The 62,820-nt window shown below is 40.3% G+C and overlaps 1 protein-coding gene and 4 long non-coding RNA genes across 8 annotated transcripts; 2 read left to right on the top strand and 3 right to left on the bottom strand.

The window, feature by feature from the left end:
- Positions 1-2,158: 2,158 nt before the first annotated feature.
- Positions 2,159-4,128, top strand: LOC147751952 (uncharacterized). The gene is made up of 2 exons (XR_015315449.1): positions 2,159-2,388; positions 3,471-4,128. It is a non-coding gene; the product is annotated as an uncharacterized LOC147751952 (long non-coding RNA).
- Positions 4,129-10,980: 6,852 nt separating this feature from the next.
- On the bottom strand, positions 10,981-13,054 carry LOC147751951 (uncharacterized). The gene is made up of 2 exons (XR_015315451.1): positions 12,216-13,054; positions 10,981-11,788 (listed from the first exon to the last, which is right to left on the bottom strand). It is a non-coding gene; the product is annotated as an uncharacterized LOC147751951 (long non-coding RNA).
- A 2,679-nt stretch (positions 13,055-15,733) lies between these two features.
- LOC111271756 (uncharacterized) lies at positions 15,734-19,008 on the bottom strand. Its single transcript, XM_022852735.2, has 2 exons — positions 18,922-19,008; positions 15,734-17,711 (listed from the first exon to the last, which is right to left on the bottom strand). The coding sequence occupies exon 2, from the start codon at positions 17,621-17,623 to the stop codon at positions 16,346-16,348; it is 1,278 nt and encodes a 425-aa protein (XP_022708470.1). The 5' UTR covers positions 17,624-17,711; positions 18,922-19,008; the 3' UTR covers positions 15,734-16,345.
- Positions 19,009-30,487: 11,479 nt separating this feature from the next.
- Positions 30,488-51,991, top strand: LOC111271757 (uncharacterized). Of its 4 annotated transcripts, XR_015315453.1 has the most exons (5): positions 30,488-30,535; positions 30,803-30,859; positions 43,278-44,207; positions 49,298-50,919; positions 51,373-51,991. It is a non-coding gene; the product is annotated as an uncharacterized LOC111271757 (long non-coding RNA). The 4 variants fall into 4 exon arrangements; XR_015315455.1 differs by lacking the exons at positions 30,488-30,535; positions 30,803-30,859 and adding an exon at positions 35,516-35,728 and having other exon boundaries at positions 43,805-44,207; XR_015315454.1 differs by lacking the exons at positions 30,488-30,535; positions 30,803-30,859 and adding an exon at positions 35,516-35,728.
- Positions 51,992-54,471: 2,480 nt separating this feature from the next.
- Positions 54,472-55,567, bottom strand: LOC147751950 (uncharacterized). Its single transcript, XR_015315450.1, has 2 exons — positions 54,966-55,567; positions 54,472-54,717 (listed from the first exon to the last, which is right to left on the bottom strand). It is a non-coding gene; the product is annotated as an uncharacterized LOC147751950 (long non-coding RNA).
- Between the last annotated feature and the right edge of the window lie 7,253 nt (positions 55,568-62,820).

Here is a 62,820-nt window from a genome sequence, read left to right as displayed (position 1 = left end):
ATATGACACATAAAAATATGATATTGTGTATTTTTTGCCAGTTATTGCGCATATAAAAACATTATTTATTAACGCTAATCGTCTGAAATACATGTTCGCCATCCCTTTATTCAGTTTATCTGAAACAACCCCCTGTGCTCAGTCACAACGAGTGGATTCAGGAAATGTTTGTTTTTTACTTCTTTCACTTCACTCTTTACTTCACTTATTTATCAAGGAGACTAAAAATATGAATTGTAGATTATTAAACGTAGATACTCCATGAGTATAATCAGCATCTGTCGAACGGTTTTCTCAGAACAAAAAGGCATCGTGGTCTGTCATGGGTTTTTTGTATGGATCTGTCATGGAACAAATTTTTGTTCTTAGAAGATTTCGTCACGTTGTTTGTTGTTATCATGTGCTCCTGAAGCTCGATTTTTCCATAGAAAAGTTTTCCATAGAGTTGAACTGCTGAAGGGCATTTGTCTCGATCAGCTTATTTGGCAAGTTACATTTCAAGAGAGATTTTCCATTGATAATAGTATATGGGTTCGAAAGAATACGTGTTGAATGAAACGCTCCACAAAGCGCGATCCTTGTTTTGAAGTATACACGGCCAAGCAATATAGCCTACTGGGTTGGGCAAAAGGAATAAAAGAGATTAGAATAGATTTAGGTGTTTATTAAAATGGCAACCTGTTTCGAGATAATCGTAAGAGTGTCCAACCAGGGAACGCTAGGACGAAATAGTTGTCAATGATTTCTGTGAGGGCCTACATGCATTACAAATGCATGTATCTTCAACACTAAACATTCAACTTAAAAAAGAGATCCGCGCATAGTTCGAGGCCACAATAATAGATTCAACAGAATGTACTAAATTGTGAAATACATGTCCGAGTTACAGAAAAATATTTGTAATATTATGTTTAAAAAAGTATCGATTATTGTATCTGCATCAACTAAAAATTTCAGATCATTCAAATTCGAGTTGTCCTCCTTGAAGTAAGTGCCGTTGGGTTCAGTGCCTTCTTGAAATGTTAAAACAGGTTTTAAAGTCAACTATAGGGCTTGTCTTCAGCTCTCGTTCGTTTTTGTTTGATTTCTACGATCGTCTCAAATGGTTTTCCCTTCAAGTGTTTGCTAAGTTTTAATTAGAGAAGAAAATCATTATTGTGAATTCCATTTAATGTATATAAAGGTTAAGGTAAAGTAAAAATCAGCGAAACCACTCAGCATGGATTCGTAGAGCATGATTTGCCCAGAATCTGCACTGACGGTAAGACGAGGCTTAGTTTTTAACCCCAATCTGTCAGCTTTCGTAGGTCTAGATTCGCACCAAGGAAATACTCAGACAGCTACGACTGTTGTTACTGCCAAACGTTGAGCGTTTTTCATGTTTTCTTTATCGTGTTGCTATTTGTGGTTACGTTTCAACTGGAGTTTCTATTTAGGTCAGAAAAGATTATCCTTGAATTAACTTTTCTTATTTGATGGACACTCTGAACGGATCTAAGCTTACTGCGCCTTTTTCGAGTAGCATCACGCTTTCAGAACGTCTAGACTTGGTAGAGGCGATGTTAAATCCGTTTTTAATGGTCCTAGGCTATTGCCATATATGGCCAGTGACTTGACCTGCCTAGACATAATTCAGTTTTATATTTTGTTTTAGTTCTTCTCGATACCTACGGTTTTAGTCCTATCTGCGCCGTCCTTTTCGATTAGGCCCAACTCAAGGTCGATCAAAATATCAGTCTTTGCCAACTTTTTTTTGGCAGTGCGTGGCACCTTCGTATTATCATACATAGGCAACCGATCTGTGGCTACAGCACTGACCAGTTTTCCTCGATATATTGTAGCTGTGACTACAGTCTTTTGGTTGGACTCGATTGTACGTAAAAGTTGACTAAGCTTTTTCAAGCTTCACCTCTGTTTTTTACTGCTTTGTGGTACGATAAAAAGTATGTTTGTGTAATATACCTTTCCCATTGTTGGATGAGAAATTACTACATTTCTTGAAATCAAAAAAAGAAAAATTGTATTAATGCGTCGTCTTAGCGTACCTGATATCGAAAACTTTCACGTCAAGTTAGAGATTCTTCTTGTAAGCAACACATGAACGGCCTGTTAATTAACTAAACTCAGTGATACAATTTTGTTAAACAAGGAAAAATAAATGGTTCTGATATTTGTGTAGATGAGGGTCAGTCGTGTGATGAATGCCAGCAATCGTCTGTGAATTCCTCTCAGTGGATGCGACCTGAAAGGCAATGCAAACCTAACCTTTATTGCCTCTGCCGTTCCATTCCGGACACGCGTTCAGACTGCGAAAATGAAGAAACGACAGTGTCAACCGTGTCACCCGCTCGTGAGTCGTCAGAGCAGGTGACAGGAGTATGTCGAAAGGTCAGTACACAATAGTGTCAGTTCGTAGTTTTTTAATAATGATTACAATAAAATCGTCCCACTTTACCTACCTATAGTGCTATAGAAACATGAAAGCATGACAACAAGCAAAAAAAAAAAATGTGAATAGCTGTCGACCTCAGAGCGCAGATTAAAGTAGCCTTAAAGTGAAGTTCAGGTAGGGCCGCCGCGATTCAATGTATTTCTAACAGATGTACGCACACAGCAAGTATTGATTAATATTATTCTATAGAGTGGCATCACAGTATTAATTATGCAGAGCCGTGTACATGATTGAGAATGCTACAGAGTTTATTATCGACCAGTTGGTGGCATCGGTCTATCTACGTGTTCGTTCTGTGGAATCTAGTTTATTTTCCAATGGGAAGCAAGTATAGTCGTAGATGCCAATCATTATAGCGTGCACACAGGTTCGTAGCATAGAAAGTCAATTGACTCAATCTCGGAAACAGTGGCTTTCTAGATAGGCCGCGTAGCAGGAAGTCAGCTGAGAGAATGTGTCAAATATGGATCCATCGTATGTACCATAGCTATTCCACCTTCAGGTTTGGTAGTGACTTCAGTGATTACATATTGAAATTGCAAACTGTACCTAATAAAATAAACACAAATTAACGATTGCAAGGAATCTAGCGTTACTTTTAGGTTGATTGTGATAATTTGCGCAATGGTCATATGATAGCGGATACACACAAGTAAGCATTATTTATATGGATGTTACGCCGTTTCAGCTGTAAGCCTATCCTTATCCCTGTGCCACTTTTAGCCACGGACCTGCTCCGTCCAAAACTATAAACATGCTTTTAAATCCCTATTCTGAATATTGTACTCGGTACGTTGTGCAGAACATATGGTTGCACTGTGTCATGCCATCACATAAAAATTCTAAAAGGATTATATGATATTTGCATGCTATCCGACATTTATTCCACTTCTACATTTAGCATGTCTAAACTAAGCGCAAATGTATTTTTTATGCAATAAAATGGGACAACATTAGCTTTAAGACTTCCAAGGCAACTCTAGCATACGACTCATAAAAATCACACATTTGCCATAAGGTTTCGGAGGTCCCACCCGAGCACATGGTGACACTCAGCTATCCGAAGTGGACCCACACGTCAGCTCCGCTAGCCGTCGTGACATCAGTAACGAGCGATACTTGAAGTGGAGAGCTCTTCTTAAAGATCGTTCCAGCAAACACCAACGGCAATGCAGCTGTCATCATTTCCTGATAGTATTTTTCTAGAAATGTACCTTTTGTTTTTCGGGCCTTGTCTTCATTTTCAGTGTTGCACTTATGAGAGCTGCATGCTTTTTGAGTGAATTCAATTCGAGAGCTTTATCTGAGGAATTTGAAAAAGTTTTATACTAAACAGGAAAAGTAATGTTAGGTTTTGTTACATGAAAGCTAGCAGGATTTAAAACTGTTATATATTGTTTTCATTTAAGTCATTATGACACTGGGGACAAAATATGTGTCAATTAATCTTCAACGAAATATCATAAACAAATCAATGCATGGGATATATGGCTAAAAAACAAATTCAACTCTTAGAGTAAACCCAAACAGTAAATCAGAGTACGTATTCAAAATATTCGTTTAATATCCAGTACCTATTCTGATGTTGAGTATTTTACTCACAAATCATAGCTTATATTTGCTCTTTGTAACGCTAATAAAATTAAATCTGCAATTAGCACACAATATAAAGGAAAGAGTTTCTTTTTTGCTTAGGGTTTAACAGGAATTAAAAAAGCCGACAACAATCATATAATCGTTTATATATTTTTGAGGACGATTGATTTAATATTGATTTGTGAATATTCTTTGAAGAAAATTTTAGCCTTATCAATGGTACTGCATATCTTAGCGCTTCATATGCGGATATATATCTATAAAGGAACGGAGATGATTGTGTTAATCTGGTCGCGATAAGTTGACGTGCTAATCCTAGGGACATGTTGTGGCCTAGGCTCGAACCCGGCTATGGGAATGCCAGCCAACCGCCTGATGGAATTATGCCTAATGACGACAACGGACCTAAACCTCGTAACTGATCGATGATAATTTATAGAGCTAACAAAAATCTGTATTTATCTCTAGAAATGCAACGAACCGAGGACATGTAATTATAGTAGGGTAATGAATATGCAAGTATTCTGCGTAAACAGCTCGTTTCGTTCGATGTACCTTCGGACGTTTAGAGACGTGACCAAATTCTTTACCAATACTGAGCGACTGCAAAAGTATTCTCAAAAATAAATATATTACTTATCACAGAATTCTCGAATAAAAAAAGTTAGAATAGTATAGCGTCATCCTTATGACAATCCCTTAGCTTGTCATTCATAAAGATGACACGGTGTTGCAGATGGTGTTATTTATTCAACCTAGAAAATGATTTTTCACCGTGTCGCTCACCGATGGCAGCTCCGCTATACGCCACAACTATCTAAACACAACAACATCATATTTTCCAAGACTTCTGAACATTATAAACATGTCGTTGAATCCGCTCTTGGTGATTAGGTTGACGGGTATGGCCAAAGGCCTCAAATGCTCAAAGCGTAATTTCGATTAGGCGACGTTATTTCAACTTGCCTCAAGCATTACCTCGAAGATTATCCCATTGTTATACCATTATTTTTCTATTTGTGTTACCTTCATTTACTAGTCTTAATCAATACGAATTCAAATTTTTTTGCCGTGCTTCGCGTAGTGAAGAAAACCGTATGTTGAACTAGGAGGATATATTTGAGCAGAATTCTAAGTAAACACTCTGATGCATTCTAGCTGGCGTTTCAAGCGGAGTTGTTCAAGACGATGTGTTTTTTCTTTGTACTTAAAACCGGCGAGCAGGCTGATTTGAATTTAGCTTCATTCGACTACTGAGCCCCTTCAGTTTCCTCGCAAAAGATGAGTTCAGCCAAACAACTTTCAAATTGTTAACAAAAGGGGAGCCGAGTATCAATCAGAATTGATCATATTTCAATGTCCGCAGGTGAACAGCGCGTATTGAATGAACAGTAAAAGTGGAATCAATCCGCAGGACACGATTGTGCTCTTCCAGCATTTTATGCAAAGACTCTGTTTACTTTTATTTAATAAAATTCATTGACGATATTTGGCCGCTTGCACTCGATTAGCTTACAACCCACGTTCCCTTTACAATGAGACAACATGTTTTAGTCAACTTCTGGGTAGCCAAACGATAATATGTAACATTTAGATATCAATTCAGTTAGCTAACCTGTTATTATCAACCTACGATCATAGGTGGCGGCGTCATCTATGCCGACCTATCTAACTTAACGACACTTACGCCGTATACATAAATCAGCTTTTTCACTTAAGATCGAGCGCACAGACCCACTTCTTAATGATTGCGCAACTGAAGCCGGTCACCGTCACAGGAAATGGCGTCAACAATTTGAGTCGATCCCGCAGCGCAGATGACTTGAAGAGTTCCCAGCGAATTAATTTTTTCCCTCTTCCTTCTGTTTGGCCTTTCTAAGAAAAGCATTAAATAGCAATGACTACTGATTATAACGTAACGTCACAATGGAATCAAGTCATAAGTAAGTTTAGCTGGTAATATGCAAAACGTAATGGACGTTTAAGTCCTCTCGTTGATAGCTTAAAGAAGACTTCACCGGTAACAGTTGAGGCCATGCCATCCCATGCTCAAAATTGATTTTGCGTATTAACAGTAATCGAATAGCGACGCCCGGTAATTTTTTCTGCTTGAAAAGTGCCGATTATATTTCCAAATGGTCATGCCATACATAGGCTGTTGCAGCTTGATCTAATATCGATCGGTCCGTAGAAAAGCATTTGGCAAAGTACGAATAGAGTAAATATTTGAAAATTGGTAGTATTCGACGCGGCTCAAATACATAGTTATCGAGCCCCTTTGTAGATCATTGTAACTTCAACTAGTATTTATGATTCAGTTATCTAAAAGAAGCTACATACATGTTTCTCGACAGACTCTCCAGCTGCGGAATGAAGACCCGGCCTCCGTTTGCTTTGGTCGAGTTTTTAGCAAAACTATTGCAGATGCAGGTATTCTGCACTACGACCTGATTCAGCATCCTTGAAACCTTGCATTTGATTTAACGATGTCATTTAGGCCTATGGCTTGAAGTCACGGAGCTAAACGACACTGCTGAATGATAAGAGCATTTGTATGAACGGCAACCTGTGAAAGGTCATCGTGCGTTACTCTATTCCGCTAACCTAGAAAGTGTGACACATTTCACCCTTTTCTGTACAGATAATGGGTCGTTGCTTCGTAGTTACTTAGGGGCGCACTGAAGCTGCATAGCAATTGACTGCAGACGCACCACTTTCTCTGGATCACAGTCTGTGAGCTTAATACCGCTCGCCCGTTTAGCAGCAATGTCTGAGTCGTATGCCCGATGGCCACTTAACAGCGAATAATAATAGGCGTTTTTGATGGTGATAAGAAATGAGAGGTAACTGAAGAAAAATACTGGACGATAACGGGGATGCACATGATCAAATAGATATGTCTAAAAATGAGCCATCCTAATTGTGGCTACTTTTGAGACGTTAATGAAGTGCCGGAAATACGGTGAGCGAAACACTTTTAGCAAGGCCTATATCGTCAGAGGCTTCGGAGCGTGTCCGGATGAATTTTGGCGACAGACTTCTATCCAGCTACGTGAGAAAGAAGTCTCTCTTTCCACTCACGCACTAACTGAAAACATAAGAATATTCATGTCTTCTGATGCGCAGTTACTAGAGGCAAAGTTTTGACATGTGCAGAAACAGTTGCACTTGCTTACATTGTATTGTATGTGGCCATTTGACAGCTCCACAGCACTAGACTACTTATTCAGACATAATAGGGTTAACATTCTTCGTTTGCTGTCGCTTAGGGTTCGAGACGAAGCGCGAAAATGGACAATAGGTAGGTCTTCCTTATTCGACTTCAGATTTGCAATAGTTTTCAGCTTGCAACACCGTATAGGTGCGCACTTAACGCAAGCAAATCTGCATACAAGTTACGGTTTGATACATTTCACAATGATATCGCACCTCACTCATTATATCCAAGAGAATTCAACGTGTCGCCTTTGTGCATATGCTAAACAAAGAGTTTATTACGAAACGATAAACTCGTACTTGATGCCAGCATCACCAATACAAGGAGATTTTCAAAACTTGAATCGGAAGCCCTAAACAATTAGCTATGCTATATATATATGTATATAGTAGTCTCGAGTGTTTTACATGTTGAACTGATCCCATCAAAAAAATAATGTCGTTTGTGTTGTTAATATTCAGTTAATCATACAATGGTTTATGTGCTTACGTTACGATATCTAATATATCAAGCTCGGTTTCAATAACTGATATACGAGGAAAAATTCCTAAAATTGGCATAAAGATCACGCTACTTATGAAAAATATCTTGTTTATATAGATGTGCATATATAGAATAGTCGAACGGTCGTCTTTGTCAATCGATGTCAGCCTCCCTACACAAATGGGAAAAAATAAATATTAGGTCGTCACTTAGTTCTAATTCTTGAAAAACAATTATCATAATCACTAAAAGGCAGCAAACTTATGCGAATTAGAACGACACTTACGGCTTCTCTGCACTACTATTTGCTGCCGTCAAATTTCGGGCAATGGAATTTTGACGTGGTCGTAGCAGGTAAATTAACGACGAGGGTGTGAGCTGGCCAATGAGTTGCTGATAACATCGGAAAGGTTTACCAAATGATGATAGACGACCATTAAATTCAGGTTACAGGAACGGTAAGAACTGTGAACATCCTGAAACAATGCGTTTGCCACAACAAGATGTAAACATGCAGAGATTAACCGCACGTTGGATGTCTTGTTCGCTCACTCTGGATTAAAAACGCATTTGAACGATTCCGGAAGATTTTTTTAAACGTAAATGGCTATTTTTACAGCTTTGAAAAGCTGCAACATGAAGGACAAGGAAGGTCCTAGATTTTGCTGAAGTCATTTGCGGTTTTCCTAGTAGACCTATATAACTATATAGTGACCTGATTTAATCCATACTCACCATTTGCCATCGCCGAAATCCGGATTCGCGATGGCCGTGTAATCATTGTTGCCATACCAACGCACTCAAGGAGATGCGCACTAGCTACCCAGGCGGACAGCTAAGCAAGCCCCCTGTTTGTTCGGACCGTCATGGAGTTGTGATAATCGATTAATTTGAATAATGGGAAAACGATCATGGAGGTATATTACACATCATTACTTGGCGGAAATTGCAGTAAAGCACCCGCGTTCAAGATAAAAAAAGGTGTTATTCTACGATTGCTTGACGTACCGCTTTACACTATACAGGTCACTACGTTATAATCTAGCTGACCACCCACCATGTTTATCAGATGTGGAGTCAGCAACCCTTTTCTGTTTCCTATTTCTGTTTCGAATAGGGAGGCATGCATTCTATATTACAGGTCTATTTTACAGGTTAACATGCCAACAACGATTTAGACGAGGAGCATTGTTGCGACGACCTGTATCCACATACGAGAAAATTATGTTGCGAGAGAAAACAAGATTTGGCGAACGGAGAGACTTGTCTTTGTGTTCAATTGCCCACGTAACAGCTAGCTGCAAAGAAACACAGCTTCGTTTTCGAGGGCATGAATCAATAGTTTTTGTTAAGTCAGATTCACACATGGCCTATGTAAGTTCTGCCCGTTACAGTATTTGCTATAAAAGTACTCAAAACTTCATTAAGTTTCAGTTCAGAATTGTACTTGGATATACCGGTTTAGAAATGATTCGTTTGCAACTCGTTGTCACAAGTAATGACAAATAATCTGTGCACTTTATAGTGACCGCAAATAATGTGGATCTTGCATTTTGCAATGTGTACTTCACCGCAATGGGGCCGGTTGATGTCACCCCCTATGTAGATTTCTACACTGAACTGTCTGCATTCGTTGGCGACTTGTCATTAAGCAATTATATCTGCTCGTTATGTACAGGCCTCATCACTCGATCATCATCATTCGATCTGAGGCCGTGAATGCTATCAGATCGAACTTAGTTTAATGTTTGTAATGGGCCGCAGTTGTAAAGTATGGGGCCCGGCATATTTTGCTAGAGAAGGAATCCTTCTTTAAATGACACTGAAGAGTTCATTATGTGCGAACCTAAATGGATTTAAGTATCGACAAAGATAACATTTTACAGTAAACAGTATCGTAAATAGCGAAGGAGAATGCATGATTTCGTAATGACAACGTCGACCATGAACCAACATAGATTTTGGATTATGTTGAATGTAATTGTGAAATTTAGATTCGGCAATGCGGTTTCTTGCAAAATTTTTCGTCGTTTACGTTGAAATAGCTGTAGTTTTACTGAAGAAGGACTGTCAGCGAGCATACCCTGACAACTATTTCTACAATTTATTAAGACGTTATTTCATTTTTTTGTCTATTCTATTGTCCTTAAATTTTATGTTCCAACAACGTAGTTCAAATATGACTTGGATAATAAACGTGTGTTATACCAGGATTCCATAGTAAGTGGTAAAGGACGAAGGATTTACGTCTTTGTTTGTGTCTATAACACGGCTATTTTTGAACCTTCTCCTGACAACGTACAAAACTGCATAGTAGTGAAGCGAACGCAGGATCTGCTTTTATAACCCAGTTACTGATCCGTACGTTAAATATTTTTATTTTGTTTTTACATATGTATATATATATATATATATATGCGTTCGACAAGTAAATACCCGAACAGCGACTTTCAACTAATCAAATACCTGTTCGCCAAGCACCGTATTGTGATAAGGTAACTTTGCTGCACAAGGACAATAAATGAAGTTCGTTAAACCTGAAATTATCAAACTGAATTGAAATAGAAGTGTAGAGAAATGTCATTATGCATCTGATCTGCGTCTTTCGTCGCGAACCTAGAAACAAGCTATTGTTTCCCAAAAATTGTCGCCGCAGAGAAACAACTTTATCTACCAAATGTTCTTTTCGCTCACATGGAAATGTTGGCTTAATGGGTTAAGTGGTTTATTAAGTAGAGAACGCTTTAATTGCATACATGCACTGGGCTGTCTATATGTAGAAGGCAGTGTGAGGCTGCCTCATATTTTGCACCTGTCTTGAAGAAACCTTTATACCGCATCAAAAACAGCTAACTCATGTAACACAAAGCACAAACCCATGCGAGTACGAGAAAAGACCCCCTTTGCTTTGACTGATGCTGTGCATGGGTATTGTGTTTGACTCCACCGAATAACATTTAACGATGCACACTTTCAGGGAAACAGCAAATACTCCTAAAGACTACGTCGCGGTCTGCTACAGCAGAGCGTCAAGTAGTGAATAGAATCGAATCAGATATGACGAACTCCAGAACTTATTAGCCAACCGAAGTCCTAGTGCTAGATGCTTTCTTTCCCGGCTGTCGTTACCGCAGGCTGCCGACACGAGGCAGGAAGATATAAAAGCGAACTTCATGCGCCCAAGTTCTACAGTTTTTTTTTCTTTTCCAGCTTCAGATATTGATGACATCAGTTTTTATGAACGATGAAATATTAAGGCACAAAAAAGAACAACTATATTTAAGCAGTTGCCGGGTTTCAAGGTTTCTCTTTAAGACTCGTTATCGCCTTACTCTTCGCTCAGCTTTCTTGAACGAAATCGTCTGTGCCCGGACACTTTTGATGAACTAACCACAACTAGTAAGCACCATTTCATCTATTACAATACACAAATAAAGCTAAATTAAACTTCGTTTCATGCTTAGTTGTAATGCAACGTGTTAACTGATAAAAAGACTTGTTAATGATAATAACGATTCTAAAGATAGTACTTGAACAATCAGCAGTGTACGTTTTGAGTAAGCGTAATTGTTGGCAGTTCTAAGTTATCTTGCCGCTTCTAATTAATCAACGATCAGTGTATAGGTAACATGTTATTGAACCTTTTGGCGCAGATAGTATTCCACTGATTTTAGCTTGCCGTCAGACAAGACGAGGGTACTCGGATGCTAATGTTTCCGCATTCGATAACTAACTGTTTGAACCGTTTATGACTATTGGTTCGTCTAACTGTGGCCAGTTGAGGTCGTCAGTTGCCTATAAAAATAGATACTATGCCTAATACCAAAACAGCTTTTGAACAGTTGAATATACAGAAGTACTTTATATTGTGATCTACCAGCAGAGTGAACACTACGTATGGTCCAATATTTAGCATAGTTCTTTTCGCTTGAATCCTATAGCAGTTTACTACGGTCGTATCCTTCGTCCGACGGTGATACGACGATAGTAATTAGCTCCTGCGTAGCTCGCGTAACCGCAATTATCGACCAGGACAAAATCTGCAATCAGGACATGCGTATGAATTACGTCTTTGGAAAAAAAATTGCTTCGTTCAATATCTCGATGTTGTTTGCTTTCACTATGCGGGTAGGCTGAACGTGCTGCGATACGGCGGATGATAGGTACATGCCTGCTTGGATATGTAGCCATTTTATAAGCCTAGCATATGTAGGTTATTTCCTCAGGAATACATCGATAAACTAGATCAGAAATAAACTAAACATGCAACAAAAAAAAACATTCAATTGAGATCATTTAAAAGCGGTTTCAGTCACTTCGTATTCAAATCAATCACAGCTGATTACGAGGCCGTATTTAAGCTTTCTTTTATAAGTAAGCTATGTGGTGCCTTTTTCCAATCACTCATTGCACATGTGCAGCATTGCTCTACATTGTACAACAATAGTAGCAAAGAATGATTTCTACCTTCATTTACTCACTGTACAAACGGAGTACAGTATACAAATGATTAAAATCAACTTGTTGGGGCGACGTGCTTGCTTGAAACACGTGCTTGCTAACGCTATCATATGTTGTCTTCTCTTTCCCGATATAACTCTGTTTGAATTTTCGCGGCAGCGGCCATGTGGGAGAGAGTGTCAGTGAGGAGCTGAGGAAAACGACTGCCCTAAGATTGGCAACGAAGCAAAAAAGAGACGGCTTTTTTTGTTGGCAAATAATACGTAACGGATCCACGGACCTTTAACTATGCATGACAAATTTTCGCAAAATTTGCAAATTAACTAATAATAAATTCATTATATTTTAGCAAATGGCTTTTTTTAGAATATGTTCTCGTCCAATTATTAAGGGACTGCTGAATATATTTTTGATCGTTTCTTTGAATAGTATGTCAACTATACGGTTCTCTGGCGGTTGCTTTGGCTATAAGAACGATATAACTACAAGCTAAACTGCGTTCCAACAAATATATATATATATACATATAATGTTATCGCAATGTGCACTACAGGTTTATTTTTTAATACTACTTGATATTTAGCCACCTATATCCGTTCTTGCGTCAATTGCATATATAGTTAGTTTTATTCGCACTTGCTAAGTTATAATTTGTTTATAGCTTATAGGTGGCGATGTGAACAAGACGCCTAGTAGAGGTCCCAATATGGTACAAACCAAGTTCAGCTTGTTGGTCGCTTGGGGAAAATTCGGGGCTACGCGTAAAAAAATTTACACACCGAAGTACCGAGCCCTGAATAATGACATCCCACACGACGCGCAGGTCCTGAAGCGCCACAACAACGCGATTTGCTTACCTGGAGCGGTTAGAGTCAACCGAAACTTTGATAACTGTCACTCTGGCTGCCCCAAGTGGATCACTCGAGGAAACTCTGCAACGTCGAAAGATTAGCAACAGCCAGCTTGGCAAGTCGATTATATTCTAGGTTGCGTCGGGTCTGGTATATCTTCATGGCAAAAATATTATCCACAACAACCTCAAGCCGAGCGATATTCTGTCCAAGGATGCGAATTTTTGTTATGTAACCATTGTCGATTTCAGTCGAATAGAAAATCATCTAACAGCCATGCTTCCTCACGAATGTCCATCATGGTACTTGTTCGCTATTAGTCCCTTCATATATTTAGCCTTTGATGAAATTTACCACCATCTTTAAGTTGTTCTCTCAAACAACTAGACTCTTAAGAGCTTCGGTTCAACAGAATAGTACAACGACACAGGCTTTTCACCTTCTCTGAGCACCCACTCAATAATAATTAAGCTGTACTCCTATTAAACACAAAACACTTTTACACCTCATTTCTTATTGTACAAAACATAAGAATTGGCAATAGGCTTATTTCCAGTTCACTCGCAGCTACTATGGAAATCTCATTTGATTTCTTTTCCTCCGCTTATTGATATCCTCACGAATGTCCAAGGTTTCAGTCACTCACCGATGGTGATCGTAGTCACGTTACCAACACCTATTAGCTTGCCATGATAGCCTTCTGCTGCGACGCGTACCGAACAGCTCAGCATTATACTTGATCGTTTCATTCCAACTTCGATTGTGTATCCCAAACGTTATGAAGTCACATAGAAAATTCTGTTAGAGAAAGATGCCCTGCAACCAACGGCACAGGGATTCATAGCAATATCTGATTTCTATTCCAACCACGAGGCTAAGAATAAGCAAGAACAGGTGGATTTTCGTTGGCCTTCGGGATTCGAAGAGCAAATTGAGTTTGCGCAACCAAGCAGCACAAGTAGAACCGAAGAAGAAAAATTTGCCACTTGTTCAGGTTTGTCCATGAAATTGGAACAATTCGTCGTAACTCGTTCTGGGCGTCAGCGGACCGTTACGAAAGCCTACAACGTAAAGAATAGCTGAAACCTGTAGTACCTGCATGAGCGCTATGTGTAAGTCACCTTGCACTTAAGGACAGAGATCTAGGATGTTTAAATTGACCAGTAATAGACAAAAGACGGATTTACGTCACGACGCCTAAAGAGCGTGTTATATAGGTCAGTCGATTTGAGACGATAAGAACCTGGAACCTGTTAACCTAGTTTTGAAGGAATGAACCTGCCTGTTAAGCACGAGGTTTCGCTCAACTTGTCAGCTTGCCGTTCAGATCTGTTTAGCCGTCAACAGTAGCCTTACATTTTTTTTATTTGTAATTAATATGCGCCCATCTTTCCCAATCCAGTAGAAGATCCAGTAATTTTACGTAAAGCAGGAGTAATTTTTAATCCTTTATTTTATCAATACAGACACACATACATGCACACACGGTTTATGGTACGGTATACGTACCGAATATGTTACGTCATAGCGTAACGAGCTGAAGAAAGAAGGTAATGCAACTTATTGTTGAATATAGTAAGTGATAATAACTGCTTGAGTTGATTATTAGTACGGTGGAATTTTTAAGTTATCGTTTATGATTCCGCGAATGAACTGTTACACTTGACGAGTACGCCGTATTGTGCAATCATTAGTGTGCATCAATAGCGATGCTGAAGTTCGCATATTGTATCAAAGTTTGTACAGTGTAACGCAAGGTCCTGTCTGGTAACTTAAAAAATAAGCGTTCTGGCACTAGTATTTAAAGTATGCAACATGTCTTCCATATTTTCTTTAGTGGCTTTACGATTTGCTGGCTGAACGTCTAACATTTGATGTAGAATATTCTGTTTTCTAACTTCTTCTGTATTTAATTCTGTAGTTTGAGAGACTCAATAATGAGCTTTAGATCTAAAGCAGAATTCGGAAACTATGGTAAGCGTCTATAGGATACATAGCAGAAAGCCATCTAAGACAGTGTCTGTAATAACACAATTTCCATTATTTTTTGTATCGAACTTAAGAGATTTTCAATTGCATGGTACGATATTTTTGACTTTCCGACTCACTCAGCGTATTAAAATGTCGGTGTCCCAATTTTTTTTAATGACAATGTTTTATGTATCTTTGTTGTTCATGCTTTGTAGGCACCTAGTGTGTATTAGTATTTTTGGATGTTCAAATACGAGGCGATAATATGTGGTATTTTTTAGGATAATTACATTTGTGGACATTTTAATGTACCGATCCAACTACAAGTACGTGCTGATATCCAGCTTCGCAACTAAATACGGTGATAAGGGTTTTATTTACTTAAAGAAAATCACTGCTAAGGAGCAAGGAGGAGTCAAAACATTCTTTCACTAGCAAGTCAGCGCCCACAAAGCACAGCCGTTTAACCAATAGAGTCTTTTCTGATCTAAATAGGTTTGAATGCGCTTTGTGCCCCTTATTCATAGGCTACTCCTAAACGAAAATAGGGTTCACGTAACCGTTCTTGGATTTGTCGACAGAAAAATCTGTAACAGCTTTGTTTGTTCAATATAACTGCCTCGGCCAAAATCGCTTCATATTTGCCAATAATTTCTTGAGAAGCGACATATATATTGCATAGACTAAAGAAACGAGACAGTATTTGAATTTTCAATCAATACCCAGCTGCGTGCATTTCAATTTTATTTAATAATCTACATTATTAGTCACTTACTCAGTATAAGTACGGTTAGACATACACAACTCTTCTAAGACCAAACGTGATTACGTAATAAACGATTTCTATCCTTTACTCCATGGATTATCTGTTCAGCAAAAATACAGAACGAAAAAGCAGCAAGAGCCATTACAAGCTCCAAACGGTCTTACTGCATATATCAAACTGAACGATTTCCGACAATTAGTATGTAGACAAACTAATTTAAAGAAGCCCCCCTTTCTCCTTTCACACAAAAACACTTTTTGAAATGAAGTGGCATTTTACCCAGTGAAACTACTTTGCCTGTGACCACTGCACAATAACACATGTACATTGTACGAACGTTGGCCGCCTTTACATACCGAAAATTAGCTCACCCTAGGGGTATGATATGAAGCCGATGTTATATGCGTATCCATTATGCGTGTACGAGATTTATGAGCATTTGAAATCGTCGAGACCTGACTTTCCTTTTATTGTCGATTCCAGCTCAATACTGGTAGGCGATACTAAGTTGATATTAGTTGGCGATCCTGTCGGATTTTAAAAGCCAGTCAGTGAGCGAACGCATCTTTAAATTCTGTTGCGCTGGGTCGAAGTTGATCGGTTTCAAACAAACCGCTCATTATAACGTCGTAGCGTTGACGATACACCTGACGCAGGTCTGCAAAAGCCTGTTGCATTAGGAGGCGCCCTCGATTCGGAATAACTAAAAAAGTCTCATTTTGGATAATACTAGCAGCGACTGCCGCGAGACTGTATATATCGCATACAGATGAGTAGGGTTCCTCCACGGTCCGATTTAAATAGGGCGAAGAAAACCGAATATGATACTTTTCAGGCAGGCAGAAATCGGTAATCATTACACGGGTTCGTTCTTTATCTCTGAAGATGACATTAGAAGGCGTTAAATATCCGTGGGCGAGGCCGTTACTATGGAGATATTCAAGGCCTGACGCGATCTGGAAAATAATACTGTAGTTCCGTTTCGCCTGGATCAATTCATGAGAGCCGAGGGCTTTCTCAAGTCCCCTACCCTCTCCGTACTCGAAACATGGACAGTTGGCATACTGTTTGCCCTTTGTATATACGGCAAATATCCCTATGAAGCGTGCCAGATTTTCATGGCTAAGAGCTTGCAGCTGGGATATGAGGTCGTCTTTGAGCGGTGGTGGTGGCTGGAGCAGTCTTTCCTCTTCCCATATCAATGGAGCAAGAAGGTCTTGAACGTTTTCATCCAACAATGGCGCTCCCTGCCCGACGACTGGTGCTTGCGGTCGGCGAACCACTGCTTGTTCATTTAAGGCCGCCATAGGGTCTCCGTTGACGAGTCCGGCCTCTTGGACATTTTCCCTGTCAGCCGCTCCTCGTCCTCCCGCGCGTTCTCGATCACGTCCCCATCCCCTACCAGCTCCTCTGGGCGGAGGTGGGGCTTCATCAACTCCAGGTTCCTCGTTAACACCTACGGCTTCTTCGGGATCTCTTTCACCGGCTACCGCCCCTCCTCTGGCCCTTCCTCGGCCGCGTCTCCGTCCTCGGCCGGCGGCCCCTCTTCCCCCTCGTCCTCGGGCTCGTGCGCGACGATCGGCACGTCGTGCGACTCGTGCACGGGCTTGCTGTACCATTTGTCTCTCTCTTTGTAGCATTTGCTCATATTTGAGGTATCGTAATCTCTGTTGATGCTCTAATTTGTCCTTCAACCGAGCGTTCACCTTCAACAATTTGACAGCTACGGTGAGACTGAAATAGTTCGTTTTATACATCGTATATTTCAGCCCCTTATGGCACCGAGGGGTTATGCAATCCTTATCGCGAACGTTGAGTACAGGCATGGCCAAAACTTTCTGCAGTTGTTTTTTTCGGTAGACGATAGGCCATTCGAAACCTGGAGCTCGCTATAATCGAAGTACGTGACGATATCTAAACATGAATCCACCCCAAAACAGTATATCATTTATATCACTAATGACAGTTACAACTTTGGATGAACAAAGGTACGCATAGAGAAGACGCTTTCTTTTAATATAATCAAATACATCACGTTAAACGTAAGAATTTTCGAACTTATTATGAATTATCTGCCTGTAGGCGGTTCAGCGAGAAACAGCTTTATTGCTTTAAGATTTTGACTGCTGAAACTTCGAGATACTGACTGCGACGAAATAAAAAAAATAAGCTACTACTGCGTATCTAATGAATAACTAAAAAATAGCCTAGCAAAAGTATAGATCGGTGCGGTCACTGTATTTGCAAACTTATTGTTAAAGTAATGATTTCCTCTACCCAAAAAAAAGAATTAAATGTTAGAATTGTTTTAAAAAAAGCACTCTAAATATTAAGAGTCGACCTTTTAGGCATTTTGTCCTGGAATGGCCTGCGCGTAAACTTTGGTTATTTTTTCTCGTGTAAAACGGGTAGACGTTATGTTAATGTAAACGGTAGAGAACAAATTCGACAAAAGGGTACGGATGGATTAATTGCAAAAAAGAAAAAAAAAGTCACGAGGTTACAGAAACTTTTCAATAGAAGTGGTTAACAAAGATCATCATGAGGTCATTGAAACTATTTCACTAGGGAAATTCAAATATTCTGACTGAAGAATGACTCTCGCATAGCATGAGAAGTATAATAGGATAGTTGTTGGTGTGTACCTGAGCTATAAATACAGTCTGTTACATTAATTTAAATATATTATATTTAAATATATATTGAACGCACAGTGAAGCCCGAGAACTGGGCCACTGTTTGTAAGAAGTGAGTGGCAACCGTAGCTCTTCGGAACTGATTTAATGATGAGTAAACTATTTCTGAAAGGCAAATCAGCACCGATCGCGTGGCAATCAGCTTGTAATCCTACCGTGATAGCTTTGTATATTTGTACGAAACGTGCAAAAGCGCCGATAATATATTAAAGTTTTGACCTTGTTTGTGCACAAAGTGGACAAAATCTGATCTCAATGATAGCACAAAAACATCACGATATGTTAAAAACAAATCTTCTAAATAGAATCATTTTCTTATCCAAATGTGTTTTCAACGTGGCCTGCTTCCTTCGTTATTCATACAGTTGGCCGACAATTAAATGATATAGTGTAAATTTTATATAAAATAACTCACAGTAGTTACTTACCAAGCCGATGATTCGTCCATATCAGTGTTACAATAGAACAGCTTTGGCAAGTGTCAATACAAATGTTGCAGACGATGTTTACTCTATATAAACAACGTACAAGACGAATAATGAAATTTTCTATTTGTGCGTCGTTTAGACGTGCCCCTTCCCTCTTATGTCCATATCAACTGAATATAAACGCCGATCAGGCACTACCCTACAGCCCGTGTTACGATACAGAGAGAGAGGTGCGCTTCGACAAGAAAAGATGTAAAGAAATGTTTCGACTTTACTTATAGAAAGGCGCTATCTACCAAACTAATTTTAAAAAAAAAATCATAAAACTATGCAGAAGCCCTACACCTTAATGTAAAATTAAAGTTTTATACACTTGTCGTGTAGCACTATGACGTTTTTCTAAAATTGTTTTTTTCTGAGAATTCTCCCCGTTTGAGAGAAATGAATTACTTGCTGATGCGGATTACCCGAAACTTAGCACTGAATCACCTGAAATGTTGGCCTTCATTGCTAAATGTATATACGAGGACTTCGTACAACAGTTTTGTACGTGGTATCAACAGCTGGGCTTGGAGTGTCCGAATATTGCGTCTGATGATGAGTATGGCAATGGTATGAATCAATGTGTAGATCGATAAGCCCATAAATTGGCATAGTTGTTTCTCTTATGCCCCTTAATTTTTTTTCTACTTTAAAGGTTCTTGAAGCAATATACAACACAGCGATATGCACTAAGTCGTTCAGAGCTGTCTCAGAGCTAATAATAGATCCTCAAACTTGATTCCTCAGTTTACCTCGAAGGCATACTGCGAGTTTCAGGCAGGTCTATATCCTAGAAAACTGCAAGTTTCTGACCTTCTAACCTTCAAGTGTATTTGTTTCGTATCGCCGCTTGCTGAAGCTTGTCAATGCTTGGGCAATCAAGTCAAGCTTGGGCAATTCGCCGTACATTTCCGTAGCACAAAATCTTCCACATGCATCTGGGTCAGCAATCAAGTGCTTTTCGCCTCACTGGATTCCTTTAATTACCGAAAGTTTAAAAAAGTTAATGCTGAAAGTTTTTTTCGCATTTTATCAAACTTTTGTTGTGCGATAAAGAAATAGTGATGCTTCATTAAACTCATTGGATTGCGTTAGATTACATGACCATTTTACGGTCAAAATGGGTCAGCGTGAAATAGGACTCTATGTGTCAAGTTGCTCAGTCGTTGTACCGTAAGATTTCATAAGCATAATACGTCGTTCGGGCAAGACAATAGGGTCGGCATACCGCTGATGATTGCACCAACGATCATGAATTTGAATTTACGATGAATAGTTATTTATCCCATAATTATACACGATAGTTATACAGTCTTAAGTACGACCAAGTTGGCCCTAAAGTACGGTGCGCTCGTCGCCAGTGTTGCTCCTTACATTTCGAACAAAATGCACATCATTGATATACTTGTATTTAGGCCATTCAAATCCGGCTTTACATTGGATTGTAGAACTTGTGAGCACTAGATGAAACAAACGTTACGTAGTAAATTATTTAAAAGCATTTTCTATTATAAGCACAGCCCGCGTAGTAATAACATGCCTTTTCCCTTTACTTTTTTAAATGACAAGCTTTTTCTCACGAAAACATTAGTGGCCCGTATAGCCTTATCCTCTTATAGATATATAATGCAATTATGACAAAAAGGGCCTAAAAGCTATTTTCTACCCAAACGAGATTCAATAGGCGTCAAAACGATAAAACCATATCTTTAAAAAGAAAACGGAATCCTTATTTACCCAGTTTTAGGGTTCATGGGGGAAAAGTACTCGTCTATCTTTTCATAGTCATAGAAATATTACCACATGGTAGTATTGTAGAGCTCAGACCCTAATGCTCTTGAGGTAAGAATACAAACAACTTCTTCAAGTTTCCTTTCGAAGATCAACATCACTGTGTAAATATTCGATGCAAACAACATGTTAGGCATTGAAAGTTTCAGCTGTTTGCTAAGCTTAGATATTTTCTATGTTAACGATGGAATTCATCAATAGGCTGTTACATAGATAAAAACTATGCGTTTCTACCATTAAATAGTAGTTGTGCTTCGTGCAAACTTCTCGACACCTACATTCCTTTTTTTTAATTGAAAAACTTTTAGACAAGTTGAGGCACGCTAACCTTTGCTAATCAACACTTTCCTAAGATGGCCTGTTTCATATTTGTAATCGTAGAAACAAATTGCATAATATACAAATATTTTACCATAAGTTAACTTCTTATTTTTCGTTTTACCATACCGATGAATCTGGAATATTTGTCGGGAACTTTTTTTTTAAACTTCATTCGATATCAGCATTAGAAATCAAAGTGCGACTCCTAATGGCACCGCGAAGACACGTAGACCACCATTAGCTGATATCACTTAATAGTGCATTGTAGTGGTGACTAAAAACGCATCGATAAGGCAAGCAAGATAAAGTAATATGCAGTGCTTAGTTTTACATGAGCCAGAAAAATCGTTTGCAGAAAATATGTCCAGTAACAATTACCTAGCGTAACATATGGCTGTATAGCGGTCAACGGGATTTTTGTACTTAGAAGTTCGAATACTTGCTGGCACTCGACTGACTAGGTCTTCCTGAACCTGAAAGTATCAGGATGATTTATTTTTACTTTTTGCGTAACGAACTCTATCGTTACGAGATGCGTCGGCCGGTCGTTGTTGATGATGCAGCGAGAAACGGCGTCCAGGCTCTAAACGTTACTCCCATAGTTAATCAGCTCCCTTTTGATTTGAAATAGAAGGGGCGTCGAAGGGTCGCTGCGATACTCTTGGGAGAGACAATAATCTCTCAGCATTACTTCGGCGCGATTTTCTTCTTTGAAGATGATGTTTAACGGCTTGAAATTTCCAAGGACCTTTTTCATGCCGTGCAAGGCCGGACGCGATCTGGCAGATGATTGATAGGACCAATTTTCGTTCATAAATTGCTGTGTTCCTAAGGGATTTCTCAAGTCTTCCACCCCGATACCGTACCAAAAAAGAAGACAATGATTTTCGATTTTTTTTGTCTATCTTTGCTGGAAAAATGCCAAAGAAACATGCCTTATGTTCGTTGTTGAGAGTCTGCATCCGTACCAACGCTTGTGCCTGCGTTGTTGCTTCTCGGAAAGTGGCCCCTTCACTGCTTCCCTCGTGATGATCATAAATATCTCTGTGAACGTAATAGATCTATCGCTGAAGAGAGTACACCTTGACAACGACAAATTGTGCCAGCTGCTTGCCTTTATAGACATCACACTTCGTATTGCTTATTGCAGCACATATTCAATCCGTTTGCAGAAAAATGATTACCGTCTTACTCATGATGGTCGTTCTGAAAATCATCTTTAAAAAAATAGCGCGGCAGACGATAACGAAGACGGTATCGGTGAAAATACATAAGACAAAGTCAATGTGTCTGAACAAATAGCAACACAGACATTGGCCTTTTAATATTTATTAGTTTCATTGAAAGGAAGAAAACCACTACCCTTACTTTTACCGTTAGTCAATAAAACAGTTACATCAGGTCTCTAAAATTGTACCTAAAATCGTACAGGTAGATGCACATAAAGTTATATATATTTTTAATTAAGATTTATAAAAATTTATATATCATTGAGCGATTAGGAACCTAGGATGAGTAATTTCATAAAAGCAGGGCAAAGACACAAAAGTCGATTCCACGTAGGCAGTTTGATACAATAGAAAATAGAATATCTTATTAAAAGGAGGAAGCATTTTGTAGATTGTAGTCTTATTTTCTAGCTAAAGGTACTGTCACTGGATCTACTAGGAAGGAAACGAAAAATTATGATTTACTACTAGCGTTTTAGCCTTAAAGACGGCACCAAACAATAAAAAGTGACGCTTTATAACCTAAAAATAACCATTATTCAAGCTATCAGCAACTTCCGTACACCGCAATACGTTTGCTTGTTAACGCCCTGCATAAACACTGCATAAGGGATACTATATATTGTAGCATTTTGTCTATACACTGGGCTCGTAATGGGTTGAAAAGAACTGCGTACATTCGTTTAATTAGGCGTACCGGGCTAATACAGCTAAAGTTCTTCAATCGTACCGTTATGCAAGCCACTCTCGAATACCCAGATTACATCAGCACTTCAAGGCAAGCTCTTCTCGCAGCCTGTCAGGGTAATTTTAAGACCTCTTCCAATCTTAAGTACTTCTCAATTGGAAACATAAACAACTCGTATGTTTTGTAAACAATTGCTTGTTATCAGTTCATGTATCGCTAACGTGAAAACAGACAAACGATCATTATTAGAATTTATATACACATATAATATTGACAGTTCCCATGACGCGCTTCCCCATTAGCTTACCTGGACCTTGATTAATCAAGAGTGAGGTCTTAAACAAGGCTGAAGGCGAATCGCAGAAGGGCGTACACAGCGAGTGAACACACGACCGCTTCTTTCGATATTGAACCGACGACGGCCACAAAAGCAACAACAGCATTTGCATAGGCCAGCACCCAAATCGCTATCAGAAATAGAGCCCTATAAATACGACGGGTAAACCCAATGTTATGCTACAAGAGTAATTTCGTCGTAGGTCATGTGTCCGCAAGTGTCTCTATATCCCGGCCCTGACGCCGCTGTTCTCTAAGTTCAAGAGAAGGGAGATCATGATTTCGAAGTAAAACGCATTCGAGGGCTAATCCCAGTAATGTATTTAGTATTTCAATGTTACAGGTTGCTTATTGGTGCTGCAACAGAACGTCACTAACCAAACGCTCTATGCATGCATTGGTGACACGCCATTGCAGAAAGAACAATGCCTTTCGAGTCTGAGCCATTCGATCTGAAAAGGCTCAAAATAAGACGTACACCTAACGATTCACGCCAAACCTAAACCAAGAGTATGGCCATATTTATGACCGAGCAGTGATAAAGGGAACCTGAAACCGTCCTAAGTAGGAAATTTGTTTTTAAATGGACTTAGTAGCGTACTTAATGAGGCAAATTAAATAGAGGCGGAGTAAAAATAAGCAGCAAGTGCAAAATGGCTGGAAATACATTTTGGCGTTCTGTTTGTTGTCTTAAGTTTCTCTCTAAGTTAAAACCGCAAATTTGTCATGGCTTAGATCAAGTGTACGTTGGCGAAGATCAGCTATTGCCTAAATGTACCCGCACCGAAAATGTAAACTCAAACAGTAATTGCCGATCAATATACATCTACCGAAAAATGTAGCGACACTGCTCGCCTACCATAACGGTAGATCCACGTTAGATATTGTTTAGGGAGAACAAAATATGTACCACAATAGGCATATAAAACTATTTCTAGTGATCTTCAAATTTAAAACCATTTTTGAAAACAGATATTGAAAATATAGTGTACACGATTTTGTTTCTTTAGACCCTTACACATTTAGAATCTTCTAGCCAATTATCGGGCCAAAATTTGACGTCTGCGGAATATTTTTACGCGGAGTATGTTTGAGCGAAACCTCAGCCAGTTCAGATATACCAATATAACTTCACAGGGGGCCTATTTAATTTAGAGCGCATATATTTCGCAAACATATGTTTTGTAATCAGCTTACACACTAAGCCAAAATCCAAGATTGAGGCCAATTGGGCAAACAAGCTCGTCAAAGATGTGTCTGCTGGTAGATGAAGAAAATGTCAGTCAAACAGATGCAGCTTCCAGACAAACGACGTGGACGTTATCCAAATTCACATTGAACGTGAGTGAAAGGCCCATTCCGTCTCGCTTTCCGGCCGCGAAAGCCTTTGTTGCTTCCATTTTGAAGAAGTGATACTGCTCACCGTCGGTACTCCAGACTCAGGCGTTTAGTTGCACATACGACTACGTACTTGAAAGGACAGCTCAAAAGCGATTCTCAAAGCTTTATGATGCCATCATCGAATTGGAGGTTATATCCACCTCTAGAATTAGCCTTCGACTCAATGATGGCTGTTTGAAGGGAGAAGAGCTGCAAACGGCTCGTGAATTTACGATTTATCACAACAATAAAGAGGACTATGAATGCTGAACGCCTGAACTATTAAAGCTGGCACTGATCTATTACCTGATAAAGTCTGAAAATAGCTGCATACGATGTATAGAGTTGAGACTGAATGCATTGAGTTGGCCAAACACTAACAGTGAGTTGTTTCATTTCATAACCAGCCACCTGATCTAATTCGCCTTTGGTTCTAGAAATAAATACCTTTGGAAGTATACCTTCACGATGCGCAGTTATTAATTACGGGTTTATTAATCACCGTCGTCGTCTATATAACCATTGATATTTTCTCATTATCACGCTACTATTTGGATATCTTTGCTACTGGCAGAAAATACCGGACGTTGGCATATCATTTTTCACAGAGAGAAACATCGCACAAAACGTTATTCTTTTTTAGGGAAAACTCCAGTAGCAAGTAAAGCATCCGTATTTATTCATTAGTAAAATATATCTTAGACTTTTTGTAGATTATATTATCATCAATTGTCATCATCGTCGACATCCCTTATTTTATAATTTTCAGCCAGGTGTTGATGTCCCGTTGGAGGAACTTCACATCATTTACATTTTACTCCTCGGACGTTGTCGAAGATAGAATTAACGGTAAATCTAATCACATTCAAACTCACCAAGGTGACTAAGGGAAAAGCTTGGACGAAGTTCTCAGTAACAAAACTTGCTGGAAAGAACTTCTCAAAGAGTACTTTTTTAAGTTTCATCTAGGAGAAAGATGAAGGGATGTTTTGGTTTTCTCTAATGCTACCAGTTTCCTTCCGGCTTACACAACCCTCGTTGGAGCGCATTCGATGCACAGGAGTTCAGAAGAGGAGCCCAGCTAGACAAGGTGCCGCTTAATTCTCGCCGTTCTTAAACATATCATCGACAGTGCCAGTAACAATTTTTGTCTAGGGGGGCCGTATTTGGGCGACACACACGGGAACTTTCCTTTCAACTAGTCGACTTGCACTTCTCTCTTAGGAGTATGATAGTGCTTTTTAAGTTAGAGAAGTTAGCTAATTTGAATGAAAAATACTAGTGACACGACCGAACCATACCTGAGAACTCGGCTTCCAGAAAAAGAAATAAGGCGAAGACCAAAGTTTAAGCAAAAGGCAGGTTCTTGTGTATTTGTTCGTTTCGTCTGAACAGGCGAAAGCTTGGAAATAATCAACTATAACATACCTTAATTGAACTTTGTCGAAATCCAAAATGGCTTTCGAGAAAAAGTCTGGAAGATATTGCAAATCTAGCTGTTGAATCTGGAGATCGCACTGATTGCAACCTACAATAGCCAAATTATCCGAGTGAAGTTAAGTATTCAAGATTAAGTAATGATAGGTAGGGTTCCAAAGGTGGATACTTCATTTGTACATTTCAACCATTATCGGCAGATATTTTACCGTTCATTAAATGTATGGGTCGACTGTTGAACTTGCGTAAGAAACTTACCGCATCTTCGTGAATGAGAAGAAGGCCAATACCTGTTTGTTCATATTGTACTACTTGATAACTGACGGTCATTGGAGCTGCACTAGATAAAATGAACCTCATTAGAGTTAATCAGCTTTGCAATCTACAGCGAGACAGAAGAGATATACATTTCTAAATGTTGTAAAACTAGGTGTTTTAGATATAATGCCGGGAAATTTGACAGAGTAAGATGAGTTAATCAGCTTAGTAGCTCAAATAGCTAGCCTTCTAATAGCAAAACGTTGTCAAGTGTCCTTATATTTCTCGTTTATTTTTGTATTTTATCTCTATATTTACACGAATTTGGTTAAAGTAAAAATTATTTTTACATATTTTTCAAGCATTTTTTGCATTTAAGCATGTTTTCAGTCTTCGAAAAAAACGTAGAAAATAACCCATGTAGCACGTAACGTTTTTGGGATTAGCTTGGGTTTAGAAGATTTCATATTGATTAGTTCTATCATCATTATGATCTTTTGATGAATTAGCTACTGCTGTGAGATAAACAACATTGATCAATCAGTATATCATGTATTGTGTGTCGAGCAAGGATTAGTCTATGATGCTATCTGTACGAAATAACGTTAATGTATCTAAAATCAACGATATATAGGTATGAAATGACGAACACGGTACAGATAAAATTTAACAATCGCAACGAGCAGAAAAGCTAAAATAGGCCTGGACGAAACACAGCTGCGAGATTGTATACGATTACCCAAGACAACAAGAAAGGCCTCATCGGACAAGAACGAAAGTGGGCGTACTTCCAGAATAAAATCCTGGAAAAAATGCGTGCGCAGATTCTCCTCAAAGGGCGCATTGGACAGTCTCTAGGAGTTATAGAACGACACTAGTCGCGCCCACTTCAGTGACAATAATTATAGGAAGTTCTCAATTTTGCTGATATAGTATGTAAGGTACATTAAAAACCTTCTTTTTTTTTTACCCAACATTTACGTACGTCCCCTATGATGCCTTCCGAGATGCTTGCACACTGAAGCTATCAAAACTGTTCAAGACTTTTAGTTGATTGGAAGAGGATGGCAAACGAAAGAAAGATTAGTCGTTGTAAGCTTTTGTTCTGCAAAAAAGACGAGGCAGACCAATAATATTCGATAGAATCAAGAAACCCAAACAACCCGGAAACGCGTATAGTGTAAGATAATTTAATCTATTATATACCCAGATGCAACATCAAATTTACGAGCAACAAAGATGTGATGATAGTTAAATAGAAATCAATGGGTATCATTACTATTAGATATACTGTATGTTATATTTGAGCTGCTTCTCATAATCTGTCTATAGTGAATAGAAAAGGCGCGTCGAGCTTCCATTGTACGTAACATTGCCACTGTCTTGAGGTGTGCATGCTTCCAAAATCCTGTATGAATTATATGAACATAGTAAGAACCTAGATGTCTTGGCATGACTACGTCAGCTTGGAGACGACATCGGTAATTGCTACTAGAAATGCTAACCACAAGTTGCTAATTATGATTTAGTGCCGAGCCTTACGCTTACATTTGTACAAAAGTAAGTGTTTTTTGAAAGTTTTTGTTTCATGAACAGCGCATGTGCACTAGGCTATCCGGGATGTAAGCATTCGCTTACATTCGTACCATGGGCTGTTGACACAGTTGCTACAGGGTACGTTGTTTTCAGCACCTGTAAACCCAACGCGCCTTTTGTCTTTGGCCACGTCGCCTGCGCCATTTTCGGCCTTTTTGCCTGTGGTAAAGCTAGCCACGCCAACGTCCACGATGGAACTAGTCGTTTGGCATGCTGAACTTAACTGTGTGAAGTTTATCTGTGAATGCTGAAGACTTGGCGCTGATAGCAATGTGCTGCTTGGCTTTCTTGGGGTTTATAAAGTTCGCGTTTTACTATCTAAGTCGTTCTTAGCATCTTTAGATGCCTTCACGAAGTTCCTGAAATGCTCACAAAGCTTTCCCTCTGTTTTAGCCGATTTTGAGTCAAAATTGTTTTTTTTTCTAAATCCGGCTCATTGAATTTCCATAACTAAAGAAGTCTTTGGAACACAAGATATGTGTACTCATCGTATTATAGAACTTGCTGCATTCAGCGCTCATTAAAAACACGACTCTGAATACGCCTTCCGCGATCTTTATCGAAAGTTTGGTAATATTGGTCAATATAAAAATTTTGTAAAATAGTGGTCGCGCACGAGCAATAACCCGTCCTTGGTTGTAAACCGGTTGTAGGCCCTTTTGTCGAAGTCTGCTAACACCAGTGAAAGTGTGTTATCGGTAGATGAGCGTATAAACAATGGCGTGGCAAAGCAAATCATCTAGCAAACCAAGTAAATTGCCGCCTAAACCTCAACCAGGTCTTCAACACATGCGTGAAATCAAGCACTAACAGCTGTTAAAAGTAGCGGGAATGACTGGACGAATTGAGATCACGTGGCCTTCATGCGTGACCGTTGCTAACCAGTATCAGTACAATAACACCTCCAGAAACGGGGGTGGAGCAGGACAGAGTGGTGAAAACGTCATAGCGTGTTGTTTTGTCACAAGACAGACGTCTTCACCTAGCCACTCGCTAGCTTTACATTAGATTTATACACCCGCGCGCTTGCTCTCCTCTAACGTTCGTCTATGTAATCAGTTTCGTAGCAGGAATTTCCGGCTGCCTAACGCAATATCATTATAATGAAATGCGCAATGAAATGGTCGCGTAGCTTTGCACAATTCGAAGATATTCCATTTATATAGGTTTTCAGCCATGTGAAGATAAAAAAACATTAGAATAATTGGCCATTTAATACAAGTTGTATGTGCAAACATTTCGAATGCAAAAACGTATACCCTTATTTCCAAACGTACTACGCGTATTTGAAACTGTCGCCTTGTAACTATCCTATGTTTAGACCATATGTACGTTATGCATACGTATACATTTCATGGTCGCTGAAAATTTCACAAATCAGCCAATTTTACCAAATTGACTGTAAATGCACGAGCGTTAATTTAGATTTTTAGAAATTTTTTACTCGAGGCTATTTTCTATGTCTTTTGGTGGATGGTTAAGCGGGCGTGAAAGCAAGAACCTCTTTTGTTTTCAGCGTATGTTTAATGCCTAGACATGGCAATTCATACAAAGATGGCTCTGGTTCATACAAAGATGGTGATTAGCCCTTAATGGGAAAAAGCATATATTCTTAGCCCGTTTCCAGGCGGCGGCAAAAAGCGTTCGTAGCAAATAAACCGTTCACAAGTTATATAAACTACTAGTTCCTGGTATTTTTGCTATTGCTTTAATCTCTATGCATGCAGTGGTGACAATTAGTGGCCAACAAGTATATTTTTAGATACATCGTTTCCTCACACAACTGTACTATAGATGAAAATACCGCGGTAGAATAAATAAGTCATTTATCTATTTACCGTTTAACTTTTTGAAGCTGACAAACACTCTGAGAGGCACATTCCTCCATTCGACTCAATTTCATCCAGGTTAGAGTTTAACAATAAACGTAACAGAAAAAACACTAGGCCAGCGCATTTTATTTACTTTCCGAGATGGTCCAGTGATTCGAGAATGGATTTCAACACACTAACGGTTTGTTTGTAACGGCTAACGGTTTGTATGAACGCTAAAAACACGATTTTCTAAAGCACGGTTTGTTTCGTTCGTTTGATCACTTAGTTGTAAATGTTCTTACCACAGAGACTCTTATTGGCCTGAATTAAGCCACGATGTGAAACTGATTTAAACGGACCTTATTAAGAAGCAAACCTTCCCAATGCACCAATTTGCTCTGCGATATAAACTTAAAACGTTGCTATGTAAATACTTACGATTAGCGAATACTTATTAATTTATTAAGTAGTTCTATGCTAAGTTATGGCAGATGTTTTCGATAAAAGTAAGCCGTTATAGAAAATGCTTAAAATGTTTGCGTGTTAATTCTTGTTGGATGTCCAGAATGGGGATGTCGCTGCCATTATGGAATCGATACGCCAATTCATTCATTCGCTCGCGCCTTTTATTCAAAACGATGCCATAAACGAATTTTCTACTTCACCGACTTAGTTTCGATCCTCTGTCATATGACAACTTCGCTAGATGTGACTATGGGTAGGTGGTGTGGTGGTTTTTGTATAATGTACTCGCTATTCGGGCAAAGAAGGTGGTCGTTGAGAGAATTCAATTGGTGAAGGTTTTGGCTTAAGTTCTGGACATAATTACCGTGTATCTCCATACAAGTATTTTAGACAGCGCTGTGTTTTTAGCAAATAATACAAATACTAATTGAAATATCATAATTTCACATGTCTCAAAAAAAAGACACGGTCCTGTCTTCACATACTGGTCGCCAAAACAATCCAATTCGTTTTTTCACAGGTAGAAACTGCTGCTTTTCCTGACTCGGAAGTTTTTATGGCAAAGAATTATCCTTGGAAAGGTAACTGAGATGGGGCTGACAACACACATATAGTGAACGTGGCTTTTTCAGATTTATAACGACATGGTGTGACATAATCACGTAAAACGTTTTCTTTTGAATACAGCACTACAGCTGAGTTGGCAACACAGGCATACAGGCTGATCGAAAAGTTACGCAATCCTATGAGATAAATTGATGTCTAGGTAGAATTAAAACAAGAAAGAAAAATACGTTTAGGAGTAAGCCAAATTTCTACCTTGGTGTTGGTCAGCGTTTTGCAATATACGATGTCCTCTTTGAAAATCGTTAGTATATTTTTTCTTTTCTACGTTTTGATTTCGACCAGCATCGACCGAAGTTGGGTACATTTTCCATAAACTGAACAATTTCTCTGAGAACTCTGTGTATGATGTTTATTTATTGAGTTATTACATATTTATTATCACTTGCCTTGGATGTAAGGCAAGATAGGCTTACAGAGTGAAAAACAAATTTGCTGTATAATTTTCTATTCATAATATAATGACATTTTTGCCTAATAGAAAGATAAATTTTATATAGAAAAATATATGACTTCATAATAGAAATGCAAGTCTTTACTCGGGGAATAGTAATTTTATTTTCAATCAATTAAAAAAAAAGTGAGCAGATCCCGAGAAAGTATAAGAACATAAGCTATCGATAAGCTTACTGTGCGTTTAGTAGCACACGCACGCCGTAGAGCTACGTGTGCGTCGAGGGTGCTCCTTTTATTTATGAATATATTTTCAACACTATTTTAATAGGGTTTTTTTGTGCTGGTTATTTACTGTTACTTGATTTGTTATTTTTGTCTCGTATGTTTAGAGATACTGTTACTTTTTTCTAGCTCTTCGAACAGTTTCTCGTCGATAGGCGTTCCCTTTTTTCCGTCCAGTGGCTAGATTTGTTTTGCCAGTTTGAGAGCTAGCGGATGTCTTACCTTTGGAAATGTAACTGTAGAAATCGTATCATAGCGGCCCGCAAACGAGTGATACCTTCGGTCTGTTCCTTATTTGTGAAATTTCTACTTAATTTTATGCCTTTTGCTCTGTGAATGTATATGTCCATTAAGCGATGTCATTTGCAGTCAGCCTGTTGGCAAGCGCTCGTGAGACTTATTTTGCCATGGCAAGGCTAATTACTGTTTCTTCGCATCAAGCGGGCTATGTTTTTTTTTTAATAACATGCCCTAGGCAGACTATCTATCTTTGCTCTGTAGTCTCCTCCTGCGATGTTTCTCGTACAATTTTGGTTAAGCTTCCCGAACTGAGAACTGCACCTAGAAATAGGAATCGCTCCTTATTATCGTTTATAGGGCCCCATAAAATGCGTTTCATTATTGTGCGCTCTTCTTGGAATAGTTTCGGTGTCGTAGTTGTCAGTGGCGCGCTTTATTTAACTGTGTTATGTCTCGATCGAATGGTAAATTTGACAAATTATATATATATATTGGTAATTGCCCCATTTATTTGCATGTATCTCGTAGCTATTGAGGCAACCATTTTTTGTTTTAGTGATTGTACAACCTGAAGCAGGTCTCAGTTGTATCGTCCGCAAGTAACATCTTGAATATGATTATTGCGCTAATGAGACGTATTGAATTTTTCTTTGTGTTGTTACCACTAAGATTAATCGGTGGGGTATCCTCTGATCTGAGCATATTTCAGGCATAGAATTATGCGGAGGTACTACGCATTTTTTTGTACGGGTAGTATATAGGAGCCGCAGTTTAAGAAAGTCGCCTATAGCAACATGTCATTTAATTGTCGATTTAATTTGGTGTTTTACTTCGCCAATCATTGTATTCTAGTCAACAACTATGGAGGACGGATTCGACGAGGCTAGAGCCATGTTGACCTATGCATTGAACGGCTCAAATCGTTATCTTAAAACTAAGTACGCAACGCATCGTTTCTACCATAAGCCTCAGCCTTATGCCATTCTCTATGACCCAAATTAAATGTGTAAATATATCAGACGCGGGCAGCGGTGTGGTAGGTATGTGTTGCTTCTCTAATGTCCCATGTGATCCCATTAGGAAACCAGCACCTTAACTATGGCAAAATATTTTTTCCGATAGTTTCAGAATGACTCACGAGTCTTTGACACCTGACAAGGAGAACAAATTTTATTTAACTAAATTTAACCAAACAGTTCTCCGAAATAGTATTTAGTGCTATTTTACGAACTAAGCGTTTATCTTGTAGTAACCTATCTATATAGAATATCATAATAAAAATTATTTCTATAAATCATTATGTAGATGCGGAATGAAATTCGGATGTAATAGATTAGGCCGTAATGGATAGGCGTTCGTTCGCTCGCTCATTTCCACCGGCTCTTTTCTATGGAACTAAATACATCATGGTCAAAAACAGATCAGGCATTATCTAATGTGTTCATACGGGGCGAGCTCCACTATAACTCTTTTCGCGTGAAATATATTGCCAATTTTTATGCGATTTCTGAAAGACCTGCTGATGCTTTCCAAGCGGCAAGTCAAAAGGTTCTCTGCAGAGTTCAGATTTAAAGGGCTTATAGATTCATTAAAGTGGCCTGAAGGCCATTTTTAACACGCTGGGATTTTTTACATAGCGGCCTTTTTCGAAGAGCAAAATGTCAACTGCGAATTGCATCGCACAGGCAACCGACAACTATTTGTGTTTTTAAGTACGTTTTTGTATTTATTAAACCCAGTAACCAGCCAAAAAGTGTAATTCCGTCAAAATGTTGCTTTCTTTGAACGACATCACAATACGTCTACGTTAAGTCATATAGCTTAACGTACGGTTACTCTCGTTATTAATGGATTCAAGAAAGAATATGCTGCAACTACCTAATACGCATTTAGATCCTAAAATCGCACGATGGCTATTTTGAACAAGTACGACCACTAGAAGTGACTCTTCTAGCGCTGCTAAATAAATAAATTCGATTTAATTGTGCTTCGCTTAGTGCAATTGTCGATTTTGGGTTAGGCTTTCGTCGGAGTTCGTTAGCGACTCATGGCCATAAATTTACCACTAATCTAACGATTCTGGTACGAACCGGCCTCCAGAGGAACACAAAAGTTTAAGCGACCTGGCCGATGTCGTTCCACGAATGGCTTCAAAACCTCACAACGTGAGCTGCTTGTTTTCATTATTATCGTATAATCCACGTAGCATGTAGGATGAGTCACAAACTTGGACGGATTACCCCAGAATACATATATCGAAGCCATATGCAAATATGGCAGCGCTCAGTGTGTTCCTACAAGTCCCGTACTAGACGCAGTAGGAATTGGATGGACCCGTCTTTAAAAGATACCTGGCAGTAACAGCGTTGTAACTAGAGAGCAATACTGGTTATATATCAACGTGCCGTTACTATTTTATTTTAGGTTTTCCCACACCTCTAACTTAAATTCTATGTTGCCATTGCGTGTTTGTGTCGAGGACTTTTATGCCCTCGATATAAGTAATTTAAATAGTATAAGCTTTGACTCATTAAGAGATAAAGCCGTCATAAATGGTTCTCCCTCATTTTTGTGCCGCCGTAAATTTTTTATCATGCGGGTTTTAATGTTGCATCTAACCAGTCACATAGGCTATGATAGCATGATTAGCGTTTAAAAGATGACAAAGATTCTTTGGATTTTAATTGATGTAAGTTCCATAACTAAATGTATATAAATATTTTCAATTATTTTTCCTTTTTGTAGGACATTCCCAGCACAGCTTTCCTTTCAACTGCGCAACAGACACTAGTGGGTCTATACAAGCCGCATACTGATACCGAGCTATGTTTTATGGTTTCTCTGATGTTGTCAACAGGTCGTTTGGTCAAATAATCTGATCGACTCGTGCTAAGGTATGCTATTTCACTTAGCATTTCGACCTAACCTAGGATCAATCCAGCATTTATTCGTTTAGCAAACCTTGCTTGCTACAAATTCCGAAATCGTCGTTATGTACATTGCTGGTTCGCCTTGAAGTATTTCCACAATCAGCTTCGGTTCGACGTTAGCCACACATTACCTGAATGTGCCAGTAATGTTCTCGTTGTTATAGAACGAAAATGTCTGTGACGAAAGTGTGCTTGTAGCTATATGAGGTGTCCTATTCGTAGGTTCAGCCTTCTCTATCGAATCCTGTTCGATCTCTTTCGTACAAGATTATATATCAGTGACATACGGTCGTGCGACCCACTGTTACAAAGCGACATCATGATCTGTTTGCTCAATGTACTTCGGCAGGAGTGCGGGGGAGGGTTACCTGCCAGGAGACAGGGCTAGGCCATTTATTCATTTGTTAGTTGCTCATGTCGTTGTTCAAACAGCCCCAGGAAATGCTAAGTCGGTGCTGGAGGAGACCGACGAGCTACTGCCATGGCCGTCACCCACGCGGCCGCCGCCATTGTTGTTTCATTTATCTCGTGTCAGATCTACAGGCAGCAACGTGACGAACGAACGTTGCTTCGCATAACTACAAATGCCAGCCGACAAGATGCCCCCTCACCAGTGGTCCATTCACTACGATAATGACACACACGTTGATGGCTGCTACGGAAGTATGTGATATCTGTGAGGGTGCCGATGAGTGGGGCATGTAAATAGGACACTAAGCAGCCGATAATGAGTGATCTGTCTTTATTGACATGCTCTTTCGTACATGGCTTCTGGGAGCGGGAACGGGAAAACAGACGTAATCTCCGCGAGCGTGATAGTTTCGCCAGGTGTTCTGTCTGTGAAAAAAGAAAACTAAATAGGAAACTATTGTTTTTTTTTAAAACTATAATCATTGCTATTCTTCATTATTATCGCGTTTAGCAATAGGGAAATTTCGTAGCTCAAGAGAGGAGGTATTGTTTGTCTCATTGTTCAAGGTAAGCTGGCTAAGCCTAGAGTACCATATTCCTTTAGACGTACAATTTTAAATAAGCTGATTAACTAACAGCAAGTTTTCTACAAATTACATGTTGCAGGCCTGGTATATAATGTGCCGAGCCATATATTTAAACTATGGTAATAGATAAGCTGTACATTCTGTATACGTTTGATGTAAATACTTTTAGCGGTATATAAGTTAATGAACCTGCTCGCTTATTCAAAAAAAGGTATCGGTTGTGCCGTTAATCGATAACGCGTCAATTATCTCTAAAATATATTAAAGAATTATCTTCTCGCTCAATATAAAAAAAAAAATCATAATCTAAAGTCGTTTCACTATACAGCCTTGTAGACAGCGGGCTAAATGCAATATTTCCAATTCCCTATTGAAACTGTCTCAAGTTGCCCACTCATTAACTATTCTAAACCTCTTCTCCTATCGACGTTGCAGCTGATGGGTAATAATGTGGGTCCAACTAGTTGGGTTACGAGTAACTTTGACTCACCAACCCTGTCACTTAGATATGTCTAAACAGCGTAATTCGATTGTCCTTGGCTTGACTTCAGAGTGCATTTAACGATCCCCTGTCTATCCATATGGAACCTGCTAAAAGTGTCACATTAGGCCAAAGTGTTCCTGGCATAAGAACTCAACGCTCTTTTAGCTAAGTACTTGTTTGATTATTCGCTTTTATTCCGTTGTGTTAATTCTTCGCCTTATAGGTCGCGCTTTTTTCCAGACGCTACACCAAGGCCATTTTGAAAAAAGGTCTTTTTATCCAGCCTAATGTGATTGTCTGGTGGACGTGGAAAAATGATCTAGTTACATTTTACAAAACGTACATATCTCAAGTTTCGTAGGCACTCAGCATACGACGTTAAGGTTGGAAATCACGAGCAAATCTGACCTGCGCGCAGTTCAACCTACCTTATACTGTCATCCCTGTACCAGGAAACCTAGTGGAAACGTGAACTGCGAAACCTAGCCTACGTACTTGAACAAAGACCTAGGCTAGCTTCGACACATTCGACGCTTCTCCTCTGCAATGCCTTTATGTGATGTTTGCGCCTGTGTGAATTATATGATTGGATCGAAGTTTCGTCGGTTGACAGTTAGTCGGTCGACCCACTTGGTTAAAAAGGTCGAAACTAGTTTAGAAACGAATAAATAGCCAGAGACTTTTGAAGTGAAGCCTGTCTTGGCGCTTTGGCCTGTACTGCAGCTTTATACAGATGGATTCGCGAACATATTCAAGCCAGGAGCATGAACGAAAGAGGAGGATAGCGAGTTTACTAGAGCGGGAAAGGCTGAATGCGAGATGGAAAGGCGCTCTTCTCCACGCGGGGCGTCAGGTCTATTTTGTTTAAAATGCACTCGTTAACGAAGAGACCACTAATTGAACGGCGCCAACGTCGTTGAGGAGGTAAGGCACAGTGTGATCTCACTGCCGACTGGGAAGGCCGGAAGAAGTGATCCACACGAGGTGGAATCCGAGCGATCCGATCGACTGTAATAGATTGTGATCGCCCTAGAATTGGATAGAGGTGAGAATCGTGGAAACGGTAGGATCCGTTCGTCGATATGGAACTATCGCCAGGTTGGCTGAGGAGGCCGAACGGATAGGGCCGAATCATGCGCTGCAGGGAAGAGACGCCTGAGTCAGGCTAGAGGAATGCTTTTTGCTTTGAGACTGATTGCTTCAAGTGGCAACCGGAATCGAGGACAGTGAGGAGTCTAAGCGCGAGGCAACTCGACAGAGAAGAAGACAACGGCATGTCGACTTCTGTAGATTATACAATTAGCGTACTTAACGAACTAATGACAGTGACACTTTAGCGAAAGACGAACGCCGAAAGCTTTCGGCCCTCGACTTGCCCCTGCCGGTGTCACGATCCTGCCATATGCCCATCACAGCACGGATAATGTGCTGCCAGTTAATTGGCCAGGGTTTACTGGCATGAAGATGGTTGTATGTTGGCATTCGCGTTTTTAAGTGGTCGAAACGAGTGGTAAAAAACGACTTAATTACGAAACAAAAATGAATTAATTACGTAACAATTACAAGTAGCTTAATTATATACTTACGTCGCGTCGCTGTATAGCACGCTATTAGCATCGAGTAGTATCGTTTGTTGAGTTTTTTCAAGTTGATAAAGACGCGAACGTCAGTGCGCTTGTTAGCCTTGCGATAAAAAAAAAGAGGCGCGCTTTGCCCTGAACTGGAACCATCTCGTTCTAGAAAAAAAACTTATTGGGAAAGCTAGTTTTATTAAATTGTGGTATGACAACATTTTTCTCTAATATAAGTTACTTCCTACTTCTGTGCGCTCAGGAGGTTCTACGTTCTTGCCCTCGTTCTTCAATCCAAACTAAAGCAGTCTGAATAAGAGCATGTTATTTGGCCAAGAGTGGTGTGTTCGCCCTACTGGTTTGGTTTGCCCCGGTGGCTTTATAACGAACTAGTTCTTTTGCAACGCCAGAGGCCGCACCCTCTCTCCACAATTCGTTGTCCTCAGCGGTCTTGGTCCTCGCCTCAGCGGGGCTGTCCGGATGCACAGCATTGAAGTCTTTCTCATACATCGCAATGAGTTGAACATGTGTTATGTTATCCACCACTACTCGTTCCCGGCCGCCGGCCTGTCCTCGACCGACAGTTTTTACTCTTCCTACGGAAGTGCAGCATTTGCAAAACTTGCGAACAATACCGAAAGACCAGCCCACAAGGGCCGTGAATGACGTCTTGACATTGGCGAACGGACTTTTTGTGCGTCGTCAATGTTCCCATTTCACGTTCATTCGCTCCGCCCGGCCTCTTTCCTAGTGACTCATCTTTCGCCCTATCATTTCGTCTTGTTCCAATGCTTCTGCAGACGCAACGGCGGCAGCAGTGGGGCCTTTTTCACTCGTTGTCTCCTTCAACACGTTCGATCGTCAAATCTTTGCCTTTTTCTCTGCACATTCGTTGCCTTGTCGTAGATGTCGTTCTATGCATGCACATGTGCGTGAGCGCCAGTATTCTGCGTGTCCTGCCGAAAGGACGCGAGAAAAAACAGCAGAATGAGCAACCATCGACAAAGGCAATGTAATAATAGTACGCTTCGCTTAGCTTTCCTTTATGACGATGCATTCGAAACCGCAATGGCGTTCGCAGAAATTCGTTGACTCCCGTTTTAACCCTGTGTTCTCCGCCATCGTCCGTCGAGAACAGCAAAAGACGGCGGCAACGGGGAACGTGACAAAGTGTGCCAAAAGGGATAGAGAAAACTTCATAGCAGCAACAAACCCACATATCACCAGAATCAAACACCATTGACACAAGATATAACATCGACGCTTCTGCTACCGCTCCACCGTCAAAAACTCAGGGAAGCACAACATCCGGCGATCCGTACAGGCTGAGAAAATGAAATTGGATTCCAGCTTTTCCGTTAGCTAGCTCTGGTACACTTCATTTTTTGCCTGGTACTTTTTGCGCTTTTTTGCGTAGACCAGCTTCTTCCTACTCGCCGCAGAAGGGTGAAGTTCGACCGTAAACCACTCGAGTACGATGGGGATACCCAGGGAACTGTTATTATCCCGAAAGAAATTAAGCTATTGTGAAAACTAGAGATTATAAATGGAAGCAAACGTCGAGTATAAGCATTTGCAATATCCTAATCAAATACACGGCATTCTGGCGGTTGATTCTGGCTTTGACACTGATATTTAGTATGATGAAACGATTGGCAACCGCCGTGTCAGAGCCATGGTCATGTTGTTTTGTTATTCCAATAGGTCCTTCGGTTGCAGTAGAGTGTACCTTAAAAAACGTTTCGGATCTATGTCTTTCATTCCCCAATACTTCAGTGCGTATATGATTGGAACATTATCCCGCTGATTGAGAATGAAGCCCTTGAGAGGGAACGTTTTAATGGTCTGTCACAAAATTGCAAGTCACAGGTTGAAGAGTCGATCGCTGCGTCTTGTGCCCTTGACCGTTAAGCAATAGATGTCAACTGAATTTAGAAATCAGAAGGCGAATTTCCCCTATCTGGACATGTAGGTTCCTCCAAAATGGAACCTACCCTCGGCGTGTGGCTCTAGCCTTCTGTAAATGACGCAAATTTATCAGCCGCGTAGAAGAGCAGTTTATGATTTACAGTTTTTTTTTTATCTCCGATAAGAAGCGAAAAGGGCCTGCTAGGCACGGATAAGGCGCCGCAAAAGTGCCAAATATCTACAATGAATTTCCATAGAGTAACGATTAAGAGTGAACGTTTAAGAACTTAACGGACATGCGTCTATGTGGTGCTGTAAAACAATTCGTACTTATTCGATTCTGTTCAGCGATTAGTCGACAGACTGTTTAGGCTCAGTCCTAACAGGACGTCATGTTAAATGTCCCCTAATTTACCTGTTTACGTTTCGAGACACTTCCTAATTACTGACAGCTTTACGCTGTTACAATGCAACGCAGTGATAAATACTTCACAGGATCGCGTTTCGCTGTCGCAGTTCAAGTCGTAATGGTGTGCACTTAGTTCAGTAGGTGACTGTATGCCGATTTGGACGATTACAAAGTTCAGCTTAATATATAGTGCAGCGTTCGTTCAAACGAAGTCCGGATAGTTCCTCAGCATCGTACAAGATGACACGCTATATATATATATATATATACATAGATGTTTAAAAGAAATCTTCTTAATGAATCATTCGCTCGAACCTGAGCTGATTACTCAATTGAACCGCCATTCGTTTTGATCACGGCTATAATCGCGTGTCTAAAGTGCTCACAGATTCTTCTTCGAACTAGCCTAAACGTATAGCTCAAGCGATTCACAAACAGCTGCAGCGAACGGAGTGAAATATAATTGAGCGGAGATGATTGTTTGTTTCGGTTTTCGTAGGCTTGCGGTAATGCGTTTGTACAACTGGACTGGAAAAAGAAAAAGGTAGACGTACTAACCGCACAGAGATTGACCGCAACTCTTAGAATATCCTAATAAACTCTTGTGTTTACGCCTATACCCGTCTAAAAGAAGGATGACATTGCAATGCATCTCAATACTCAGAACATAAACATTAAGCGAAAGTTCCCTTTCGCCGACAGGCATATTCTAGGTTATCAACAGCTTCTACGATTGACTTTGTATCCACCTGTGAAGATTCTTTGCTGAAAAACTGAAGACGACCTGCGTTCTTGAAATAATCCACCGGTATGTGATAGTGATCAAGTACCTTGACTTCATGGTCCGCGAGAAGCTTCAGTTTGATAGGGTTTGTTTGCGAATAACTCGAAAAATGGTGGTCCTGACACGTTCGGTTTAGCGGCTAAAACGTGCATAAAAAACCCTGCTGTAACTTTCCGGTCATACGTTCCCATTCCGGTGCGTGGGAAACTGCTTATGTTTTACCGGCGGTACGTTAAAACCTGTTTCGAGTAGTTAAAGAAGTTTACAACTCCTATGGGGGTTTGTTGAACGCAAACGCAATGGACAATAACAGATTTTCATTCGCCCATAATTCAGCTTATTTTTCCATTTCTTCTAGGAATAAGGTAACAGATGAAGGCCTGCCCACCACGATAGACTGTTCCAGTGTATATATATATGCTTACAATCTGACGTTTGCTTCATGTGGGTGCCCGTTTGTACTTTTCGAAGAACGAATGAAGTGTAGGAAGTGTAGCAAATAGTTCCAAATATAGTTCACATATATCTTGCTTTACGATAGCCCTTACGGCTGTAAGGGCCACAGTATTAATGAATAGCGTTGGTCCGTAGGACAGCCACTGTGGATGGACTTCGAGACACCGGTCCATCCGCTACTGGAAATGTCGTTGGGATCTGTGGAGCTTGAAGTCGATCACTTTGTCGCCAGAGCTAAAAACGCCTTTCTCTTTATTTTAATTACCCAATCGTTGTTAGGTATCATTGAACGCTTACGAGAACGTGTACTAAAATACGTCAATAGAATATTCATTTAGTATGCTTGGGCGTGTTTTCACATTACGGGTTCACCGATGCCTAACCATAGTGTACGCACACAATCGTACAGATAAATCCTTCGGCATAATCATGTGCAGTACAACGAAGTACACAGCGGTTCAATCGTCTCAGACCAAAAACCCAGTCGTGATATTACATATCATTGCCGTCCCCATAGGGATTTCAGTAGATTCTACGCGAGTGAGTCAATCACAGTAACAACAACGACAGCATCTTGGTAACAATAGCACCCAAACCAATATGGTGACACTCGCCGGAGCGCCGAAAGCAAAGCACAAGCTATCAAAGCATCTACTGAAATATCGCGTTCGTCGCACATTGATAGAACAGAACAGAATAGAAGCTGCTCACTCCTTCAGACACTCACTATTATTACAGACGAATTGAGGTTCATAGAGGACCGATTCAGGGGAATCCCATTAGAGGCAAAGAGAGTTTACAGACGGGCGGTCGGTCGGACGTTCGTTTAGGGGGAACACGGGAGCCATAAGGATGGTCGTATATGTATGTTGTGGCTAGCTACAGTAGTGATGGCGATAGTGTTTTGATGGACGGATGCTGACGGACCGAATCAACCAAAGCGTATAATACGAAATTCAATGCTTGTTGTGTGTTGTCAGCTAGCTAGCTAGCTAGCTAGCTAGATAGCTACTAAGTCAGTAGAATCAGATCAGATAAAAAGCGACACACACAGAGAGGAGCGAGAAAGATAGCGAGAGAATCTGAAGCTATGCATATTCATGACATATGCATTCTGTCACGACCGATAGCCCAGTGTGCACACCGCCTAACAAAGAGCGGAAAAGAGGCTGGTAGCACAGTGTACTGTCGTTTGCTAATGTTATTGCGGTGAATGCCGCCGCTGCCGAGCGTTCGGCATGGGATAATATCTTGTCGCTGAACGAAACGTAGTAACTGATGCACCGGCCTCAACGATACTCGCACTGCGTCAACATATGACCATGTCCCATAGTTATTATGCACACTCGAATATCGATGAACATAGACATACATGTCTTTCTACGTTCAATGTGTTTGTTGACAGAATACAATGCGTCTCGTATTAGCGAAACGGAATAGAAGCCCAGAAGCAGAAGCGCCAAACCGGTCCCTACTATCAAAACGCGACTATGACGGTAGCATTGAAAGAACCTTCTTTAATTTGAAACCTCATCGTCGATCTCTTTATTGCAACGATAGGATTATGACCCGTACACACCCACAGTCAATGCAAGAAAAACTGCGGTAACAATCCAAAGATTAGCAATTTGTTCACTCATACTAAGCACATACGGAAAGAAACTGTGCAGAACGAGGAAAAAAAACATACGGACAGCTGAAAAGTCTTCATTTTACATATGTGAGAATAGCAGCTAATATACAGAAATATATTGCAATAATGGGCGTAATATATTGTGGGCTCATTTTTATATTTCTTCGATAATACAGCATAAAATTACAGCATTGTATGTGGGAAAACATAATTGACCAGCGTAATACCGCCTGATCCGACTCGGTCGTATCTCTTCTTAGATATGTGACGTTTCTGCATTTCAGTAGTCAACTACCTTCGTTCTGTCCAGACCCAGTGCTGGCAGACCTGCGGATCAAACGCGATCATATATCTCTCATTCATCATTAAAGTTTATTTCGACACGTCGTACCTAATGTACTGAAATGCCTGACTTTTTATTTCAACACGGTTCGAAAAATAGGAGCGCTACCTGTTCACTTAACTAGAACTGGCTTATTTTAACATTGTAGACAATAAAACCATGTGTTACAAACCGCAAGTTCTTGTTGCATCTCTTGCACTTACACTATGGCATTGAAGCATAACATTCTAGCAATATAACAATGCTTATAAGGGTACCCCTGACAAAAATGTTCCACACAAACCTGCTCCTTGTTCTGTTACTTTATACACGTCCAGCTACTTTAACAGATTTAGAGTAATGACTTTTTTCCTAACAGTCAAAGGATCTTTACCTCGCCTCTGTGTATATGTATATATATATATATATATATGTATCAATAATTATGTTCACGTGCCATAGTATCTCTCTTTCCATTGTCTGAGGCAGGTTTTTCTCTGTCTTTCATAAGCATCACCGTGTTTCTATCCAGTTAGCGAGACATCGGAAGTTACTTTGTCGCGATGAAAGGCCCGCAGGAACGCTGTCCTTACAGACGCTGACATCCTGCGTCGCTTGCAATGGAAGTACCAGCCGCATGCAGTGGTTAAGTGAAAAAAACAGCTATTTAAGCGCTCCTAAACACGTCGTTCCCGAGACGATGAGATCACCCAACGGCCTACGCAGGATCAGAATGGTCGGCAAGCGAGCACCGGGAAGCAGATAGTTAGAGAGCCCCAGGCCATCTTTTCTTTCGATGAAGATGACGATGGCGACGCCGATGACCGGTCAAAGCATCGGACATGGTCCCGATACGAAGTTGCTTGTTGTTCAAATATTTCATACTTCTCAAGTACGTTTCTCTCGATGAGAAAAAAGATTTCCTATGCAAGCTTTGCTGAAGCAAGACGCTATCGAACTTTCAGCCCCCTAGAATATGACGCTTTAACAGCAAATAAAGTTTAGATAGGAGATGTCTTATCTTAGAAGATTATCTAGATTAAAATTTTCCTAGAAGTTAAGCTTAATGAGATTAGATAAAACCAGAATTGGGAATCGGTGAATTATCTATCTATATATCTTTAAACTGATGGAAAAAATTACGTGATACAACTCAGATAATAATGGGAACGATAAAAGAGGGGAAAAAAAGAATGCTCATACGTGTATTATTACCGCCGTCAACTATTATATTTACGATGGCAGTTCGAAAGATCCTAAGATGGCAATGGAATACACATAACAAATATGATATACTTCCGTGCACCGATTAATCCCCAACTTTTTGACTGGCTCTCTATTATTAAGACACTCTAAACGAAAATAAACAGTAAGCTAGGAGTTTTTATCGTTAAAATCGGCTTACAGGTATCAAATCCACAAGCGGATAGCCAATGTTAGCTCAGTTAGAATGGATTATAAATGCCGATCTAGTTACAGGTGCATCGCACTGCCTTTCATTCCGTGAGGTGGGCTAAATCTCAAAGTGTCTGGTGGGGTGAGGATGGAGTTCCGGGTTGCAAAGGGATTTAGACGCATACGTGGAATAGGATTATGGACGAGCCCGCACGAAGCTTCGAGTGGAAAATACGGCGAGATGCAGTGTGCAAATGTGCAGTGTCCGCTAGATACCTTTCCCCTCTTTCCGGGGCTTAGCAATAGAATTAATGCGTTGCGCTTTACTCGAATTAATTGTTAATTACACCATCGTGTATTCGCCAGGTTAGTCCATTCTAACAGTAACTCGTGTGAGGCCTATGGCGAGCTCTAGGCGTTACAGTTCTTCCACGTCGCACATGAATCTGATTCAACAGCAGATCTAGTGAAGGCGAAGCTAGCGAAAGAAGGAACCTTGAACTAGCCCTAAGCCGCCCGTCGAGGAAGCAGCAGGTCGCTCTCGAGTAGAGACAGGTGCAGATTGGGCACGCGTGTGTAACGATGGGCCACAGATTCATCAAACGAGCTTAGGTAGACAGTGAGTGTCCTTTGCCAAACAGCCGCAGAACAGGTAGCTGAAATTGCGGGGGCAGCGTTGCAACCGCGGAAAAGATCAGACCTTTCACGCCTCACAGAACGCGCTCTATCTCCAAGCGTTGACGGTGTGTAAGTTGTTATGGGTGAACGGCGAGCGGCCATTGGCACCAGGCTGGAAAAAGTACTTCCGTTGTATTCGAAAAGAGTTACTGCTAAGTATTAAATGACTGCATGTGTAGTATACGTGAATTTTATTATGTTTACTAGACAAAGTAATAATAAACTAGAACAAGACACGAAAATGCAGGACGTACATATGTCTTGAGCATTTTTTTTGGAAACCTTTAAAAAACGTGTTTATCCTTAGAAGTTTCTGAACAGGTCACGACACATGCTGTTTCCTTATTTTACCTTATTTTTGCTCGTCGATACATGGTCCAATACAAAAACGTTCTATCAGACCAGTGTACAAAGCACAATATCGGAGCCACTGAAACAAAAACAAAATCCCTTCTAATATAAGCTATAAATAGTTCCATTATTTACGACTACACAATTAATTGTTAGCTCGATTGATTTTTTGAGTTTACAGTGTCTAAAGAAATAGTTGATCTTCTACAGACTTCGTGTGCAAAATCGTCTATTGCTTTATTCCGAGGCGATAAGTATATTAAAGCAGCTTAAAGCGTTACCTACTGAAGTCTTACCTCTAGGCATTTGAAATTTTACCACCCTGAACGGGTAGTGCCAATTACTCTGTGACTGAGGTACGAGCCTGCTGCACGCCGTGCAATAGGCGCTACAAAATAAGCCTAGTTTCCTAGGTTGTTTCGTCATTCGGGTGTTGTCATCGTCGCGTCGAAGCGTCCCAGGAGTGTCCTTGACGTCACTCCCCCTTTGTCTTGTGTACCATTTACTTTTGCACACACAGGATACTTAAGAGACACGATTCGCGCTAGTCCCTGATTTTTCTCTCGCCTGCTCCATAATAGCGCAGCCTGCGCCCACCTATCCGCTTCTTCAGGATGTCACCTTGTAGGGAGAGGCTACAGCCCCCCCCCCCCCCCGCCCGTCGGCTTTCATCTCCACAACCCTTTCAACAGAGAAACCCAGCCGGGCCCAACGAATCAATAAGGCGTCTTTTACTTAACACCACATTTCACCTTAGTTCGGCACTCCTTTAGCAGTGGCACTCTGGCCGCGTTTGCCTGTTTCCTCGATAGCCGCTATCGAATAGCAGCTGCTTCCGCCATCACCTACATGACCGCCATGCTCCGCTGCTCCAGCCACTGCTGAGGCTGCTAGTGACTCTATAAAGCAGAAGGTACAGCAGCTATCAAGTTATTCACCGCTCACCGCCGCCCGAAGGAAGAACCAGCCAAGCAACAAACCAACCTTTACCTTGACTGCGCAGCCATTCTTCGACTGCTCTGTCCTGTCCTGCGCTACCCTGCCCTGCCACCTACACCCCTCTATTAAACTGAATGGAAGACTCACTAGAAGATGGCTTTAGATAGCGATACAAGTTCGGAGAGAAGGGGGAAAGGGTATACTTGGAGTGGTCCGCTAGACTGACCAGAGGAAAAAAATGAAAAATAAACTTGACGAAACTGGGTAGGCAAATGGCTGACATACGTTGCCCTTTCAGTTTATGCCCCGTCAGGGGAACAGACAAACAGATCAGGACAGGATGCGCAAGAGATCTGATTTTCTCTAAAGAGATATTGTCCTTAGGGGTATGAAGAGAAAACAACAGTAGCATAAAAGATAGTAGGGGTAAGAGTTCGAAACGATCCATAGACAGGCTCTAGAAGGCGCTCTTTGAGGAGGAGGAGGAGGAGAAGAAGCACGCGGTGAAAGCTCTGATGAGGAAGGGAACTGAAACGGCGGAGAGTCGGCAGCAGAAACGAGGGCGCTCTGGGGGTGAGGAAGAAAGGTGTAGATAATAATAATAAAAGTAAATAATAATAGCCCTCTGGGGAGGGACTTCTCTCATTGAGTCTTCCATCGTTCAGCTCCGGTAGTCTCTATCACCATTTATTTAGTAGAGTACACCCACACATTGGCCTAGTGAAAATAGGGTTGTCGGGGCGGTAAGCTTGCGAGCCATGGGGCCCCTTGCAGTGCCCAAACTCGCTACCGTGCCTTCTTCACACCTCTCTAAACGATTCCCTAAAAATCCTTAAAGCTTAGGATACGTACATACGTTCAAACAAGGCTCAATTTCTAGTCGTTCTATCTTGGATTTGGCGCAACCAAATCTGGATAGATGAATCGACGTATGGAGGTGTCATTTCCAGTTGTTTCGTTAGCGTCCTTTTGGACACAGCGTACGGATTACCTCGTTTTGCATCTAATGAAGATAAAAGACATTTAGAGAGCATTTTCGATTGGATACATTAGCACTCAGACTGGCTTGACAGCTGGTATTACGTGACCGCGACACGAGAATATTAGGCTTAACCTTAAAAGAACTTTGGGAACAAAGGGCCACTATCATCCCACGTGAGATTTGGTGACTGGCAGTTGCGGCGTCGTCGTACGATCTAATCTGTTGCACAATGATATCTCTTAGTCAGAAGTTATTATTCCTAGGCTGGTATACATTGTTATGCTTAGCCCCTGACCGCTATCTGAGGATATTCTATGCATTTATGTATGAGTATCGACGGGAGTAGATTTTTCTTATACACACACTTGCGACATGGAGAACGTACACCCACATGAACGATCAGTGCAAGCCTATTCTGAGATGGGGAGTACAAGCGTCTCACAGCAGGTAGTCGCGTTGTATATTGTATTGATGGATGGCGCAATTTGGTTTGATGGATGTACTGCCAGTTTTCGCTTAGATTTCCAATTATTCTCATTCTTTCCCGTCCTCTATAGGTCGCGTCACGACCGAAAGCAAGCGGACGTATATATGTTCCTATACAAGGGTTTTGAAAGGCGAAGAGCTCGATAAGAACCAAGGCAGATATGAGTAACAACCAAATCGAACTGTCAACACCAGAGAAAAGAGGAATCATATGGAGATGATCTCTAAGGAGGATTTCGATGATCCTAATAACGGAAAATATAGTAACGGTAGCAATAAACAGTCGAAGTGGTGGAATAAACAAAACTGCTATGTCTTGGAGGGTTTCGTATCTATATTTAATAGTCCGAAATTCGGACTATTAAATTTTTAAAGTTTTGTATCTATGCATGCACAATTCAGGATGCTTCGATATCCTCAATAGAAAAAAAATCATGACAAATATGCTGCTGGGCTGAGCTTTATTTTCATAGAAAGCATTTTAGTCTACGTGTAAGGCACAGTCTTGTGTAAATAGCCTCTCAGGCTTGTCACAAAAACCTCATCAAGATCATACCAAACTGCCATAATAAGCAATCTCTCACTGTAAGACAGGCTTACTTTTATTGCTCTGATAGTTTCATGTATTACTACAATTGCGTTAATTCAGCCATTCGTTCCTAACACGAATTTAAATAAACAAATTACCGTACTTGATATTTCTTGACAATATTTATAAAATCCCTGCTTTATTAGATGCATTTAAATTTCTTCCGATTTAAACGAATTCACTGGAGGCATTGGAACGCCTTGTATACATGAGTCATCCGTACTAACGGTTTTAGCGATTTTTTTGTATGCTTGAGTTGACAAAAGGACGTATAACGAGAACGGCATATCCGGAAAAAATCTGTTTAATTCTGAAAATATTGAATAGTTTATTGAGATTCCAATGTAACACAGAGGACACTTTTATTAGCAACAATTAGGGATCTATAACAGCCTGTAAGGCCAAATGCAAAGGTTTTTTAGTTTTTTCGAAAGAAAATTTAATGTTCTATGCCACTAAGGCCAAAAATCGTTGACAATTTTTGAAAAATATCCATATTATTGCATCGCTTATTATGTTTACATGGAACTTAGTGTTTTTGTTTTTCTTTTTTCGTCCGCAGATAGCGAGAGAATTGCAAGGGAATAAAAAATAAAGCGGCAGTGCCATAAAGACTGCTTTGAAAGAGTTATGGGCCGTCTGCTACAAAGTTACGGGACGACTAGGAAACGATACTGTCAGTCTACGCAAGATAATGGAATCAAAGGAGCAATATAATCTGCCTGGCGAAGCAGGATAATGGGAGAATGCACTAACCTGACAACACGACTCGGACAAAAATATCTGATTTACTGATCCATCTTAATAGAAAAACTTAACGAACAGATAAGTCTAACTGTAATCAAGTACCAGGAATAGAATAACATCACGCTAGAGCAACTGCAACGAGTTAGGCTTTGGAACTCGAACTCAGACCGAGTTGGACCGCATCTATAATAGTTCGGTGGTTGGAGTTTAGTTTAGGCTGGAAAAAGGCGATAGGGTAATATTGGGTGGAGTCCAGTTTGAATGCTTGGTAGAAATCATGTAGGTGTGTGTGAAAATACATGATAGAAATGGCCAGACATTGTACGTATGTAGTACTGGTCATTACTGAATAGGCCAAATCACAACAGGCCAAGACATTATGGCTTAATATTACAGTTATATTCTAACTTACACACAAAATAAAATCCATATATAACATACCAACATAAGATTTTCCATCTATGCACATGATTATCGCCGATACAACTCAAAATCGTATAAACACGCGTAGTAAAACAATTGGTGCAAAGGTATTATTTTTGCAATCCTTGTAACTTGTCATTTCTGCACGACTCGTTGCAGGTTGATTACTATATGTAGCAAGTATCGTTTACAGGTATCCAGCGTTGCAAGTACGTTATCTAGCGTAATCGTCTCGTGGCTTAAGGAATTTGTATGAATCATTTGCGTCCTTCTGTTCGTTTCCGTCTCAACACATACTGAACGTTTCCTATTTTATCCTTTTTCCGTCTCCCTCACAACAGTGAGTAGCTCTATTTGCGCTCAAAAGACTTCAGCGCCGCTTCTTGTGAGCCTGTGAATTTATAGCTCAATTTGAGGCTTTTTGACTTGCTGCTGTTGGTACCACCGTTACTTTTTCTACTGCTGCGTCTGGTCGAGTACTGCCATTACTACGACTCCTACTTCAGGCCTATTTCAACTCCTGCCGACCGCATCTCTGCAGCCGCGACCGTCCTCTTCGCCATCGGCAGCCGCGGCGACAGTAGCAGCAGCGCCAACTCAACGGGTTAGTACTGCCTGGTCGACGCTTTTGCCAAAGGGTGGAAGGCAACCTCCGCGTACCGACTCCCGGAGGAATACCACCTTTAGGCTCCTGGTACGATGCAACGAGCGACCCATCTGAGTAGGCATCTGGATACTAAACGCGCGCACACACGTTGAGCAATGAGGGTTGCCTAAGCAAGCAAATCAACCCTATCCTGCGCGTGTACGCGTGTCAGGTGTAGTGGCGGCGAGCGGACAGTCGGTTTTACCTAGCGTTGGAAGCCAGAACCTACCGAGTGAGCAAAGGAAGTAACCTAGTCGGCGTCATTGCGGGAACGCGGGGCTAGCAGACCCTATGAAGGGGGGTGTAAAATGCATTCGACGCTCCGGTTGCACCGTGACGAGAGGGTGAATCGTTAACGGGTTTACATGGTGAGCTATCTGTATCATGCTCGGAGAAATGTTCTCGTGAGAAAATGTATAGATTTTTCGAAAGCGTGCGGTTCGGTAGTACGTATTCAACAGTGGCAAATATGTCAGTACGGTAGGTAACTTTGTTTCGAGATTATGATATAGGTACAGCTAAAAAGAACAGAAAACCAATAAGGTAACGATTGCTTAACCCTATCCGAAGCAACTGCGATTAGAGTTTAGTTGTCTCGCGGACGGGATGAAAAGGGTTTAATATAAATGTTCGCCACATTTTGGCTGTCTAGCGGCAGCTAAATATATTGGTAATACTCAGCATGACGCAAAGCCATCGCGGTGTTTATATAGCGTGAACTACAAATCCCAATACATAAAACGTCGTATTCGAAACTGTTCGTGTAAGCAACGATCTTCCTCTCGTTTTGTGTTTCTCTCTTTTCTTGATCTCCGATTCAGATTGCGCGACCATAGCTGTGTGATAATGCTTGTAACATGGCAAAGCGCTACTGTTTGGCAATTACTGGCTTAAGAAGGTTAGTAGGACAAGGATTTTGCCATCAAAAACGGAAGGCGTTATTTAGCGCGGGGAAAACTTGGTGTTATTAAGCAACTTATACATAATTATGAACTAAATTAGATGCAGAGTCGACAAAACGGACCTCGTTTAAACCGCATCCGTTCGATCTAGTTTGTTGTTCAAGACCAAGATAACAGACTAAATTTAATCAATACATGATCATTTTTTCTCTTATACTTTATATATTATAGAAATGCAAACCGCTTTTGATGAATTTTGACCTTTGGAATGATTCTTCGTTCACTTAAAGTCCACAAAAAACAACTCAGTTTACCAAAAAAAATGGAACTTCCGGCTTTTGTTCAATAAAAAAAAATCACCGTTCGGCGTGTGGACGTGGGATTTTTTTTTATAGATGTAAGCCATAGCAACATGGCTATACGAACATTCACTGCTGTGGGCACTGACAGAAAAATTCTAAATGCGGATGATAGTGTTTAGTTGACAATGGCGATATATTTTTTTGCTAAGAATTAAAAATAAACTAGGTAAACGCTATAGACGTCTCTTTATTTGATCACAACTTATCGTGCAATGTGTGCTTTTCGCAAGAAGACAAGAAATTGTTAGGAAAACAGTGCGCTCATTTCTACCTCAGGATCAGCAATAGTTTAAGTTAATGTCAGCTCTGCTCTTCGATGTTCGTGAGTCGAAAGTTACCAGGGTCGAAAAGTGGCGGTAAATCGTAGACGTTGCCAGTTCTCCTAAAATTATATATATATATGCTTCCTATACTGTATTAATTAGTAACTCTACTGTATGAGTTAGTGGAGCAAAAGCAAGCTTTATCTAATCTTACTGGTAGGCCTCGTAGCAGGCGCGTACACCCTTAATTTAGGTAGTTTAGTAGTTAATAAATAGGTAGTGATAATTTAGGTAGGGGGATCCTCAAGCAGCGGGAAAAAAAAAAAACGACAGGATAAGAAAAGCTGACGCGTCCGTGGGAACCCCTTCTACTTAGAAAATATCAATTGCAAGTTACAATGTGAACCATTTTAGTGTGGGAAATACTAGATAAAAATGCGCTTGTTAGGGATGTTTATTTAGTAATTAGTTGAACACTTTAATCAAAATTATTATGAGTTTATCAAAAACAGTTATTAGATAACTGTTAATAATAAACTCTTCATTGTAATTGTTTCGGATTTATCGTTGTTCAGGTATCAGATATTTTATTCGTTGAATCAATTAACGTATTTCAGAGTAGATACTAACCGTAATCGAATGCTCAACGGCGATATCGGATTTAATATTCGGTAATATTCGAAATAGACTACTTAAAAGGTAAATGTGGCATTATTGAGTAAGACCTTTAGGCGGCATGATTACAGTTAATTGTCTATAAGAGCCTGTAAATTACAAGTTGTATCTTTTGTAGTGGTTGTTAATTGACATTGCGTCGCTCCTATAAATCGCTCCAAGTAGTAGACATAAGGATGCGAAACTTCATACGAAGTTTCGAGATTAAACGGCATTTACTATACATATAACTCGTTTCATGTCGTTAGGAATAAATATAGGAGTATACGATAGTGTGGTCGAACATACGTCAAACAAGGTGTATATCTATGTATACCAACTGAAAAGATATTCAAAAGCGTCACAGCTTGGAGCCAGATTAACTTGCTGGTTTAACCCGTACTTAGGTCGCATGCGTTTCTTCCTCACACATCAATACTGCTTAGTTTATAAAAGCGATATCAATCGAATGGCTTGAGTATGTCTGGACAACCTTTGATGTCTGAACATTAATGTGCGTAAAAATTGTAGTTAGACCTTCCAGTTAAGATAATTAAGCAATCGTACGATTTGCCCATGCTCACTCTGACCAAAAAGCAATCAATTCCAAGTGCGTTCAAGTTCTTCCGAGGTATTGCAACTATGAGACAGTCGATGATGTCCTGACAGGAGTTCCGTCAAGGCTGAAAACGCCTACATTCGCTTTGCTCCTTACATCGGTACAACTGCTGTGAGTCATAGGTATATATGTAATTGGCGGGCTTCGAAGCGGAATCTAAATAATCATCACCATCTGGAGTTCTGCTGTGAGCGTGAAAGTATTTCTGAATTTTGAAAGGGTCTCAACTTTTCCTTAAGGACACCAGACCGTTTCTTCACCGCACCAGCAGGCGTGCCAGAGGTCAGAAGGAGATTCTGCTCCTAATAGCTGTCGGTGATAAGACAATCGAGGCAGATCCTGAAATAGTCCCTTAAAGTAATTTTCATCGGCGCCCATGGTTTTTGTCGAAATGAACGTTTCGGATAACACGCACATCCTGAAAGATTTCCTCCAATTTTCAGCAATGATCACAAAACTATGGATGAAACCTTGGCGAGCTTTTACTAAATGCAGTTTTGCACCCGACAGAGCACCAACTTATCCTCACAGACAATCATGACAATTCGTACTAAAACCGCTCCACTCTATTTTCACATAGTTGGATTAAGAGGCTCAGACTTTTTATATTGTTTACCTAAAGCTAAATCATTTGCATATTTGTAATAAATGGAAATCAAAATGTAGTATTAATACCTTAAAAGCTGGGTAGGCATTAGTTAGATTTTATGCGCTTTCAGTAGAACTAGGCCCAACATGAGTCCTATGAAAACGGGCCGATAAAGTTTGAGAGAAACCGACGGCCTGCCCCCTAAGGCGCACCCTTTTTCACTCCCGCGTTTACGTAAACAATTTTTCCTATCTCGGGAAGCTTTTTTCACTCAGAGGTAGAATCTTTTGATCGCATGCTACAAGGAGGTGCAGTAAAGCAATAATAGCAATGTCTAGCACTAGGAATCGTTGCTTTCTCCCAGTGTCTACTACTCGTCACATTTACTCGGTCTATTACTTGATCTCAATTGGCGCAAGTCATTTTTGCACCCAGTCGTGCTGTATGTTACAATTTAATAAATGTTTACGTTCAGGCACACTTCCAGCGCAGTGCAGAAAGTGATGTTTGTAGGAAAAAGCGGTCCAAACGTACCGCGATAGAACGAACATGAACATTTATTATAAGCTATTCTACGGCTTGCTAATTTTAAATTTAAATAGCTACTTGGAAGGTTTCAACGGACCTAAATACGTCCCACAGAAACGGTGTGTAGGACACTGTAGCCGACGTCGAGTGAACACCAGTTGCGTTGGATTTTAAGGCAGTCTTTCCTTCGGTGCCAAAAGGTAAGATTATGCTCACGTTGATTGAGATCGATGTCCCTGTAAATATGTTCTACAAAGGAAAAAATAACCATGCGGAACGGCCGAACTTTTATACAGACAACCTAGGGGGACAACTTCTCCTCCATCGTACTGAAGGGCCTTCTTTGTCAAGTAAGATGACTAAGGACATTAGCTGAAGTCATTTTGTACATAGATGACATAGTGATATACGGGTGAAAAAGGTTTCATGTGCAACCAACTCTAGCCGGTTCCACGCGGTGCTCACGAATTAAGGATTGGCCAAAAACTTGTACTCACCAGGTCGCCTCTTCTTGATGTGGATTGGCTTCCGTACTTGCGGTTGCTCTGCTCCGCGAGCGGTAGGAGCTCTCACTGCTCACGTCACCGAAAGGTGCAGGAAGCCAGTATCGGCTACGTGAGCGATCAGATCGACTCATTGCTTGCCCCTCGCAACCCTTCTCAGCTTGTTCGACCTCTTTCGAAGATCTCGCACGGGGGCACCTAGAACAAGTGAATCCCGTTAAAACCTTTTCCCTTAAAAGACACAGAACGAGCGCCTTGCATATTTCCTAAACCAGCTCGCCATTGCTGTCCGAGAATCTACATCGTCGCTTTCAACACTTAGCAACGGAAACCTTGAAAACCTTTAGGGTAAGAGATTAAAAATTCGCAAAGATCCATGGAGATTTCTTTTCGTCGCGGGTGCGACAAGGAACGACGAGTGAAAAAGGACAAATCAAAGAATTCGAGATGCCGGGAAAATAGTGATATATCATGCCGCTCGTTGCCACCTGGTACCATTCTTAAGTTAATTTTGCGAACTCGACAAGATTCGTGTAACTGATATGACGCCTAAATGTTTTAATGGAACCTTATACTCACTCTGATCTTGGGATACCTGCATATATAACGTATTTGACTGTAAATGCAATCTGTAAAATAACAGCCAAGAAATAGGACTTTTTTCCGGAATACGACTAAGTTGGCTCAGGCTCAGAATCTTCAAAATGTTCAAATGTGACACGAAATCGGCCAGCCTAATTGGCAGCCATGTTTAACTAAACACGAAATTAAAAGAAATAGATGGAAGCTATGCGTTCATTTCGCTTCCATTACGGACATGTGCCATTTCGAACTTCCATCAACTTAATAAGTTGTGCATATGCACTAAGTGCGAACATTAGTATGATAGATACCGCGCTTTTCCAGTGTCTCTACATGACCCCACTAGAAAATCTAGCATTTAAGACATATTGTTTTTTATTTTCCTCGCATCATCCGTAGAGACTTGCCGTGATCTTGGCATAGATCTCTAGCCGTTTAGATTAGAGATTTCACAGTTCATGCAACAAAAACACACTGTGGGTATCCGCGAATAGGATCTGCAACAACATTTTCAATACTTCATATTGAACAAGTTTACGTAGCTTTATAGGCGCTTATTTATACCAGAGTTATGATTAGTTATAAAAATAATATTTTTTTTCTCTTACACAGGATCTACTGTATTGTTTTTGATTAGTTTTCTTTTACTACGAACTTCAAGTTGTTTGCATCCGTAATTCTTCATCGCATCTTGTGTAATAAGTAATAGCGCACTCGGGGGCAGACGCGTACAGCGCGTTGACTAAGAGGAGATGCGTTTCTATTAGTGTTTATATATGAGCGTTTAAAAAGCTCGTATATTATCGTCGTTTTTCCAACTGATATACTACTTTGCCTTGTTTTAGCAATATGTCGTCTGTGGTGCTAAATCTGGTCAGGGCGTGACTTAAATAAATTAACGAAATGATGAGCGTTGATTTGCCAGAAGCCCTGCAGTGCTCGAAATTTTCAATTCCATTTAATTTTTAACTTTTTTTTTTTTTTTTTTAATTTAAACACAAGCTCAAAGGCCGAGTCGGTCTGAAAGCACTGAAATCAACCAGGAATCACACAACAACACACCTATCCTATTATAAATTGACTATACGCGGTGCTCAACAAATCGTAGTGACTTTGATGGGATTATTTTGTGCTTTTATATACAGCGGATAGAAAGTGGCGAGGAATCCAGAATTAATCTGTGATGATAGCTCAGGACGTTTCCACGTAATGCCTATGCACGGTTAACGGTCACTTCTAATCCGGAAAACTGACGGTGTCGTACATCCGTTAAATAGCTTGCAGTATATATAATTATGAAATAATGTCAATTCCATTAAAAAGGCTCGATTTTCGAGTATCCTGATGATAGACGATCCGAGTGACATCGTGGTGGACCGTTGATATCATATTAAAACTCTGATCCAAATCACAGTAGTTATCGCTTCGTATAGATCGCTTATAGAACTATCGCTTCAAGAAGTAATCTATCAAAATGCAGAAGTATGTTACAGGAAAAACTCTTAGCCCGAAAACGACGAGGCCGTATGAAGTAAAGCCAGCATAGTACGTTGGACGTCATCTAAGGAAATGTCTACCTCGATTTAACATTTGTTCAAATGTTAAGTTGTGAATGGACTTAACTGAACCATTGTTTCAACAAGATTGATTGAGTTGTGCGCCAGATTGGTGGGGCATAGCTAGGTTCAATAAGAAAACAGTACTATTTTATAATGTTTACAGAAAGGCTAAGCGTATCATAGCTACGCGCGATATTTGCCAGTTCCCTTGTAAGATCACAGATATATACGTTAAGCGAAGCTTTGCAGATCTGTTTTGTACAGGTCGGGTAGCCAATAAAACAAATGGCATGCAACCTGTTTTTTGAGACGCTGCTACGCAGAGGCAGTATATTAATCTAGAGAATAACGTAAATCGCCGAGCCCTGTACAGTTCCACGTGTTACTTAGTGGTCATTGACGAATGGGTTACCAGTGTCGATAGTTGAGCAGCAAATACATTTGAGCCGATCGCAAGCGACAACAAAATGATTATAAAAAGACACGAAAGATGGTGTCAGTGCCCTTCGCGACATCAACTAATGTTACAACGAAGGCGCTTCCTCTACCTCAGCAACAGGTGATGCACGTGTAAATATCGCAGAAAGCACGACCGTTCAAGCGCTGGCAGAGAATGTCACACTGCGAGTTTTGCTTAAAAAGGGAAGCACCAAGCTGGCACACTTTGCAGAACGCTGGAGTACCGCGTTTACCCTTACGAGGCCTTAAGCGATGGTGGAAAAATAGAAGCCTCAAGAACTATCGACTGGGGAATTATATGCAATGTCCGCCAGAAAATTTTTATGGAACACCACATGTGAGCGTAGTCAAATCCGATTCATAGATACACCAAGTGATAAAGTTACGTATTATGAGAGAAACTGAGGGTAAGACAAAGGGGTCGTCCTGCGAGGGGCGTTGCAGCATTCGATACAGCCCAGCTATATTTAACGGTCTTACCTTCAATGGAGCCATAAATAATATTAAAAATAGTAAACGGTCGTTACTGAAGGTACCAAAGACTTTACGGTTCTTGCTTTAACTACAGCAGTGTTGGGGTGAGTGGACCACCGAACTAAGGATGGCCTACCTATATATGAATGATCAGCCTCAACTTGTCTGGCCAGTTTGAACGTCACTATACTCCCCACCCCTTAACATGTCCAAAATTGATTCCGTGCAGCTACCCCAATATCCCCTCGTAGTTCGTGTATTAATTATAAGAGATTTCAGTCCTTATTTTGGCCTTCTGGCTTTAGGGTATGAACACCTTTTGGAAACGCCCCCTTTCAGACTTTAGTACGTTTCCTTGCCTAAACAGCGATAGGTCCTCCTAAGCCTGCCGTTATCGCAATGTGTTGCGCGTTGAAACTTATAAAGATTCGCACCGACTGTACAAGCTGCTTGTGAAGTACGCGGAAAAGCAAATGGAGAAATAGGCGGAACACAGTTTAACTTGTAAAAGTAGAATTATAGCTGAAAAAGGACGCCCACTGTAGAGAGGGTAGCATCGTCTGTCGCGATAGTACAAGTAGTCTAAATAGCTAAAAAAAACAACTTCGACACTAACAGCTACCCCAATAAAAAAAGCCCGCGGTCGCTAACGCAAGCGAGAAATTGCGCTCAAATCGTTTCAGATCATAAAAACTTAGCAGACTCAACTTCTTAAAAGAACCATATATCAACGTGCTATATAATAATTGAAGTTGTACCGGTCTAAAACTGGTGTGCAAATTCATTGCTGTCATCATGGGTACCATTAGTAATACTAACTATATAATACGAATAATATGAATTTGTATCCTTAAGAGTAAACGAAATTGATAATTTCACTTGTTCTTAGTATATTTCTAGCTGCTCGATTGACATACTTCTATTATATTCATACTCCTGAGAAGAACCCAAATTTTCAACAGGTATTAAACTGTACCGGTCAACCACAATATTAAACACTACTGTATTTAGGCTTCATATACATTAGAACGCTCGATCTATTTTGGTAATTCCGTGCTTGTTCGAAGTCTTTCTCCCGAGTGCCATAGTCGGCGCTGCGTTACATAGGTCAGGCAGAGAGGTTAATGCTAGTTAATAGGGAATTAATTTGTCCTCCCTAACTTCGTTGCATATTGAGATATTAACGCTCGTGGGCGAGGCAAAGCCTCCCGGAGTGAATCTTCCTTGAGCAATGCTTCCCAGCTCCTCCTGTCGACAAAGTAGAACATAGAACTGAGAGACCTATCGCTGTCGGATGCAACATTAGATCTCCTTCAATAGCAGATACTGAACGAGCTGCTTTGTCGGCTAAGTTAGCTCGACTGACCTAAACATATTCTGCTCTGATAGTGCATACAAACCTCCTTTCCTGTACTTCAAGCAGACACTTCATTGAGGAATTCACGTTGAATGTGTGGCCTCGTCATTTTGGGTCGCTTACTGCCCGTTCGCTCCCCTTTTGCTGCCCACCAGCTTATGCAGCCACTGCTAAAAGCTCACCCACTGCACTCACAGTCGCGTTCGAAATGGAACCACTCTATTATACTAAACCTAGTCTTTGTCCCTTGGCCATCGCGTTCTACGCGGACCGCTGGCAGTTTCCATCCACGATCAGGTGCAAAGCATCAGTTGAAATCACCCTCAAACGTTGTATCTGAGGTGAAACAAAGTGGTCTCGCCACGATGAACAGAGGTCACAAAAGCTTGTATCATTTGAAGTTACCAAAAATTTCGCAGCAGAAAAAAATACTATCTGCGCGACAATTTTAAGGTAGTGTTGAATTAGGTTCGTAGAACCGACGCTGTCTCCTGTGATGCAATGCTTGGAGTAATAGGCACTCTGACTCTGGGACAGATAACGAGTTAGATTTAGCTAATTTGCTAGGAACACAAGCTGTTTTACATCTTGGTATTGCTAGCGAAAACATATATTGAGAAGTAAGCTAACAATGCTCTATCAGTAGCAGCTGATAGCAATTTTATACATACTACTAACGCTTAAAAAATCAATACATACAGAGAAATACATCGCTAAACGTACCAGCTCATCGTATGAATGTTTGTGCATAGAGGATGCTAAACGTACTAGTCATCCTGTCATGTTTGAAGGCTTAATTTTTTTCGGCATAGAACCTTGGCGTAGGACATCTCATACAAATGCTCCTCAGACTGTTTTTTTGTGTTATCGATAACCGTTAGGCTTCAGTGCACCATTAACTATTGCTAATAAAATACACAACTATATAGCAGTTATATTTCTATGAAGAAGCGAAAATACCCAGAACCAGAGGACGGGGGGCATTCAACCATTAACTGAGCGATCGTTATCAATAGATGCAATTAAAAGCTACAGTGAGTTACGTGAACTTTTAATGTCGCCGATGGCTTAGCTTATTTTCAAGAATGGAAGGATTTTCTTAAAATTACCTGGCACTTTGATAACTTAAAATCAATCGTCTATCTGATTTACGATTACTATTGTTTACCATGATATTAGTTACTTGCTGCTGGTATTGCTCTGGGAAATGAAGTACGATTCAGCTGGGGGCGATGTTTATTATTGATGAAGTCGTTGTCTGGTAAACCCTGACAGTCGGCAGGTGTGAACTTCAATATTAGTATAATATAAATAATTTATATACGCACATCTGACAACAGTAAAAGAATATAAGCCGCCGAAACGCGGGTACCATCAACTAAGCTGTTGTTGCGTACTTCCATAGCGTAATCTCACAGAAAGCATACTGACAATTTATTAGGGTTTCGTTCTGAGCTAATTGTACAATCTTAGGTCTGTTGTTAAACTGGAGGGCATTGTAAAGCTCAACTTTGACTTGGTGGAAGGTTTTCGATGACAGAAGCCCAGAACGATGTTCATTCTCATGAGAGCAGGGCTTGGATGCTGGCCGATTTGAGCCTTATCGTAAGAATTGTTATTAGGTATCCTGAGACAGCACATAGGTCAGAAGGCAGTGTGCAGAGTTGCAGAAATGTCAAGTCGGAGTAAGTACTCTGCAGAAATTAAACAGGACGACTTCGATGGCAGATAGTTCAAACAGCGTAGTTTTTATGGCTTAATCATTGCTTTGACAGGCTAGATAGGTTCTAAGGTGACTTGAGGTATCAGACGCGCAATATCAAGGCATTTGTTGAATCTAGCGGATCTTCTTGTTTTTAGTCAGATATCGATAGATATATAGTCAGATCGGTCTCCAGCCTGGATCGGAGATAAGCTGAATAGTGGTACAGATTCGAACTTAATTATCCGTAGTTGTAAAAAGCAATCCGCGTCGAAAGAAATTATTCAACGTTAACGTAGAAAATGAGGTTGAACTTTATTTAAAATTTTGCGCTACCTCCTGAATTAAACTTTTAACAAAAATGTATGTAGTTTACAAAGGTGTAAGAGGTTCATCCAGACGGACGAAAAAATAAAAGCCTCAATGTCAGTGTTATTGAGATTTAACTGTACTGCATGAGCCACATTTTTGTTTATTGGAGACTGATTTTTTCCTAGCTAAGTAAACAACTTGTCGTACCTTTGTACCAGCATTCTCCCTCCTATTTATTATTTAGTAATAAATAGCCGCTTTTTGATGGAACACAAGTAGTACAACTTTACTTTAAAGACACAGTTTTGTCACGTTTGATTGGATCTAGATGTACTAAAAAACCTCGATTACTCATTAGCCTAATGAACAGGCACGATTTAAGGCCATCCGTGCTATGCCAATGCTCTCATCGGCAGTAAATTGCAGACTGATCACGAAAGTGATTTTCGAATGTGTGTTACTTTGTTTAAGAGTTCGTTGTCACCCGGGACTACTATAAATTGGCCTACGAGGTTACCCGGTGATGTGGGACGCGCGGCCTTAAGGGAGTTGTAATTCGTAAAAGCATGACTGTTTCCAATTGTCGTGATCATAGTGTGACTATAAAAAGCCAACGCGAAACAACGCCTATACAGTCCAACTCGGCCTACCCTATGCTTTATTAGTGATGAGCAAGCATTTTACGGCAACGATAGGCCTACGCTATAGTCCAATGCTAAATCGTAATCTGTAATTGGTACGATAATAGGCTTTCATTTCTGAAGTTTCGTGCAGTGATGAAAAATCGCTTTTGCTTATACGGTCACTGACTACTATGAAGTGAAGTGGAGTACGACAAGATCACCGCAGGCACTGAATGTTTTGTATTAATCAGTTCCGAAGTATTTTTACAGTACAGTATATCGTTTACTTACCATTGGCAACTTATTAAACCGGTGGACATCTATTTGTATACACAATCGACAAATGGTTTCGGTAGAGATTAGGGAACACGTTAAAATATTTTCCTCTTCTGAAACAGCCATTTACTCCCAAAAGGATACACAATGGTAGGTGTAACTTCTGAAACTTTCTCTCGAATTAAGTTGAATTGAATTGAAGTGCGATTAGTTTAATTCTCCTTAATTTGAAGCTAGCAATTTAATGTTGAATTGCGTGTACCGAGTACATATATGGCCCATTGAAAACAACTAAGCAAAATTAACTAATATCTGATAATTTTAATCTATAAACTTCAACGAGACGAAAAATATCGGCTTGCATATAATCCTATATTAATAAATGTATCCCAAATAGAAAGAATCGAAGGGGTATCTTAATCGGGAAAAGCTAAAAGTAAGTTAGTGTAATTGCGAATTATTTCTTCGACCCATGCATCATTTATCAATCTACGTATCGCGGTAT

The sequence above is a fragment of the Varroa jacobsoni genome, unplaced genomic scaffold (genome assembly GCF_002532875.2).
Source record: "Varroa jacobsoni isolate VJ856 unplaced genomic scaffold, vjacob_1.0 contig00967, whole genome shotgun sequence".
Taxonomy (NCBI): domain Eukaryota; kingdom Metazoa; phylum Arthropoda; class Arachnida; order Mesostigmata; family Varroidae; genus Varroa; species Varroa jacobsoni.
This window is presented reverse-complemented; position numbering and strand designations above follow the sequence as displayed.

Bases quoted from the DNA above. Each gene is read 5' to 3' on its own strand.
- LOC111271756 (XM_022852735.2), bottom strand. From the start codon at position 17,623: ATGCCTGTACTCAACGTTCGCGATAAGGATTGCATAACCCCTCGGTGC.